We start from the raw sequence: 72089 nt of genomic DNA, 5'->3' as shown, positions 1-72089 counted from the left end.
ATTGGGCAAGTCTTATATTGTCTGAAGATAAAGCTTGGGCCTTCTGCCTGTTGAAAATCTATTGTATTGTTTTAAAGCATCGGCCTTCAGCCGCTTTAAGTTTTAAGAATCTTACTTATCAAGCATTGCCTTTTGGAAGATAAAGCTGTGGGCTTTGTGCCTGTTGAAAATTTATTGTAGTGTATTGTTTTTAAAAGCATCGGCCTTCAGCCGTTTTACGTTTTGAGGATCCTACTTATCAATTATTACCTTTTGGAAGATAAAGCTGTGGGATCTCCGTCTATTGAAAATTTATTGTAATTATCTTTTTTTAAAAAAAAAGCATGGACCCTCAGCCGCTTTAAGTTTTAAGGTTCTTACTTATCACGTATTACATTCTTTCAAGATAAAGCTGTGGCCCTTCTGTCTGTTGAAAATTTATCGTAGATGTATTGTTCTTAAAAGGATGGACCTTCAGCCGCTTTAAAATTTTGGATTCTTACTTATCAAGACTTACATTGCTTGGGCTTAAATACTATTTAAGGTTAAAAGCTTTGGGGCTTCTGCATTGGAAAATTGGTTGCAGTTTTTTTTTTTAACAAAAGCATTCAGCCGTTTTGGAGTAAGGTTTCTTATTGGTCATAAAGCTTGGGCCTTCTGCCTATTGAAAGGTTACTGTGGTTACGTTGTTTTAAATTTATCGGCCTTTAACAGCTTTTAAAAAGAACGTAATATATCTGACTAGTCAAGTCTTACACCGCTTGCCCTTAAATACTATTTAATGTTAAAGCCTAGAGGCTTCTGTCTCAAAAGAAAAAAAATTGTAGCAGTTGTATTTAATTCATGTGCCTCCAGCCGTTTTAGAATTAAAGACTTTTCTGTCAATAGTCAAGCTTTGGAGTTGCACTGTAATGTTTGGACAACTAAATAAAGTGTTATGTTTGGAGTGTAACTGACAGCCGCTCGTTCTGGCCCCTTCCACAATTCCTACTACTTGTCTTGTCCTGCGGTTTTAGCAGGGCGTTTCAGAACGTTCTCAGTAAATGACGTGTAGTCTAGTTTCGTAGCTACATATATTACCGGGATGTACACTAAGTGATCAAAAGTATCCGGACACCTAGCTGAAAATGACTTACAAGTTCGTGGCGCCCTCCATCGCTAATGTTGGAATTCAGTATGATGTTGATAGCTTTCTCTCTCGCAGGCATACGTTCAATTAGATGCTACGAAGTTTCTTGGCCCATTCTTCACGCAGTACTTCACTATCGCTGAGGCCTGGCACAAAGTCGGCATTCAAAGACATTCGAAAGGCCCTCTATAGGATTCAGGGCAGGCTTCTGTACCGGCCAGTCCATTACAGGGATGTTATTGTCGTGTAGTCACTATGCCAAAGCCATGCGTTATGAACAGGTGCTCGATCGTGTTGAAAGATGCAGTCACCTACAACGAATTGCTCTTCGACGATGGGAAGCAAGAAGGTGCTTAAAACGTCAATGTAGGCCTGTCCTGTGATAGTGCCACGCAAAACAACAACGGGTGAAAGCCTCCTCCATGAAAAACACGACCACACCGTAAAACCACCGTTCGAATTGTACTGTTGGCACAACATAGGTTGGCAGATGACGTTCACCGGGCATTCGCCACGCCCTGCCATCGGATCGCCACATTGTGTACCATGATTCGTCACTCCACACGTTTTCCCACTGTTCAATCATCCAATGTTTACGCTCCTTACACCAAGCGAGGCGTCGATTGGCATTTACTGGTGTGATGTGTGGCTTATGAGCAGCTGATCGACCATGAAACCCAAGTGTTCTCCTACCTAACTGTCATAGTACTAGCAGTGGATCCTGATGCAATTTTGAATTCTTGGGGTGATGGTCTGGATAGCTGTCTGCCTATTACACATTACAACCCTCTTCAACTGTCGGTGGTCTCTATCAGTCAACAGACGAGGTCGGCCTGTACTCTTTTGTGCTGTACGTCTCACTTCACGTTTCCACTTCACTATGACATCGGAAACAGTGGACTAGAGATGTTTAGGAGTGTGGAAATCTCGCGTACAGGCGTATGACGCAAGTGACACTCAATCACCCGACCACGCTCGAAGTCCGTGAGTTCCGCGAAGCGCCCCATTGTGCTCTCTCACAATGTCTAATGACTACTGACGTCGCTGATGTGGAGTACCTGTCAGTAGGTGGTAGCACAAAGTGCCTAATATGATAAACGTGTTTTTGGGGGTACTTTTCATCACATAGTGTACCTTTGGTTTGAAAATGAAACAGATTGCTGTCTATGCGGAAGTTTGTGTTGTTACACAGATGTAGCATCACGATAACGCGGCATTCCACTTTGATGTAAGTGAAGTGTGTCTACTCACAAGCGAATGGTTCAACCTGACATATCGAAAACTACCACGAAAGTTTTCACGGAGGAAGATTGAACCGAAAGAAACACACTGTCAAAATTTTATATGGTAAAGCACACTGCAAATACTTGTTTTAAATGTTAAAGTTACCGATTTTTGACCCACAAAGAACCGCTTACAACAGCGGTTTGTACAGTTTTTCCAGCTCAGCGCGAACAAGCAGACGCAGCCGTGACAGGAGGACGTAGCGCTGCTTAGCACGAAGTTCAAAGTGCGCACACACGATTTTTAAGCGCTTAAACCAAACGAAAATGTCTCAAATCGTAAATATTTGAATATCTTGCGGTTCATATCGACAGCTAAACTGCTGAAGAGATGTAATTGTTATACAGCTGACTAACATCTGGAAAAAACTCCAAATATTGTATGATGTTACCTTATAGATGACTTCCATCAATAGGGACTTAAATTTGTTGAGATTAAACGTTTTGTAACAATTCCTGTAGCACAGTTCTTATGATAATTTTGCTCGCGATGAAACAGTTCCTTGCCGGCCGCGGTGGCCGAGCGGTTGTAGGCGTTTCAGTCCGGAACCGCGCGACGGCTACGGTCGCAGGTTCGAATCCTGCCTCGGGCACGGATGTGTGTGATGTCAAAAAAAAAAAAGTTTGTGAAATCTTATGGGACTTAACTGCTAAGGACATCAGTCTCTAATCTTACACACTACTTAACGTAAATTATCCTAAGGACAAACACACATACCCATGCCCGAGGGAGGACTCGAACCTCCGCCAGGACCATGTGTGATGTCCTTAGGTTAGTTAGGTTTAAGTAGTTCTAAGTCCTAGGGAACTGATGACCTCAGATGTTAAGTCCCATAGTACTCAGAGCCATTTGAAACAGTTCCTTGTTTATTCGCTGAAGCTGTCACAAAAATGCGAAATGTCTATTGTATCATGAAAACGAATATTTTCCTTGCGTAAGGCACACCAGATAAAAGTAAAATTAATGCATTAAGGCACTTCAAAGTAACTAATAGTTTTATTCGGACACAACTGGAATGAAATAAGAAATGGTCGTGGCCGTTGTTCTGCATATTGCGCTGCGCACCAGACACACTACTTCAAATTCGTAAACTGTGGTGATGTAGACCGACAGTTCAGAAACGACTGAAGCTTAAGAACAGTGTTCCACAGATAAACCTGAAATAACAAAGATCTGTTGGAATATGTATATAGACTGAAGAGCCAAAGAAGCTGATATAGTCATGCGTATTCAAACACAGAGATATGTAAACAGGGAGAATATGACGCTGAAGTCGGATACGCCTATATAAGACAATAAGTGTTCGGCACATTTGCTAGATCCGTTACTATTGCTGCAATGGCAAATTATTAGGATTTAAGTGAGTTTGAATGTGGTGTTACAGTCGGCGCACGAGCGATAGGGCACAGCATCTCCGAGGTAGAGATGAAATCGGGATTTACCCTTACGACCATTTCAGGAGTATACCGTGAAAATCAGGAATACGGTAAAAAAATCAAATCTTCGACATCGTTGTGGCCAGAAAAATATACTGCAAGAACGGGACCAACGACCACTGAAGAGAATCGTTCAACGTGACCGAAGTGCAACCCTTCCTCAAATTGCTGCAGATTTCAATGCCGGGCCCTCAACAAGTGTCAGTGTGCGAACCATTCAACGAAACATCATCGGGCCACTCGTCTACCCTTGACGACTGCACCACATAAAGTTTTTCACCTCGCCTGGACCCGTCAACACTGACGTTGGACAGTTGATGACTGGAATGTTTTGCCTGGGCGGACGAGTCTCGTTTCGAATTGTATCGAGCGGATGGACGTGTACGGGTGTGGAGACGACCCCATGAAGCCATGGACCCTGTATGTCAGCAAGGGGACTGTTCAAGCTCGTGGAGGTTCTGTAATGGTGTGGGGTGTGTGCAGTTGGAGTGATATGGGACACCTGATACGTCTGGATACGACTCTGACAGATGACACTTACGTAAGCATTCTGTCTGATCACATGCGTCCATTCATATCCATTGTGCATTCCGACGGACTTGAGCAATTCCTGCGTGACAATGCAACACCCCACACGTCCAGAACTGCTACAGAGTGGCTCGAGGAACATTCTTCTGAGTTTAAAGATTTCCACTGGCCACCAGACTCCCAGACATGAACATTATTGAGCATATCTGGGATGCCTTGCAACATGCTGTTCAGAAGAGATCTCCACCCCCTCGCACTCTTAGGGATTTATGGACAGCCCTGCAGGAATCATGGTGTCAGTTCCCTTCAGACATTAGTCGAGTCCATCCCATGTCGTGATGCGGCACTTCTGCGTGCTCGCGGGGGCCCTACACGATATTAGGCAGGTGTACCAGTTTCTTTGGCTCTTCAGGTGTATATTCGTGGTCGTCCTCCTAATGACAGAGGTGTCGTTATGTCCAGGCCAAGGATCCAACAAGAGCCGTGCATTGTTTGCTGTTAACGGTAAGAAGACTTTTCGAATGTAACATTGAACATCGTTTTCTCCGATTTTCCAGATTTTGCTACGTATATTGCTAGAGATTTGGAAGTAAATAGCCCTTTTTTTCAAAAAAAAAAACTGACTTGACATACCTAAAGGCAGAGATACACCTGCCGAAAGAGTAATCCACATGCAATTATCACTGGCATTGCTGTATACAAATTCGTCGACTGTATAAGCGACTCTTTCTATCGCTCGATATGATAAACTGCATTTTGCACGAAACCTGACTGATTGGCTTCATACACAGCAATTTAAAGGATAGCAAGAAGCTTCGTTGTACGCCACCTACAAATAATTTTTTGTAATATTACATATTAATGGCATCTGCTCTACACGTTTCCTCGAGGTAAATTTCGTAATTTTGTGACATCCTTTTCCGTATAATTTCCTGAATTTGTTTAACCAGGTCGAAGAAGCGTGGTAATCAGTAATGTTCATCTCACTTGCAATGCAGACCGCCCGTTGTCGAAGATCTCTCTCTGTTACGGTGCATTGGCTCTCATGAGCAGTTCTGGATCTTTCGAACAGTTCATCGTTCAATTTTCGCGTGTTTCATTTTGGTGCATATTTCGTACTTCGTGTAAGTCTTTCTTCCGTTTATGCGATTCATGTTCAGATTTTACGAAACGAAGTCGGCTTTGCTTAAGTTTAAAAGTTTTCTCCCTCTTTCGTTTAATCAAAAGTTTTACAGCCTTTCCTTTGTCACTAAAAGCTATTACCGCACATTTTTTGCTTGAACTTAGACGGTACTCTGTTTGTTCTGGATTTTAATTAGCACAACGATCACCGTTTGAGCCGCAATTAACAGAATTGTCGGAGTTATTTCCTGTTACTTTCAATGTTTCCACACCACTGGAATGAATGTCCAAGAAATTAACAAATAAGTAACAGGTATATAGGTCTTCAGGAGAAGCAGGTGACCCCGATAGCGTACTACGTACTTCATAGTTCATCTTTGCAAGGTTGAAAACAGTAACAGGATTTCACATCACTGTGAAACCCTGGAACCTGCACAGCCGGCCGGTGTGGCCGAACGGTTCTAGGCGCTACAGTCTGGAACCGCGCGACCGCTACGGTCGCAGTTTCGACTCCTGCCTCGGGCATGGATGTGTGTGATGTCCTTAGGTTAGTTAGGTTTAAGTAGTTCTAAGTTCTAGGGGACTGATGACCTGAGAAGTTAAGTCCCATAGTGCTCAGAGCCATTTGAACCTTTTTTTGGAACCTGCACAAAAGCAGATGCTATTAGCAACATACTCCATGAAATCACAAAGAAAATTAAATCAGTTTCATCTTCATTGCTACACTTCCTGATAATGCAAAGGCAACTGATAATTATTGCCAACATTAAATGAATTGCAGATTCGAGAGAATATTAACTCTGACCAAGTGTTTCAGAGAAGCTATAAACGGAAATTGAAATTCACTTTACAAATTACCACTGCGCTGTGTCGTGTTATCCGTTTACCGGTATGCCGACAATCAAGGATATGTGCCTGCCATGTTGCATATGCGCTGGTCGGCCGATGTGACCGAGCGGTTCTAGGCGCTTCGGTCCGGAACCACGCTGCTGCTGCGGTCCCAGGTTCAAATCCTGCCTCGGGCATGGTTGTGTGTAATGTCCTTAGGTTAGTTAGGTTTAAGTAGTTCTAAGTCTAGGGGACTGATGACCTCAGATTTTAAGTGCCATAGTGCTTAGAGCCATTTGAACCATTTTTGTGCATATGTACTGTCCGTTACAGCTACAACAGGGGCCTACATTTCCTGAGGAGCAACTAATTTAGCAAATTTCAACATTTCTTTTAAAAAAATACTTTCAGTGTTTCTTAGTAGCTAAAATTTTGACGTGATTCTTTATATGTATTCTTCCCTCATAAAAAATTTCAGGGCAGGTTTTGACATGTCGGATTGGACAGTTTACTTATAAGAAAAGTGGAATAATGAAGAGCTAGGCTGCGCTTTCCTAGCCACAAGCGGAAAGTGAGCCAGGAATCCAACGTGCTGACTCCATATGCACATGTATCTACTTATATCGAATTGTACTTTTTACAGGAGAACCAGTAGCACTTCAGCAATTAACTGTGCGTAACTAATATCCGTTAAGTTTCTTTAATGAAGTGAGGACCAATCGTGAAGCTTCTAATAATCCCGCCCTGTGAGTTCACATTCCTCTACCTCCGGTATTGAACCTGCCTCACCTAGGGTGGGTTCTCAGAGGTCCAGTAATGCACATCCTCTCATAAACGAGCGACAGAATTCCTTGCGTCATCTTAATTTCCGCTGGTTAATCTGGTGGTGAAGTGACACATGATAGGGCTGGAAACTGTTTGTGTGTTTGTGAGCAAAATTCTAACATCTCTCGGCTGAACTATTCCAAAGCACCCGCAGTTTCTCTGGAGCTGACATGCCGCTTATGACCAACATTTAGCGCAAGTATTTCGTCCGTTCCGCTCGTTGCTGGCTTGCTTCATACCGCTGTGAGTAATATTCCGGTGCCCTTCCAGTAAGAATTTGTAGCACATTCGCTGAATTTTCATTCTTGCTGGACACCATGTATCGACGTATCTTCATGATCACAATTCAGCTGTTCTCCCAGCCCTTCTTCTGCGTCCTCCATAAAGAGTGAGCGTGTCCAGTTTCTCTTGGTTTTTGAAAGACTTTTTTTGTTTCAAGCTAACCGGAATCGGAAACAAATGAACACGTTCCTTTTATACCAGTACGAAGGCTGTACAACACTGTGTCCTACTTATCCGATGCGACGCATTCTCCTGCTTGGGTGTGACATCAGGAACTTCCGTAAAAAACAGCAGTCTGTTTGTAAATATTGTAACTACTCCAAAACTAGTAATCGAAGAACGAAAATGGGCCCTGAACTGTGGCTCGACGGATCCTAATGTAAGTCTCATATCCCCTTCGCCTCGACTAAAAAAATATTCCATATCTTTGAAATTTTTGAAGGCTTGTAAGAGGCCTATCACAAAAGAATTTCGCCAGACAACACTTCTTTGTAATTACGTATTGTGTCTTCTATCAATGGGTTCACAGCGCACAATTTACATATCAGAAAAGTATGTAAGATGTGGAGCCTACACTTTTGCTTAGTATGATTGTGTGACTCATACCTATCGACACCTAAAACGCTACTCTACATGTTATAAATTGATGTAACGGAGCTATTACGCAGCAAATCATTAAGAGAATTTGAAAATACGTGAAATTTTCTTAATTTCTGATTTGTTGTGCTACGATTATTACTACTTCCTTTAAGAACTGTCACCAGAAGGGCACGAATTGTTAGAATAATCTCGTCCCTCACTTCGTTGTAACACGAAGGAAGGTGATATAAAATAAAGGCAAAAACTTTAAATGACATGCTCAGGTTACACAAAGCTATATAGTTTACGTCAGATTCAGACGGTTCGCCACGAGGCAGTAACCGCGGTAAACAACAGAAATCAAGATGGAGAAGCAGACTCTCGAACCACCCTGTCGCTGTCGAACAACTGGGCAACGATGTGACGTCGAGCCTGTGTTACAGACGAGACCCGAACCGCCGCCTGCCATTTAAGCTTCTGGGCACCAGGAGCAGCTCTGTGCTCTTCCGCCGTGTCGACAGCCATCTCTGCCCCCGCCGGTGCACCCACAGAAGACCGCTACGCTCCGAGCTCAAGAGTGTGACGCAGCCCGACGCCCCTGCGATCGCCGCCACCCGCCACACTCACTACGGCCAGGAAACACGGGAACCTGTCGACGCAGAACCAGCCGCCCAGCAACGGAACATAGTCAGCACCCGTCGCATCTGGGAAGACGCCATCATATCCTCCACGTCGCCCATTAACGATCGTAATCAAGCCTCAACTAAAAACGTCATCGTAACCACCATCGAGTCTGCTTCAGTTGCCCAGCATCCTTCCTCAGCATAGAATCGTAGCCGTCAATAAGTTATCAGAGCCTTTCTGTTATACGCAGAGGTGACAAAAGTCATGGAATAGCGATATGCACGCGTACAGGTGGCAGAAGTAACGCAAACTAAAGGTATAAAATGGTTGGGCATTGGCGGGACTGTCATTTGTAAATATGTGAGTCATGTGAAAAGGTCTCCGACGTGTTTTTGTGGACGCCTGACGGGAATTAACAGACTGAACGACGAATGGTAGATGGATCTAGAAGAAAGGGACATCCCATTTCCGAAATCGTTAGGAAATTCAACATTTTGAGATCGATAATGTCAAGAGTGTGCCGAGAACACCGAATTTCAGCCATTAACCATCACCAATGACAACGCAGTGGCCGACAGCCTTCACTTAATGGCCGAGAACAGCGGCGATTTCGTAGCGTTGTCACTGCTAACAGACAAGCAACACTGCGTAAAATCAGTGTGAGACGTAAGGGGAAATTTGCCTTAATGTGCTATGACAGCAGACGACCGGGGCGAGTGCCTTTCCTAACAACACAACGCCGCCTGCACCATCTCTTCTTGGCTCGAGACCATATCGTTTAGATCCTAGACGACTGGAAAACCGTAGCTTGGTCAGATGAGTCCCGACTGCAGCTGGTAAGAGTTGATCGTAGGGTTCGAGTGTGGCGTAGACCCCACGAAGCCATGAATCCAAGTTATCAACTATGAACTGTGCAAGCTGGTGGTGGTTCCATAATGGTGTGGGCTGTGTTTACGTGGAATCGACTGGATGCTCTGATCCAGCTGAGCCGACAATTGAAAGGAAATGGTTTGTTCGGATACTTGGAGACCATTTGCATTGATTCATGACATTGCTGTTCCCAAACAACGATAGCATTTTTAGGGATGACAATACGCCATATACTAGAGCACAATTGTTCGCGAAGAACATTCTGGACAATTCGAGCGAATGATTTGGCCTCCCAGATCACCTGGTATGAATCCCATCGGACTTTATGGGACATAATCGAGAGGTCCGTTCGTGCACAAAAACTTGAACCGGCAAAGCTTTCGCAATTACAGGCGAGTATAGAGGCAGCACGGCTCAATATATCTGCAAGGGACTTCAAACGACTTTTTCAGTCCAAGCCACGTCGACCTGCTGCCCTACGCTAGGCAGGAGGAGGTCCGACACGATATTTGTCACATCAGTGTAGTTCCCACAAGTTAAGCATTTTTTAGCATTGACTTTATGGCACCAAGATATATTCTAAGCGCTTTGTATCGTACCTTCTTAAATTTTTTAACTATGGTCTCCGTTACCGATACATAACCCAGATGTGAGCTTACTTGCACAGGACACATTATCATATTAGCATTGTTGTCCGCACTCAATGTTAAACCTACCATTGCTCTTCACACGTTGCTACTTTTCTCCCATTTTGCTGCTATTTTATTTATATGTGCTGCCTGCCTTAGTTTACAGTCGATATACACTGTTAAGCCAAATGACCACTGCCCACCGCAAGTTGGATGGCACCTGGTGGCGTTGCGAGTACGTGACGTTGTAGCGAAAGTATGTAAGCGGAGCAGACACGGACGGGCGATCGCTCTATCGAAGATACGGGCTGAAAGTGGGGAAATACATTGAGATTAGCGACTTTGACGAAGGGAAGATTATTGTTACGTAGAGCCTGTGAACGTGTATTTCGAAAACGGCGAAGCTGGCCGAATGTACATGTTTTACTGTCGTAAGTGTATACCGAAAGCGGCAGACGGACATTGAAACTACTATTAGGCGCTTAATGGTTGGACGTCCATGACTCCACACAGAACGTGGGGTTCGGAGGCTTGTCTGCTCTGCAAAGTAGGATAGATGGTGATTTGTGGCATCTCTGCCGAAAGAGCATAGTGCTGGTGCTCGCACAAGTGTTTAGGAGCACATTGTTCATCATACATTGTAGAACATGGAGCTCCGCAGCAGACCACCCCTGCGTGTTCGTATGTTGACCCATGACATCACTTACGACTGCAGTGGACACAGTACGGTCGGGATTCGACCGTCGATCAGTGGAAACGTGTCGGCTCTTATGGTGAATCACATTTCTGCTACATTAGGTCAATGGTCGTCTCCATAAAGGCCGTCATCGGGGTGAATGGTGGCTCGAAACATACAGCACGCCACGGACGGAGGCTGGCGGGGGAAATATTATGCTATTGGAGACATTATCTTGCGCTTTCATGGGACCTGTGGTCGCAATCGAAGACACACTGACATCTGAGAACTACCTGCATCATTTCACGGTTGACGTCTTCCCCTACGGCGATGTTATCATTCAGCGGTATAATTCTCCCTGTCTTGGAGCCAGAACCGTGCTATAGTACATTGAGGAGCATTGTAGTGAACTCATGATGATTTCTCGGCTATAAAATACTGCGAAACCCATCAGGACCGCAATCGCGCCGCAACACCGCGTATGCAAATAAGCAGTCCGTTATTTACACGAATTGCATGACCTGTGCGAAAACATTTAATGTCACATACCTCCACAAACCTATCAGCAAACTGTCGGATCCCTGATAGGTAGAATCAATGATATATTTAGTTCCAAAGACAGACAAACAATCTATTAAGCAGGTGGTCATAATGTTTTGGCTGATCATTCTGGTGGTATTCTGGTATTTCTCCACTGGATTCGCCAGGAGAACATGTGCTCCTTGCATTACAGACGGGATCTGTTGCTGGCGTGCATGTTTACAGTAGGCTTTTTGATATGGTTAATCCGTTTTCCTCCAGCCGGTAACTGACAGCTTTCATTGCTGCGTTCATTTTACAGCGTCGTAGGCTGTCGCTTGTTTTGTATGTGCGCAAATCATCAGCGTATTGTATTATGTTGATGTTGCCCTAGAAAACAGTTTGCATCTTTGCTATGTAGATATTAAAATAGTACAGGGGAGAGAACTGATCCTTGCGGAATTCCCTTACTCCTCTTCCTTGATCCCACTATGTCATCAACTTTGATACAAAATTCTATGTCCTTAGGTGGAGAAATGTAATCACCGGTGAAGTTAAGATGGATATTGTGCCGCTAAACCTTCGTAGTTACTAACCAGCGGTTAAGTACATCACTGTCCTCACGTCCGTGTAAATCGCTTTTAGGAACTTTTTGTTGCTCAGGCAAAGTGGATATATAATAAGCTAAGCTAAAGTATAAGTTTCCGTTTACTCTTCAGAAACCCGACTGTCAAGTTTGCAACAGACCGTTATGTTTGCAGAGTTCCATTCCTATTGCAAAGCGGAAGTCAGCAGCAGCTTTCGTTTTGTGCATAGACTCAAAAAATGTTCAAATGTGTGTGAATTCCTATGGGACCAAACAGCTGAGGTCATCGGTCCCTAGACTTACACACTACTTAAGCTAACTTAACCAAAAACAGCACACACACCCATGCCCGAGGGAGGACTCGAACCTCCGGCGAGAGCGGCCGCGCAGTCCGTTACATGACGCCTCAATACACGCAGCCACGCCGTGCGGCGTGCATAGGCTGTACACATCATTTAGTTCAAAGGTATTGTTAAGTGTTTCTAAGCAGAAGTGCGTAGTAGCTGTTTATCTGTTTTTACTAGAGCTATTTAGTTTTTTTTCTAACAATTTGGGTATTTTTCGCTCATTTGTGTAGAGTGAGTTAGCTTTGTACTTTAGTGCCTGCTTAGGCGAAAATCTAGTGTCGCTTTATTTACTTTATTCTGCAACCTATTTGCATTTCTTGGCTATCAGAGTGCACTGAACAACCGTCAGCGACAGGTTTAGTGTTTTGTAGCAGCATGCGTCTACATTTTTAACAAGTTTGGTAGTGGAAATACCTCTCTAAAACGCAACAAGGTTCGTTTTATCGAATTTGTTTATGCATTGTTCAAATGGCTCTGAGCACTATGGGACACTACTGCTGTGGTCATCAGTCCCCTAGAACTTAGAACTACTTAAACCTAACTAACCTAAGGACATCACACACACCCATGCCCGAGGCTGGATTCGAACCTGCGACCGTAGCGTTTTGCATTGTTTTCACCTGCATTTCAATAGTAAAATGTATAGGGAGTATGCATGCTGTGTACGACACAGGAGTAGCTGGCGGCATATCATGAACAGTTGAAAACTCTCCTGGTCACAGTCAGTCGACGGCACTCTGCTGCCTCGGGATGTAACGGTTGCGGAGAAGCTGGCACGTCGCATGGGGCACCTCACGACCCTCGTGCCCAGGCACCTTTTTCCGTAGGCGATACTGCGATCACCGCAGAGTGAGTGGCAGGTTGTAACGCTTTCGCTTCGCTCAAGAAATGGTTCAAATGGCTCTAAGCACTAATGGACTTAACATCTGAGGTCATCAGTCCCCTAAAACTTAGAACTACTTAAACCTAACTAGCCTAAGGACATCACACACATCCATGCCCGAGGCAGAATTCGAACCTGCGACCGTAGCAGCAGCGCGGTTCCGTGCTGAAGCGCCTAGAACCGCTCGGTCACAGCGGACGGCTTCGCTTCGCTCTAGACGGAGTCAATGGGGGGACTAGCCGTCTGTTGTCGGCCATTCATCCTGTGAGTGGACGAAGGCAGCTTCTTCAGCAGGGTACAAGCCGGCACACAGGGAGAAGGGTTTGCTACACTACCGGCCATTAAAATTGCTATACCACGAAGATGACGTGCTACAGACGCAAAGTTTAACCGACAGGAAGAAGATGCTGTGATATGCACAAACAGCACGTGACCGGCGTTGCCTGGTGAAACGTTGTTGTGATGCCTCGTGTAAGGAGGAGAAATGGGTACCATCACGTTTCCGACTTTGATAAAGGTCGGATTGTAGCCTATCGCGATTGCTGTTTATCGTTTCGCGACGTTGCTGCTCGCGTTGGTCGAGATCCAATGACTGTTAGCAGAATATGGAATCTGTGGGTTCAGGAGGGTAATACGGAACGCCATGCTGGATCCCAATGGCCTCGTATCACTAGAAGTCGAGATGACAGGCATCTTATCCGCATGGCTGTAATGGATCGTGCAGCCACGTCTCGATCCCTGAGTCAACAGATAGGGACGTTCGCACGATAACAACCATCTGCACGAACAGTTCGACGACGTTTGCAGCAGCATGGACTATCAGCTCGGAGACCATGGCTGCGGTTACCCTTGACGCTGCATCACAGACAGGAGCGCTTGCGATGGTGCACTCAACGACGATCTTGGGTGCACGAATGGCAAAACGTCATTTTTTCGGATGAATCTAGGTTCTGTTTACAGCATCGTGATGGTCGCATCCGTATTTGGCGACATCGCGGTGAACGCACATTGGAGGCGTGTATTCGTCATTGCCATACTGGCGTATCACCCGGCGCGATAGTATAGAGTAGCACTGGTTACACGTCTCGGTCACCTCTTGTTTGCATTGACGGCACTTTCAACTGTGGACGTTACATTTCAGACGTATTACGACCCGTGGCTCTACCCTTCATTCGATCTATGCGAAACCCTACATTTCAGCAGGATAACGCACGACCGCATGTTGCAGGTCCTGTACGAGCCTTTCTGAATACAGAAAATGTTCGCCTACTGCCCTGGCCAGCACGTTCTCCAGAGCTTTCACCAATTGAAAACGTCTGGTCAATGGTGGCCGAGCAACTGGCTCGTGACAATATGCCAGTCACTACTCTTGATGAACTGTGGTATCGTGTTGAAGCTGCATGGGCAGCTGTACCTGTACACGCCATCCAAGCTCTGTTTGACTCAATGCCCAGGCGTATCAAGGCCGTTATTACGGCCAGAGATGGTTGTCCTGCGTACTGATTTCTCAGGATCTATGCACCCAAATTGCGTGAAAATGTAATCACATGTCAGTTCTAGTATAATATATTTGTCCAATGAATACCCGTTTATCATCTGCATTTCTTCTTGGTGCAGCAATTTTAATGGCCAGTAGTGCAGTTTTCGGGAGGTCGAGTATTATACGAGTCATGGAGTCCCTTAGGGAAATAGCTTCCAAGGCTGGGAAGAAGTCCAATATGTACCCAATATATCTGTGGGAAGGGTGAGGGAGGCGTTCGTCCGAGATGCGGAGGAGGCCATGCCTACAGCCATCAAGAGTACAGGGTGTACTCAACTTCAAGCTGTGTGGCTCATCTCGGCACTATCTCAGCAGCTGTCGTTTAGGTTCTGAGGCCATTCTCAGGTCGTACGGGTTGCTGGCGGAAGTGGTGAAGGCTCACTCGCTCACAGGTTCAAAGTAGAGCTTGCAGTCTGCAGTATCGTACCCGGAAATAATAGAAGTCCTTTCGCTCGGAGCAGACTGGAGAGTCTCAGTTCGTGACTGCGGCTTTTCTGTGACGGTCTTTGCTGCAGATTTCTGGACCTGTGTAATGGAGTGGAGAATTGTAGGATAGGTCAGGGACGCACAAGTCAGATGAAGCAGCTACGAGGCTAGCAGAGTGCTTGTAGAGCGCACATACATTCTTTTTAGATTAGGCGATTGAGGGCCTCTTAATGAACGCTCGCCAGTCGATATGCAGAGAGTGAATGAGATCGCGTACAAATTAAAGACATAACGAATTTCAAAATTTTAACGGTAAAGTGGCGAAGCACTCGTGCAAAATTCCTGAATTTATCGCCCTCCAAGAATGTTGTTATGCTCTATCTGTACTTGTAACCAAGACCTTGATAAATCCACAAGCAGGAAGCTCCGAAAATTTTTACAAGGTATGAAACGTTTATCGAAAATACAGGTTGGACGCCATAGGAAGAGGATTGCCCATTGCAATCGACAAAATATTAAATTTATCGACGTCGAAATTTAGTCTGCTTGTGAAGCTATGTGGACTTGGGTAACCGGTCTACGTAAACTACGGTTAATCAATACATTTTCTTGCCAGCCACCTGATTCCACTGTAACGGTTGTAGAATCATTCAAAGAAAGTCTACGCTCACTAGTGCGGAAATATCCAAATCATGCTATTTAGTTGCAGGCGATTTTACCCTGTCGAGCATGGTTTGGGACGTCTGTTGATTCATTGCAGGTGGTGAAGACAGACAGACTTGTGAAGTAGTTCTGAACGCGTTTTCCTAAAAACACTAATTCAACAATCCACGCGCAATGGGAATATTTTAGACCCTACCGCAACAGTAAGGCCTGATGTTACCGACAGCACTGCGTCAATATTTAGACAGGGATCAGTGATCATGATGATAAAACGACGATGGTTACTAAAATTAATAAATCTATGAAGAGGGCTAGGAGATTATTCTTGCTATAAAGAGCACACAAGGAGTTGTTAGCGTCCCATTCAGTTGATAAATAAATTTATTGCAAATGTGATATACGTGCAGTGATTATGAGCAAGTCTAAACGGATTTTCAATCGCTCTCTGGAGAAGCTTGTGCCAGATAAGTAGACTGAAGGTCCATTCTCCCCAGCTAGGCTATAATATAAGCAATTTTTGTCATTTTTAAAACGAATAAAGCAACCACAGTAAATTCTTTTGCACATTATTTATTGATTCTTAGACAAAATTTTCTGATCTTTTCCCAACAAATTCAGTCACCATTAAGCTCCCCATGCGAGAGTCTAAATTTGCTCTGCATGATGGAAGTCTTACAGTTTCCAAATCTAATCTGAAATTTAAAAAAAAAATAAAATAAATAAAACTTAATCTGTAGGCTACTGCGCAAGAAGTAATAGCACAGCCTTTTTTTAAAAAAATTGACAAAATAATGAAATAGTGTTCGTTTGAAACAAAGATGTAGTTTGTCTGTGTTTCAGGTTACGTTTTTTGCAATAAATAACGACTAAATTAAAATAAAAAATGCCAGTTATCCCTTGGGGATATGCCCGAGGAGTAATTCAGCTAAACTTTCGAAAGGCATGTTTATTAGTGTGCTCGCCGTCCATTCCGTCAGTTTGAAACGCACTGTATTCAGGCTGAGGGAAAAGACTGCGAGCACACCAATGAAGATGTCTTTCTGAGATTTGGCTGATTTACACATCGAGCTTGCCCTCAAGGAGTAATAGGCTAATTTATATCTTAATTTATTCATTATTTATTGCAAAAACGTGACCAAAAAAACAAACGAAACTATATCTCTGTTTGAAATGTCCACCATTTTATTACTTTCTCAAACTTCAAAAAAATGTGCTACTAGTTGGTGCGAAATATCTTATAAATAAAGAAAGTTCTTTGTTTTTATGGTTCCGTACCTCAATCGGTAAAAACGGAACTTCTTTAGCATCACTTTCTTGTCTGTCTGACTATTCAGAACCCTTTTTGTTAGGAACGTGTAGACGAATCAAGTTGAAATCTAGATCTCATATTAAGGTCTACGGCCCCTTGGGGCTGTAAAAAAGTGTTGTTTGTACGTCAATGAAATCAAAAGAGAAAGCCATATGTATCACATATTTTGATACTCGAAACTCCACTCATCAAAACCTATAAGATATATCCTGTTGTCCTAGAATCTCGAAATTTGCCAAGAAGCAGGGATCGCGGTACAACCAAGGAAAAAAATACGAAAAGCGTTAATTTTTAATCATATCGCACGAGAAATAGTTTGTCATTTGTTACTGGACTGTCTCTGCCGTCCATCTCTTAAGACCCCTTATTCCCTCGAATTGAAATTTATGTCACAGACTAACGTCAATGGTTCCTTGATGGCATAATAAACGTTAACTTTTAAGTCAGTGCAATCAAAAGGTACAACCATTTTGTCACATATTTTGATACTCGCAAACTCAACCATTAAAACCTACAAAGTTCTTCACCTTGACGTAGAATCATGAAATCTAGAAAGAAGAAAGGTGCGGTATAAGTTAAGGGAAAATATGACAGAACTGTTAATTTGTAATTATACCACATGAAAAAAATTTTCTTTTGTCATTCGTTATCTGACTTCGAACTTTAAATTAAAACGTTCTACAAAATGAAATTTTCACTCTGCAGCGGAGTGTGCGCTAATTTGAAACTTCCTGGCAGATCAAAACTGTGCGTCTCATGGAGACTCGAACTAGGGACCTTTGCCTTTCGCGAGCAAGTGTTCTACCGACCGAGCTACCCAAGCAAGACTCACGACCCGTCCACACAGCTTTTTCGAAGGAGAGCTTTAAGAACGTTTGGAAGGAAGGAGGCGAGGTACTGGCGGAATTAAAGGTGTGAGGACGGGTCGTGAGTCGTGCTTTGGGAAGCTCACTCGGTAGAGCATTTGCCCGCGAAAGGCAATGGTTCTGAGTTCTAGTGTCGGTCGGGCACACAGTTTTAATCTGCTAGGAAGTTTCGTTCTCCAAATCTTTGGAATCCCTGAAACGGATATCTTGCCAGTGTCAACGTCAACAACAGGCAAAAGTCGTCAAAATACTAGGTTCCTGGAATGGATTAACTCTCTATACACATACTTATGTTTGTGCAGAACCCTCAAAAAGCGAATCCTACTCGCACCTGGCCAATTTTTTTTTTTTTTCTTCAGATAAGATTTGCAGACTGCAGGACTTCAGTCATGGACTCATGTCAGGTTCGACAGAGCAATTAACCCCTCGCATGGGGGACTTAATGATGACTGAATTTCTTCAAAAAAACCATAAAATGTTCTACAAGCATCAATAAATAAGATTTACATTGATTTCTTCATTAGTTCTTCCTAAAACAATCGCTTATTTCATAGGCTGACTGAGGAGAGTGTACCCTTAAGGACGGAAAAGACCGATTTTGGTATAACAACAAAATTCGTAAAACGCTGAGGAAACAGAGATGGCTGCATTTTCGATTCAAATAATAACGCGAAAATGTTTACACAAAAGTTAGAAGAATTGCTAGTTTCTATAAAAAAATATAAAAAAAATCGATGCGCAAAGCATACAACTTTAACCGTCAAATTAAAGAAAGACCCTGTCGAGAACCCGCGAAAATTCTGGTCCTACGTAAAATCACTAAGCGGGTCGAAGGCTTCGATTCAATAATACGTCGACCAGTCTGGTGCGATAAATAGAAGAAAGGATATGGAAAACTTAAGTTTTAAACTCCGCGTTTAAAAAATTCATTCAAGAGCATCATACAGATGTATCAACATTTGGCCGTCGCACAGACTTCTCTATGGAGGACATAGAAATAGGCGTCCTTGGCGTTGAGAAGCAATTGAAAGAGTTGAAACCCGGCCGGTGTGACCAAGCGGTTCTAGGCTCTTCAGTCTGGAACTGCGCGGCCGCTACGGTCGCAGGTTCGAATACTGCCTCGGGCATGGATGTGTGTGATGTCCTTAGGTTAGTTAGGTTTAAGTAGTTTTAAGTTCTAGGGGACTGATGGCCTCAGATGTGAAGTCCAATAGTGCTCAGAGCCAATTTGAAAGAGTTGAAAACAAAGTTCAGCTTCACAGAGAGAACTCTTCGGAACTGGCTCCTTACTTATCTTGCGTTTATCATGAATCTCTTGCCCAAAGCATAGTCTCAAGAGACCGGAGAAAAGTGCAGGTGACACCTGTATATGCGAGTAAAGGAACAGGTGCACGAAATTACAGGTCAATATCGTCGTTTTGCTGCACAATTTTTTAGCGTATTCTAAGTTCGAATACAATAAATTTCCTTGACACAGAAAACCTTCTATCCACAAGTCAGCACGGATTTAGAAAGCACCGCCCGTGCGAAGCTAAGCTTGCTCATTTTTCACATGATATCCTGCGAACCTTACATGAATGGCAACGAGCCAATTCCATATTTAACATGGCTTCCCACTGCAGAATGTTAACTAAGGTCCGAGCATTAGGATGGATCTTAGATCTGTGGCTTGCTCGAAGACTTATTAATTAATAGAAGCCAGAACGTTGCCTTCAACGGCAATTACCCATCAGAGACAAGGGTAATTGTCAAGAGTGCCGCATTGAAATGTTATAGGACCGCTCTTATTTCCTGTGTACGTATATGATCTGACAGAATTAGCATCAGTCTGCGGCTGTCTGCTGAGTAAGTAAATGAAAATTTGCTTCTGGCCAACTCATCACAGATCATCATCTTACTTGAGCTAACATGATTCACAAAACACTAAAATGGTTATTAATTATACACAAAGACATCAAAATTCAATAGTACACAAAAAAGTTATATGTTTCTTGTCATTTAAGAAGAGTTTAAATCATAGTTTTATAGAATTTCTGTACTTCATAGAAAATATTAATGAGAGAGAAATGTTGTCACTGAAATTTCAGTATTTTTGTAAAATTTAGAAAATATGCAAAATTTATAGCATTGCATTAGATATTACAGCTTGGAATGTCCTTTCTTATATTTCAAAAACACTTACTTGTATCTCTCTTTCATTTTAATGGCCATCACTCTTTTTTGTACACACTTCTTCCAAATAATCAACACTTGTTTCATAAAACACACTGGTGGTACCAGATCAGTCAACATATATTACTATATTATGAGGATTTTCCACAGTTAACTATTTTTTCTATCTCTGTTTCCCAACACATTTTTATTTTCCAAACTGTTAGATACAATTAGACTTTTTTCGTGGTTAACAAATGCACAGTAAGTACATTATAAACTTTCAGCATATTTCTTGATAAATACGTATACTCTTTGATATTAATGAATCAATCTCTGATACCACCACCACCACCTCCACCACTCAAGTACAACTGATACCACATCAATATTTCACCACATCATTTCATTCTAATCCAGAGGAAGCTGTAACATTTTATCCATCACAAGTCTTGCTTCCGAAAGGCCTGCGGCTTAATGTCATGTTCTTACTGTGAAGGAATTGCGTTGAGGCGGCTCCTACATTCAGTGCACTGTCTTTCTGTGATTAGGGTGCTTCCAACTTACAGGAATCAAAAGGAAACATGGAAATACAATTAACCTAAACTGCAGGAAACAATTCGTTGACAGACGCTAAGAGTAAGAATCTCCAAACGTTGTCAATAACGGAATAAGTTAAAATAACGCTCGGAAACCACAGAATGTCCGCGCCACAGCATGGAGAAACCACTTGTCAGCGCCCCTACTGGACAGCTCATGTACTCAGTTGAGTCATGTAGCGTCCCATGGCGTCGTCTTCGTTGCTTGCCTCCGGCGCCGTCCTTAAATATTCCCAAATGGTGCTCCTGGCGTCCGGACCGCATCTGGCGTTGAATCTGCGTCACTGGGTTATGGAAAGTGGCTTTCTGCTGTAGAACAATGGCACTGATCGGTGTAGGGAAAAATATTATCTAAATATTCCTCTAAGACAAATGCAGATTTAACCCAATCGATAGATACAGTGCTTTCCTTGCCATTAACCAAAGTAATCATTGTCTTATTTTCCTTGCTACTACACTGTGTGGCCCAGTATATGGTAGCATAATGCGAGCTTCCTGCAGTGTTTTCGTAGTATGACATGGGTGCGACACTTCAAAACTTTAAGAACGAATATTTGCTGCATGCCATGTCGTGATGCAGACTGTCGTGATATGTACGAGATCAGGTTTCACAAACATGCTATGAACTGCGGTGATTTTGATATGTTCCCTATCAAGCCATATGGACCGACATACTCTCGTGGTAGCCGTAGTGTTTCCCCTGTAGACCATTTCAGCAGGAGATGCGCCGATGTCTGACATGCTTATGGTGTGGAGGTCGAGCAGAAGTAATGGTAGGGCTCTTTTCCATTTCGATTCCCACCCAAGAGGGCAGCTTTGAGAACTGATGCCACCGCTTGATCACGCCATTGCTAGCTGCATGATACCTCGTTCATGTGATGTGATGCGCTGCAAAACTTGCCCATTTGTGTAAACAATTCGAACTCTAATTGGCGTCCTCTTTCAGCTGGTATACGCAGTACACATCCGAAGTGAACGACGCTGCTGGACATAACTACGGAGCTAGCGTTTTGGCAGATATATTATCTATAGGAATAGTTTCTGGCCAGCGTGTGAATATATCAACAATGGCTGGCAAATGTCGTTGACCTTCTGATGGTGGCAATGGTTCCACAATTCCCATATGTGTGTGGGCGAACCTCTCAGTCGTGTCCAGAAATTTGCTTACTGGCGAGTGAACATAAAACGACACTTTGATGCGGTGACAGTTCACACAAATGCAAGACAATTGACGTCAATACTTTTGTATCATAGACCACACTTAACGATTAGTTACTAGCTTCGTCGTAGCCATTATTCCAGGATGACAAACAACGGGGGCCATGAAATACTTTGGGCAGTTTGGCACCAGGAATGGACGGATTTTTTGCTTGATGGTGTCGCAATATACCTTAGTGTTTGTCTCCGGTACGTCAGTAAGCATTAGCTGCAGGTCTGTGTACCATGGTTTAGCCAGTCTTGAAGTTGTTGGTCGGACTGATGTGCTCGAGCCAGGCTTGTGAGACTGATGGCACTGACACGCGACAAGCAGTCCGCCCCTACATTGTTCAGTCCTGAGATAAGTTTCAAGTTAGTAGAAAATTGGGCAATAAATTTCAGTGGACTTAGCTGTCTCTGAGAGCATTTGCCGTTGTTCTGGCGAAAGGCGAAGGTCTGAGGTTTGTGGTGTGTGTAGATTGTGAATACCCTTGCCTCCAGCTGCGGACGGAAATATTTCAAGGACGCTTGTGCTTCACTGCTGCTGACCTTGATAGAATTTCAGAGCGAAAAAAGGGAGGGGCTGCCAGTCCTCGTTAACATACTGTTACCATGCTGCGCCGATGGCTACCTGTCTAGCAAAGACCACTAGCACGAGGTGTGCATCTAAAACAGGATGAGCGAGAAGTGCAGCCTTAGCTATACTCTTCTTGGAGGCCTCGAAGGCGGCACTCATTACTGCGACCACTGCAGAGGCCTTTTGTTTTCTGAACTGCCAGAGCTGCCCCAAGATTCTGCCACAGGTGACAGATGGCAGTGGTAGTAACTGAGCACTCCAAGCAACCTGAGTAATTCTTTGGCTATCTCTGGATGAGGAATAGTCAAAATGGCTTCAACTTCCTCCAGCAGAGGACATGATCCCGCTGATGAAATAAGGTGGCCCAAAAAAAAAAGCTTTCTGACTGTCCAAACATGACGTTGGAGACGTCCAAACAATGCCATAAATGTCAAGGCTCAACTTCACTGAGATGCTGCTGATATTCTCCTGGCATTCCTGAGGATAAGGGTATGTGGTGATTCTCGTAACACTGAATCAATTAAATGTTCCCATATTTGCATGGTATTTCTCTGGCCGAAAGTCATGAGCAAGCTTTCAAATAAACTAGGTAGTGTTATAATGGCCGTCATTGGAATGTCTTTCTCAGCAAATGGGATTTGTGTGTAGTGTTGGCCACAATCTAACATGCTAAATACTTGTTTCCCATACAGCCTCGTAGATAGGCTGGGAGCTGATCTCATGTTTAAACAATGGTAGTCACCGCATGGCCGCCAAACACTGTTCTTTTTTGGGACTTAATGCAAATGTGATGACCATGGACTTCTCGACAGGTGGATGATGCCCTCAGTTAGCATAGTGTTAAATTCTGACTTAACACTTTCATACTGGTTGGGACCAAGGGGTCTGAGCCTGCATGAAATCAGAGGGCCTTAGTGCAAGATATCATGATTTACATGCTTCAGAACCATGGGAGCCTCGTGAGTTCAAGGAACTGGTTGCACAGCTTGGCATACCCATTTCCTGTAGCCTATATCACCTGGGTGTCGTATGTGGCAGCGTGAGGCTGGAACTCAGTGGTGGACAGCCCAGTGATGGTGTCCAGTGGCTGAGCACTGGCGAGGTCAAGAATCAGGTAGTAACGCATCAAGATGTCTGTGCCGATTATAGGCTCCAGCACAACTACAATTGTGAAGTTCCATACTGAAGCACGCCTAAGTTCTAGGTCCAATTCGAAGTGCTATGTGGAATATGTCATGATAGTAGAGTTGTTTGCAGCCAACAGTCGAAACATGGAGTGTGGTGTCACCGCCAGACACCACACTTGCTAGGTGGTAGCTTTAAATCGGCCGCGGTCCATTAGTACATGTCGGACCCGCGTGTCGCCACTTTCAGTGATAGCAGACCAAGCGCCACCACACGGCAGGTCTAGAGAGACGTACTAGCACTCGCCCCAGTTGTACGGACGACGTAGCTAGCGATGCACACTGACGAAGCCTCGCTCATTTGCAGAGCAGATAGTTAGAATAGCCTTCAGCTAAGTCAATGGCTACGACCTAGCAAGGCGCCATTAGTAACATTGCATGTATCTATGGAGTCTCACTTATATCGTCAATAGCGATGTACCACAAGGATGGATTAAAGTTAAGTATTCCAGCAGCTACGTACTTTTCTTTATAGCATTCATTACGTATCCTGTTACAGACCTATCTCTTGCCTTCGTGAGCTTATAGCGCGTGCCTTTCGGCTTCCTCTCATTGTGTCTAGGCTGTCTTGTCTAGACACAACATGGAGATTGGGCGGTACTTGTGTAGCTTCTCCCACAGCAGAACGAGGAGATCAGATCCTGTACGTATCAAAAACATCCTGTCCAACTTGTGATCCGTTATAAACAGTCATACAGACGGACGACCTGGTGTATCTACCGCCATCTGACGTTTACGGCTGACTTATGTGCATGGCAGATTACATTTGTATGCCTGGTCTCCAAATCGCTGGTGATACCAATGGATGCTCACTAACTGCAAATCGCCAAAGGAAGGTACATGTGATCAAGCACAACTCTGCGATCTCTGTCGGGACTGTGCTCTAACGTTCCAGCTGGCTCAAGAGGCTGTCATTAAGCTGTTCGTTCAGTGCCTCAACTTTGTTCAATAGACAAACGTAGCCAGGTATGGTTCCCACTGAACCACTGGTACACGCCATTGACGGGTCGGAACAGGAGGTAGACACAATTGCATCTTGAATACGGTCAGTCAAATTGGCTATGGTGTCGAGTGGCAGGTCCATTTGAGACGCAATGACAGCTTTGACCTAAGCCAGTAATATACTGCTCCACAGGGTGTGAAATAGTGTGTCTGGAACTATGCAAGCGGTGACTTTTCTCCTCAAGTGACAGAGATATTGCGACAATTTCTTGTCCCCAACATCCTCGTTTTAGTACTCGTCACATTCTCTCTTCTTGTGGCGCCGATACTCGCCATATTAATTTCGTCCTGAGCTTCAAGTATGCTTCTGTCTCGGTTGGTAAAGTTACGTTGTCTTGCACTTCGGCAGCACACTGATGTTCCAAGTGACTAACTACTAAAGCAAACTTGGTGGAATCAGACATTACACTGACACAATGGAAGCTCACATCAATCTGCACGAACATAGTGAGGGACTGTGAGGCCATTACTGTGGTAGCCATACCGCCAGTCTTGAGAGTGTGAGTGCATATGCCTCTGACATGTTTGTTATTGAATGCGACGTTCCTGGACTTTGTAAATCGTATTCTTGACCAAAGATCACGTCCCCAGTGTTGGAAGTTATGCTTTGTGTAAGGTTTGAGGCTTAATTTCATGTTCTTATTGAGGAATAATTGTGTTTAGGCTGCTCCTACATTCAGTGCACTTTATTTCTGTAATTAGGGTGCTTTCCAGTTACAGTAATCTCAAGGAAATATGAAAATACAATTAATGCAAAGGAGAGGAAACAATTTGTTGACAGACGCTGAAAGCAAGAATCTCAAAAAGTAGTCCACACGAGAATAATCTAAAATGTAACACTCAAAAATCACAGAACATCCGTGCTACAGCAAGGAGTAGCCACATGACAGCATGTGAACTCAGCTGACATGTAGTAAGCAATGAGCTGATTGCACGATGACAGCTGCATGACCGCCTGTTACCACAAATCATTACATTATACATAGACAAATACTCATCATTATATCACCCTACTGATCAGCTCCATATTGCAAAAATACTCTGAACACAGCATATTTATAGCAAACCTATGATCAGTTCCAGTCCATACCCACAGTTTCTCATAAAGTGCAGTAGCAGTGGTTAGCACGCTGGACTCACATTCCGGAAGGCAATGGTTCAAACCCATGACCTGCCATCCTGGTTCAGATCTTCCGTGGTTTCCCAAAGCCACTTACAGCCTATGCTGGATGGTTCCTTCAAAAGGGCATGGCCACTTTCCTCTCCATCCTTACCTAATCTCGGTTTGTGCTCTGTCTCTAATACTTCATTGTCGATGGAACATTAAACACTGATCTCCTCATCCTCCTCCTCATCATCCTCCTCTTCCTCCTCCTCCTCATCATCATCCACCTCCTCCTCCTCCTCCTCCTCCACATCCTCATCCCTATCCTCATCTTCATCCCCATCCTCAGTTTCTCAAAATCTTACATATGTTGTCTGAAACACCAAGCTCCCTTTTCTAGACAACATGTTTGACAAAAAGTTCTTAGGGTAGTATACGCATACAGAAAAGTTGTTAGTACATTATATATAGACACTTACAATTCCAGCTTTCAGTTCCCAGTTCAAAAATCTTAACAATGTTGAAAGTTTCTCATACTACCTCGAATGCCAACTGCAAAATGGCAGATATTGCAATAGTATAAAACAATTCTCATCTATCCTTCAGAGGACCTGAACCTTTGGGGGGGCTTATGGGGAAAATATTACATCTCCATATGCATTTTTCGTCTTTATTCAATTGTAACTTTTATTTAAGATTGAAATCTTAATCAAACTGTTAATGCTGGGCAATCATACAAGCATGTATGATCAGTGTTGCTTTTGTTAGTTTATAAATTTAAAACAACAGAAAATAAATCAACCCAACATGGATGTTATACCTTGTCCAATTTTTGTTGTGGCAATGTCCCCAAGAACTGCTTGGCACTCATCAACAGAATTCATGTTTTGTGATGCTTAACATGATGGTTGACACTGTTGCCAAACTATAAAAGCTGACACTGAGTGCTGTGGCAGGAGCTATTACACAATATTCTGCTTATTGTTTGACCCTGAGGTGTGTTCTTAATTTAATTTCCTACCACTTTCATTGCTACAACCGAGTACCACCCATGAATATGAATATCACTTCGAAGTGCTTTCAAGAAGTCTTGTTCTTCTGCACATCATTACCTTTACAAAAAAATGACCAGAATGTTGGCACCGTCAGAGATTTTTACTGCACAATATTCGTCATCCCACAACCACCATAGTGCTTACTACCCTTTAGCTGCCTGCCTACTCTGACACAACTCAACAAAAGACAAACACACTGTAGCCTTCTAACTACTCAAAGCAATTTTACAACACTTACTGATAACTGACTGCAGTAGTGACTGAATAACACTACTGCCAAATTAAATGTAAGCCCCCACATCCAGCATTTGCCATGTTTGTTAGCAGCATACAACCTTAACTTTTCTAGAGGTTAAATGTATTTAAATATGGATTGATCAACTTTCTAAAGCCCCTTTGGTAAAAAGAAAAGCATTAGTTTTATTGAGAACATGCCTACAGGAATTTATACATTCCATTGTGATTTTGCTGTTTTCACAAAAATGGAGTGGCAACACTACTACTTACAGTTGTTTTTGGGCTTAGCTCTATTGTCAGCATGTTCGTGTTTTACATGTAGTGCATTTCAGACTTAAAAAGCTGTGATTATTTTCTTTTTTTTCAATTAACATTAAGGGTGACAACTGTGTGCAAGTTGATGTTACTGTGAAAATGAAGCTTTTTTGGTTGTGCAGATACTATGGGTGTCTGTGAATTTATCAGAAAATTCTTTCTATATTGTTTTTAATCCAAGGTAGGTTACAAAATTTGAAAAATACACTCCTGGAAATGGAAAAAAGAACACATTCACACCGGTGTGTCAGACCCACCATACTTGCTCCGGACACTGCGAGAGGGCTGTACAAGCAATGATCACACGCACGGCACAGCGGACACACCAGGAACCGCGGTGTTGGCCGTCGAATGGCGCTAGCTGCGCAGCATTTGTGCACCGCCGCCGTCAGTGTCAGCCAGTTTGCCGTGGCATACGGAGCTCCATCGCAGTCTTTAACACTGGTAGCATGCCGCGACAGCGTGGACGTGAACCTTATGTGCAGTTGACGGACTTTGAGCGAGGGCGTATAGTGGGCATGCGAAAGGCCGGGTGGACGTACCGCCGAATTGCTCAACACATGGGGCGTGAGGTCTCCACAGTACATCGATGTTGTCGCCAGTGGTCGGCGGAAGGTGCACGTGCCCGTCGACCTGGGACCGGACCGCAGCGACGCACGGATGCACGCCAAGACCGTAGGATCCTACGCAGTGCCTTAGGGGACCGCACCGCCACTTCCCAGCAAATTAGGAACACTGTTGCTCCTGGGGTATCGGCGAGGACCATTCGCAACCGTCTCCATGAAGCTGGGCTACGGTCCCGCACACCGTTAGGCCGTCTTCCGCTCACGCCCCAACATCGTGCAGCCCGCCTCCAGTGGTGTCGCGACAGGCGTGAATGGAGGGACGAATGGAGACGTGTCGTCTTCAGCGATGAGAGTCGCTTCTGCCTTGGTGCCAATGATGGTCGTATGCGTGTTTGGCGCCGTGCAGGTGAGCGCCACAATCAGGACTGCATACGACCGAGGCACACAGGGCCAACACCCGGCATCATGGTGTGGAGAGCGATCTCCTACACTGGCCGTACACCACTGGTGATCGTCGAGGGGACACTGAATAGTGCACGGTACATCCAAACCGTCATCGAACCCATCGTTCTACCATTCCTAGACCGGCAAGGGAACTTGCTGTTCCAACAGGACAATGCACGTCCGCATGTATCCCGTGCCACCCAACGTGCTCTAGAAGGTGTAAGTCAACTACCCTGGCCAGCAAGATCTCCGGATCTGTCCCCCATTGAGCATGTTTGGGACTGGATGAAGCGTCGTCTCACGCGGTCTGCACGTCCAGCACGAACGCTGGTCCAACTGAGGCGCCAGGTGGAAATGGCATGGCAAGCCGTTCCACAGGACTACATCCAGCATCTCTACGATTGTCTCCATGGGAGAATAGCAGCCTGCATTGCTGCGAAAGGTGGATATACACTGTACTAGTGCCGACATTGTGCATGCTCTGTTGCCTGTGTCTATGTGCCTGTGGTTCTGTCAGTGTGATCATGTGATGTATCTGACCCCAGGAATGTGCCAATAAAGTTTCCCCTTCCTGGGACAATGAATTCACGGTGTTCTTATTTCAATTTCCAGGAGTGTAATTTAGTACCACTATTTTCACTTTTATTTAAATCTTTCCTTATTTGTGTAAACATTTTATTAGGTATGTTAGTCATTTATCTGGTGTACACATAAATCCAGTGCAAAGAAGCAGTCAGAGAAATATAAATATGATGAAGTGGAAAAATAAAAAAATTAAATTAAAAATAAAAGTAGCAGCTACTTTTTGCCAAAAGATAATCCAGTGTTGAATGTAAGCAAGTCTCTAACATCTGCAGAAGCAGAAACTTATTCTAGGTAAAACTCTAACTTCATCTGATGTAGGCATTTTGCTGCCTGATGAAGAAGAGGTAAGCAAGGAAAGTCTGAGTCACATGAATATATCAACTGTGATTGGGAGCCAAGTGATCCTGGGCAATGGCCACATACATTAAATAACAGTGATAGGAACAGGATTGTTAGAATAGGCATTTCAAATGTTGACCTTCAAACAGTTCGACAGTTTGTAGGGGAAACAAACAAGAAAATTTATCAAGCTTCATTTGTATTCCAAATTCTCTAACAACAAATTTTAAGCAAAGAGAGATTGGTTAGTGTGGAGCGATAGTCACTAAGAACTCATCAGTTGACATTGCGTTTTATTTCAGAGTGATCCCAAGTGGCCTGTTACATCTATGGTACGTTAGCTAAACTAGGTGGATATGAACTCATGAAAACAGCAGGGAAATAACTATTTTCTCATCTTCCTGACCACAAGAATAGTTTGTTGCATAAACATAATTATTTATACATAGATATGCTACGTACAAAGGCTTGAGGTTAGCAGTACACACTCCAAATTCCAGAAGCTATTGCTGAAAGAAAAAGACACTTTACATGAGTGTAAAAAAAAGAAAGAAAAGCCACCAGTTACAAGAACCACATAATGGTAACTTCTTGGGATTAACTGAGGTATTGGCTAAATATGATTCATTTTAAGACTATATGTAAAGTTGTGTTAAAAACAATCCAGAGTAACCTGAAAGGATAGCATACTATTTATCATTGAGTGCACAAGATGATCTTAAATCTTTGTGTGGGGACTAAATATCAAAGAAAATCTTTGATGAAAGGTAGCTCAATTATGTGATTAGTATTGCTATCATAGACGTATTTAACAAGCATGAGATTGCTTTATAGCACTGCCATGGTCAGGCTTTGATAACGGACCAAATATGGCTGGGCAAATAAAATGTGTGCAAGCAAAATTAGACACATTTATCTGCTGGTAGCATTTTCTCCTTATGAAGTTCATACTCTGAATTTAGTAGCATTACATGCTACAAGAAGTAATGAAGTAGTGAGTATATTCTTCAGCTGTATCTGCTGCACAATTTCTTCAGTGCAAGCCCACAGAGGTGGAAAGGGTTATTAAAATACACTGTCAATCAATCTTTTAATGGCCTGTCTAAAACAAGAAGTGCAAGTATTAGGGCAACAGAGTCTATAACAGTAAGATTACCAGAAATAACAGAAGCTTTAAAATACACAAAAATTCAGCGCATTTTATCTCGTGCTGGGATAGCTGATCAGTTATTTCACAAAGTGTAGCTTTGTCATTGGATGTTTCACTATTGGTCATATATTTACCCTGGGGTAGCTGACAGACAGCTTTTATGAGTTCAGTTGGGAATTTCACTTCATCTTCACTGATTTTAAACAAGATTGAAACAGCTTTGACTGTTCCATGTTATGGCAAATGGTTGGGGAATTTGACATCCCACTGGCATATATCTGGTTAATTGCTGCATGCTACTTTCAGTCAACTTGTGAAGCATAATTCAGCAACCAACTATCACCAACAAAATCCAGTACTAAAAATGAATTGAGAAAAGGAGATCAGTTGGCAGAAATACTATTCAACATGGCCTTGGAAAAAGTAGGCCATTACACCTGTCGAATCAGAGACTTTGAGATGGGAGAAGGCAGAATCCTGGCATTTGCTGGTGCTGATGTGATTCTTGGCAGCACCTCGAGCAAGTATGCATTGATATTTCCTGATTTCTCCATAATGGGAAGAAAATTGGGCTAGTGGTAAATGATGACAACACAAAATATCTCACTGTATCACACCACCTTGCTCTCCTTCCCTCCATTGTTGTTGATGGGTATACCTGTGATCAAATTCAGGAATTAAAGTGACTGAGATACATACTGACTAATAAATGTAAAGTTACAAAAGAAGTGCATCAATAAATAATAAACCCTACTCACATGCTCTTGAATCTGAGTACTTTACTGAAGCCATGTCTAATATCACAGAAGAATAAGATTCAGCTGTATGTGATACTAGAACAGCCATTACGTTTATGTGGTTGCAGAACCTGGGTGACATCAGTAACAACTGAAGAAGCAATCTGTGTCTTGAAGAGGAAGGTATTTTTAAATATCTATGGACCAGTCTATAATATCATCGAAAGTAAAGCCACGCATTGGCTGCATTTTATGGCAGAAGAGGCTACAGTGGCTTTGCACATCTTTTGAGCATATGGCTTCCTCTCTAATTGAGTCCTCCATTCTCAGCCTGCTGAAAAATGCCCAAGGGACATCCAAGGATATGATGGAAGGATCAAGTACTATCAAGCCTTAAAACAAGCGGAGACAGCAGCAGTGGAAAATTAAGCTAGAGATCAGCAACAATGGAGTACTATCCTTAGTAGGTATCTACTCCATTGTGACTGACTGACTTACCTTCTTTTATCCTGCATTTTGTAATGTGTTCCTTTATAAATTTTTTGTAGTGTGCAGTCTTTGTATATTCCTCCTGTAGTGTTTTTTTTTTTTTTTTTTTGTCTTTGTGCTTTTGGCCTCAAAGGTCAATTAATGCAATAAATGATGATAGTGAAATGTGGAAGATCAGTTCTCTTGAATGTTAGAAGAGACATTTTAGACCATACAAATATAACAAGTTTGATTATGGAGTCAAACAATGTTTCCATCGACACTGAAATGAAAAATATTAAAGCTCTTATAGTTAACATAGATAAGGGGATGAGAGATAGCTGGCCCAAATTTTTCAGCAGAGCTAAAGGAATGACTACTGAAATTGGGACTGAGGCAGTGTTTTCAAAAACGAGAGGAAGAAAAAGGAAGTTTTTCTGTGATGAATATGATTGGGATTGTAGTAGAGTATCTAACACATTCCCAGATGAAACTGAAAAATAATAATATCAAAAAAAGGTTTTTAATTTAATCATAAACAAGATTGTGTCTCAGATGGATTCTCAGTGTGAAGAATTGAGAAATACTTGTGCAACTTTTGAAGGCATTTTCAGAATAAATACAACTTTAGATGATAATTATATGAATTAAAAATTAATTAGAATTTATCCTGGTGGTCTGTGTGAGAACCTTATTGATGAAATACAAACATTTAAGCCATGAGTACAGCTATTTTTCAGTGTTTGACAAAGAAAACAAAAGTTTTCCATTTCTTGCGCCAAATGAAATTTATAAATTGAGATATCTAATGAACTTTGCCTGCATTCAGGATTTCCATTATCGTTCCAGTTATCGTTGCTTATGATGAGAGAGGATTTAGTAATTAGCATTAATCAAAACACATTTAAGACTAAGAGAAAATTAATCATCTGGCACTATTATCATTATAGCATAATCTTGCTTCTAAAATGAACTTCACTGATGCTGTAGATGAATTCATCAACTGCAAGAATAGAAGTTTCAGCGTACCACCTACAGTTGTCCAAAATTATTCAACTGACACTGACAGTTTCAACCAGACTTTTTACATCTAGATAACAAAATATGCTGCAAACATTCTCACTAAATGTTAAGTTTGTTTCTTTTAGCAACTACTGCTACTGTTACTGTTACTGTTACTGTTACTATTACTATTACTATTACTATTATGTATTAAATTTTGTATCTTTTCAAATAAAGTAAATTCAGTTAATAAGTAAATTATTGATGGTCCACTCTGCAGGTAGCATCTGGCCATTGCATGTGAGTATAACAACTTACCAAAGAATATTTGTCATTATTAATTCCCATGGGCTGAGAAGGTTTAGGGGCCCATGCAAACGTATGTCTAGTGGCCCATGAGATGTACAAGTGGCCCTGATTGCACTACAATGAAGTCAAAGTCATCAAAATTGAGCACAAAATAGGAAAAGTATCTAGAAATCACAGTTCAACATTAATATTAGAACAAAATAGGCTGTAATATGAAATAATTTTAACATGTTTATACTGCAAAAGTATACAATTCATGATGTACAATGTACAGAACAAGAAAATGTCCATTACCAAAATATAAAACTTTTCTTTCTGTTCAGCACCAGTAATACATTTTGTGGCACCTTTCTCATTTCAATATCAAACCTGAACACAATCCTACCATTACACTCTCCATAACCAGATATAATGTTGATTTACATCCTACATTCATTTATTTCTTGTAACCCTACAAGCAAACCAAAACTGTTCCATTTGAGCAAGGACTAACATAACTTTACTTTCGCAGGTTGTAGTTTTTCTTTCCCTCATTGCAACTCACAAACTACTTGTCCTAAATTCTTAATCAGGATCAAACATTCTGACAAGCCAACATCACTTGCTATAGCAACATTGTGCTCCTTTGAATGGTTTTTGATCCATTCTCATAATTCTCTCTGACATGTCTCTCACCAGTCAACCTGAATTTGATTACAAAATTTGAGTAAATCAACCCACACACAATTATTTTCACAAAATTTTGATGTTAAACCACTTTCTGTAATGTTGGAGATTCATTTATTACTGACTACTTGGATAACTTTTTTCCACTTTCTTAAACTACAAAATTGTCTTTTAAATCAAGATAACAGTTACTGTCTCCATCAACATCAATCACTTTACTCAAAATATTGATAGCTAGTACATCATTATCACATGAATTAATTACATTTTCCTCCACCATCAGCTCAAGAACAGTTTTCCATTGAAATGACTTTTCATTTTGTACCCTCCACCCCCCCTTTTCCATCATATACCTTCATACATGTCAGTTTTCACTACTAATTGTGATATGAACTGTGTACAGAGCCTGCACTTGGTTGCAACTGCCACCCTTCTCAACTTGGCACCCCAAGAGATGACTTGGGTCACTTCATCCTAAACTGACATTATTCTCCTCTCTAATTGCATCGAATGTATCAGTCTCTCAATGTTAATTTTGACATCATTTCTGCATTGATAAAAAGTCCTCTGTAAACTTGTTACATCAAATTGGAATAATATCTCAAGTTTTTGAGGACATCTCCATCTTCATCTTCATCTTCATCTTCATCTCCATCGTCATCATCATCATCATCATCATCATCATCATCATCGCCACAGGTTATTACTCTCATGAAACTGGTGAGGCACCCTCTTTAATGCCCAAGTGATGGCATCTGATTAGCTGGTTTACATCATCATGATATTGGAGAACTGGCACATGCTGAGGTGACACCCTCATGTTTGCACCCTCTCTCCAGCATCGCTAATAGTGCAATCACTTGTATCAAGCAATCAGCAATGATGAGTCTTCCCCTGAGCTCTTTCTTTGTCAAGTGGCTTCTCTAATCACATACTCTGAATAGTTCAGAGCATGGGCCAGAATTCTCATATGTTCAAAGATAATTTTGTGGTTGAGAGATCATGCTCAGCCATTAATTTTCAACATTCCTTTGGTATAGGTGACGATGGTGATGATGATGATGATGATGATGATGATGATGATGATGATGATGATGATGATGACGATGATGATGTTCAGCTCAGTGGTCAGCAACAGTCTACACAGATAACCCACCTAATTGCTGCCACAGTTGTGAGGAGTATCACAAATCTCCGGCACTCTCAGGCTGAGGTTATCTTTAACATGTTGTAACATTTCTTTAATTTTCCTAGTTGGTTAAAACACCAGTCTGATTTCTTGCCTTTTAAGGACCCTACCTATCATATTAATTGTTGACCACAAACTGGAAGCCATGCTGTGTGTTGATCCTCCTCAGTTTGTTGAACAGTATCATGTCTTGGTTTACCTGACAGTATTGACCTAATATCACTGACTGAATAACTTTTCCTTCTAAACACTACTGTCAGATGGTTAATCTCTAACCAAGGTGCTCCATGTCCAAAATAGTAATTGCTCTCTTCAGTAGTGCATACAGCATAGCTATTTTCTCAGATGAAGGTGAAAGCTGTGTCTGTTGAAATACAGGGTGTCCGAAATGTCTTTTCCTGATCAGATAAATTGATAACTCAGGCTAGAAGTAAGATACAAATATGAAACTGGTGTCTAATTGTTTACAAACTATCAAAGTTTTTTTTCACACATCAGTAAACTTCCACATGAGCACCATTGGTAGCACATAGCACATCTAGGCGATACTCAATTTCCATCCACACATTAGCTAACATCACTGGAGGGATCGATTCAGTGACTGTGGTTATCCATTGCTGCAGGGTTTCAAGATCTGGTACACGTGTTCGGTAGACCTCGTCCTTGACATAACCCAATAAAAAGAAGTCTAATGGGGTTATATTATGTCAGGAGAGTGTGGAGGCCAAACCGTTGGCCCATCACAACCAATCCATTGCCCAGGAAAGGTCATGTTGAGATAGGCACGGACATCCAAACCCCAATGAGGGTGGTGCACCGTCTTGCTGAAACAAATCATCATGGTGATACTGAAGCAGCTGAGGAGCAGCATACAGTTGCAACATGTCCAGATACACTGCAGATGTGATGGTAGCCTTAGCGAAGAAGATGGCCCGATAATTCGATCGTGCAATAGCGTGCACCAAACATTCACTTTTGGACTGCCTCTGGTGCACTCCATGACCTCGCCAGGAGGTTGTGAACCCCAAATGCGCACATTATGGCGATTCACTACTCCACTGACAAAAAAGGTCGCTTCATTGGAAAAGGCAATTCATCTGAGATAAGCATCATCATCCTCAATACGTGATAGCATTTCGACCGCAAAGTCATATTGATGTCTACTGTCATTTGGCAACAAGGTTGTCGGTTGGTTGTTGTTTTGGCGGGAGGAGACCAGACAGCAAGGTCATCGGTCTTATCGGATTAGGAAAGGATGGGGAAGGGAGTCAGCTGTGCCCTTTGAAAGGAACCATCCTGGCATTTGCCTGGAGCGATTTAGGGAAATCACGGAAAACCTAAATCAGGATGGCCGGACGCGGGATTGAACCGTCGTCCCTCTGAATGCTGGGCAACAAGGCCTGAACGATATGCACTTTGTATGCATGAAACAATAAACATTTGTGTAGAACATCATGGAGAGAGCTTTTTGTCATCTGTAATTCACATGAGGCCCTGCGCACCGATTTCTTTGCACTTCACAGAAAAGACTGCCTTACAGCTTCCACTCTGTCTGCTAAGGTTCTTGGTCGACCAGACGTCGGAAGGTCAGCAACTGATCCTGTGTTCTTGAACTTCTCATACCAGGCTTTAGTGCTCTTGAAATCACGTGGATTCCTTCTTGTGCACTGCACCTCATCCACTACTTACGTACTGTGAACCTAAAACAGAAAAAAACTTTGATAGTTGTAAACAATTCGACACCAGTTTCGTATTTGTATCTTACTTCTAGCCTGTTATCAATTTATGTAATCAGGGAAAGACTTTTCGGACACCCTGTATAAGTCTGTATGCAACAGTTTTTGATACACAGAATGTCCACATGGCCCAACAGAGAACCAGTTATGCACTTGGAAATGCATGGATACTTGCACTTAACAAAGAGAGAGCTCAGAGGAAAACTTCTCATAGCTGAACACCCTATATAAGAAATGAGGGTGCAAATGATCTATGGCCATAGAGGTCACAAACATAGAACCTGTCAGTTCCATGATATTACCATGACATAATCCTGCTAATAAGTTGCCATCACTTGAGTTTATTAGTAGGAGCATTGCCAATTTAACAACAGTCATGTGTCCCCTGACAACAGTGATGGAGGTTGTCATTAAAAGCTTGGGGCTTTGTATGTATTTGACAAGCTAAGTTTACCAACAACTTTTATCCAAGGAATCCCTCATGAAAGACTTAAATTCCACTATTTCTGCCTGCTCTTAGTTCTCCTAATAAGTGTTTAATTTTGGTGACCAGTTTATCCATCTTTTATCATTTTCATGTACACTGTCGGTTACAGCTTGTGAACTTTCTGAATGATTTTGACAACTAATTTCTGTGTTACTGGATTTTGCTCCATGTTCTACTGACTGTTTATTACTGTTTTAATCACATTTGGGCATTCATTCTTTATGGTTTCCAAAAATTTTGTCTATGGATTGTTCAAGAGCTTGTATACTTTCAATTATTATAGATTTAAATGACAGCAATGATGATCCAATCATTTCCTTTATGCCTGATTTACTCAGCTGTACATGTTCACATATTTCTTCTCCTTGTTTAATTGTTCTAACTCTCCCACCCCAACAACATCTGTTTTTAATTCTGGCTCTGTAATGAATGCTTCCTAAACTTTTTTCGTCACTTGTGACAATAAAAATTAACAAAAGCACTGCACTCTTTTTTAGTTTCTCTTCATGTGTCCATGTGCTACTAGCTGCTTTACTATTGCCATTGATAGGATGCATGTCCTCTCACCACAGACAATGCAGTGGCTCATGGCCTTCACTTAATGACCGAGAGCAGCGATGTTTGCATGGAGTTGTCAGTGCTAGCATACAAGCAACACTGCTTCTTATAACAATAGAAACTGATGTAGGATGTTTGATGAACATATCTCTTAGGGCAGGGTGATGCAATGTGGCATTAATGGGCTGTGGTATCAGAAGATGGATGCGAGTACCTTTGCTAACAACACAACATTGCTTTCAGTGCTTCTCCTGGGCTTATAACCACATCAGTTGCACCCTAGGTAAGTGGAAAACCATGGCCTGGCCAGGTATGTCCTGATTTCAGTTGGTAAAAGCTGATGGTAGGGTTTGAATGTAGAGTGGACACTATGAATCCAAGCTGTCAAGGTGATGTGCAAGTTGGTGATGGCTCCGTAATGGTGTGGGCTGTGTTTATTTGGAATGGATTGGGTCCTCTGACCCAATGGAACTGATCACTGACTGTAAATGATTATATTCAGCTACTTTGAGACCTTCTGCAGCCATTCATGGACTTCATGTTTCCAAACAAAGATGGAATTTTTATGATGACAATGTGTCATGTCACTGAGACAGAATTTTTTTGATTGTTTTGAAGAACATGCTAGACCATTCAAGAAAATGAATTGGCCATCCAGATTGCCCAACATGAATCCCATCATGGGACATACCCAAGAGGTCAGTTAATGTACAATATAATGCATCAGCAACACTTCTGCAGTTATGGATGGCTATAGAGGTAGTATGACTCAGTATTTCTGTAGGGGACTTCCAATGACTTGTTGACTCCATGCCATGTCAAGTTCCTGCACTATGCTGGGCAAAAGGAGGTCTGACATGATATTAGGAGGTATCCCATGACTTTTGTCATCTCAGTGTAGAAGATCATTTTTCCCAAACACGTAACACATGCCAGAAGTTATACAGAAATGACCAAAGATGTAAATCTCACAGTACACAGATATTACAAGATAATGACCTATACATCTTTTAAAAAATCATATGTCATTAATAATTTGCTTTAAATATTTTCAAATTTTCATTAGGAAAAAATAGTCTAGGTTGAAAAGGCAGCAGAAGTTTTATTGATATTGTTTGCAATTTTTGAGTCATCTTCCAAATGTCTACATGGGAAAAGTATATAAAAGCAGATTAGGAGTATGGTCCTATCTAGTATGAGAAGGTGGTTCTTGCTTTTAACACCAACAGATGGCACTATGTGTTAAATAGTTTAACTCTTCTTTAATTGTTTTTACAAACAATGGAAACTCCAGCTAGGAATATCAACAATGCAGGAAAAGACAGATCGTTACTTTCTGTAAAAGAGCCACATTAAGTTGCAAACAAGAAAAATTAAATGACACAGCCTTCATCAGTAAATGAGACACACAACATTCACATGCACAGGCAAGCACACCACATGCAAACAAGGCTACCATCTCCAGCATCTTGGGCTGGAATGCAACCATGTGGGATGCAAGCAGTAGTCTGGAGCTGGTGGGGAAGGGGGAGAGAGACGAAAGCTGTCTGGTGGAATGTTCAGGGAATGACATGTCAACAGGAGCAGCATTGGGAGGTTGCAGAGTAGGGAAGTAGGGGAAGACAGTGCAAAAAAGGAGAGGAGCAGGGGAATATGGGTGAATGCATTGTCAGCACCTCTTTCACTGTTCTACTACCAATTTGGCTCTTCATTGCTTGTCTAGGGCAACTTTTTTTAACTCTTACTTATGCATTTTAGATGCACAACAACAACAGTTTTGGCTAGTGATGACTAATTCATTGCCTGCAGTCCCCAAATATAAATCCCCCTTCACTCACATGTTTTAAAGTACTTGAAAGAACTTTTACCACTTTCTCACACTATCTAGGACCACACACCTAATCTGCTATTACGTATTTTTCTGATGTAGAAATTCTGAATTTGCTTCGAAAATATGAAACACATCAATAATGCTTTTAGTAAAAATGCCTATTGACATTAATAAAATAAAGGTAGGGTAAATTACAATATCAGTGGTGTTTGTTTCAGGATTCTATTGTGAATCATTTACAAGTTATGATACTGCGCCAATGTGTAAATGCTAGGTATGATGATGTTATGTTTGCTTATAGTGCACTTCTGTGTGTGCTGAGTGCATTGCAACTTGCAAGTCATTTAATGAGCAACAGTCCAAGCAGTAGGCTGTTAGTGGATGATGGGATGTACCAGTGTAGAAAAAGCTGACATGCTCAAGGTGTATGGGGAATGTAGGAAGAATGCAGTTCCTTCTTCTACAGTGTATGTTGCAAGATATGCTAATAGACATCAACCATGTAGTCAATAACTTCTCAACCTCTTCAACCAGCTACATGAAAGTGGCAATGTAACACCTAGGCAATGTAACAGAAGAAAATAAATGATGGGTGAAAAGGGAAAATTGATGATCCTGCTGCTGTTGCAGTTGAGAAACATGTTAACTCCTGCACAATCACATGAGGAAGTGGCACAAGTCAGGTGAGTGTCCTAGGCTTTCTCCATCGAAATAGGTCCCATACCTATCACATTTCTTTCCATCATCAGCTGCATAGAAATAATTGCGAGAATCATGTTAACTTCTGGACATGAGCATTAAGACAGGGTACCGGTATTCCCGATGTATTATATTTCTCATTTAGAGATGAAGCCACGTTTACCAGTTATGGCCAAGTAAACAGCCAAAAATTGCACTATTGGTCTGTTGACAATCCCCATTGACTTGATCACATGTAATGCCAGTGTGTGTGGTGTGGTGTGGGATAGTGATCTATCAATTCATAGGCCCGTTTTTCACTGACAGAACACAGTACATGCAGGAGTATCACAGCCTCATAACAGACTATCTTCCACAGATGCTAGAAGACATTCCTCTGCAAACTGTGTGCAGCCTGTGGTACCAAATTGTTGGCTGTCCAGTCCATAGTGTACAAAGTACTACAGCATGACTTCATGCACTGTTTCCAAATCATTGGATTGGACACAGAGGATCTATACTTGGGTAGACCATTCCCCAGATTTGACAGCATAGACTTTTTTTCTAAGGAAAAAGCTGAAAGATGCTGTCTACAAGGACATAACAACTACACCTGAAGATATACAATCATGTAGTACTGTGGCTTTCTTGAATATCTCTATTGAAATTCTAATATGTGTGCAGCATTCATTCCATGCTAGACTAGAAGCATGTATTCCCATTGAAAGTGGTCATTTTGAACACAACCTGCATTCGTCAGTAGGCTCATTACTGATCAGAATCTACTTAAGTAATATATGCACTTGTGTTGCTCTTTTTACTGACCCTAGGGCACTTGCAAACAGTTTCAATTCTTACTATGCAACTGTTGCTGGAAAATTAGTGAAGGATAAATCAGGAAATCCACTTAATACAACATGGAAAGAATTTTCATCTATTGAAATAAACAACATATCCATGTTCCTCAGTCCAATAGGCCCAACAGAGCTCTTAAATACGATTAATTCACTGAAGAGTAATTATCTACATCTACATCTACATCCATACTCTGCAAGCCACCTGGCGGTGTGTGGCAGAGGGTACTTTGAGTACCTCTATCAGTTCTCCCTTCTATTCCAGTCTCGTATGGTTTGTGGAAAGAAAGAATGTCGGTATGCCTCTGTGTGGGCTCTAATCTCTCTGATTTTATCCTCATGGTCCCTTCGCGAAATATACATAGGAGGGAGAAATATACTGCTTGACTCCTCGGTGAAGGTATGTTCTCAAAACTTCAACAAAAGCCCATACTGAGCTACTGAGTGTCTCTCCTGCAAATTCTTCCACTGGAGTTTATCTATCATCTCCGTAACACTTTCATGATTACCAAAGGATCCTGTAATGAAGCGTGCTACTCTCCGTTGGATCTTCCCTATCAACCCTATCTGGTAAAGATCCCACACTGGTGAGCAATATTCAAGCAGTGGGCGAACAAGTGTACTGTAACCTACTTCCTTTGTTTTCAGATTGCATTTCCTTAGGACTCTTCCAATCAATCTCAGTCTGTCATCTGCTTTACCGACGATCAACTTTATATGATCATTCCATTTTAAATCACTCCTAATGCCTAGTCCCAGATAATTTATGGAATTAACTGCTTCCAGTTGCTGACCTGCTATATTGTAGCTAAATGATAAAGGATCTTTTTTTCTATGTATTTGCAGCACATTACACTTGTTTACATTGAGATTCAGTTGCCATTCCCTGCACCACGCGTCAATTTGTTGCAGATCCTCCTGCATTTCAGTTCAATTTTCCATTGTTACAACCTCTCAATATACCACAGCATCATCCACAAAAAGCCTCAGTGAACTTCCGATGGTATCCACAAGGTCATTTATATATAATGCGAACTGCAACAGTCCGATGACACTCCCCAGTGGCACACCTGAAATCACTCTTAATTCGGAAGACTTCTCTCCATTGAGAATGACATGCTGCATTCTGTTATCTAGGAACTCTTCAATCCAATCACACAACTGGTCTGATAGTCCATATGTTCTTACTTTGTTCATTAGACAACTGTGGGGAACTGTATCGAACGCCTTGCAGAAGTCAAGAAACACGGCATCTACTTGGGAACCCGTGTCTATGGCCCTCTGAGTCTCATGGACGAATAGTGCGAGCTGGGTTTCACAAGATTATCTTTTTCGAAACCCATGCTGATTCCTACAGAGTACATTTCTAGTCTCCAGAAAAGTCATTGTACTCTAACATAATACGTGTTCCAAAATTCTTCAACTGATCGACGTTAGAGATATAGGTCTATAGTTCTGCACATCCGTTCGACGACGCTTCTTAAAAATGGGGATGACCTGTGCCCTTCACCACTGCAAGAAGGGGGGGCAAGTTTCTTCGCGTACTCTGTGTAAAATCGATCTGGTATCCCATCAGGTTCAGCGGCCTTTCCTCTTTTGAGCAATTTTAATTGTTTCTCTATCCCTCTGTCATCTATTTTGATATCTACCATTTTGTCATCTGTGTGACAATCTAGAGAGGGAACTACAGTGCAGTCTTCCTATGTGAAACAGCTTTGGAAAAAGACATTTAGTATTTCAGCCTTTAGTCTGTCATCCTCTGTTTCAGTACCATTTTTGTCACAGAGTCTCTGTACATTTTGTTTTGATTCACCTACTGCTTTGACATAAGACCAAAATTTCTTAGGATTTTCTGCCAAGTCAGTACATAGAACTCTACTTTCAATTTCATTGAACACCTCTCACATAGCCCTCCTCACATTATATTTCGCTTCGCGTAGTTTTTGTTTGTCTGCAGGGCTTTGGCTATGTTTATGTTTGCTGTGAAGTTCCCTTTGCTTCCGCAGCAGTTTTCTAACTTGGTTGTTGTACCATGGGGGATCTTTTCCATCTCTTACAATTATTCAATTGGTATTGATGATATTCCAAATTATTTTTACAATATAATAGCACAAATGGCTCTGAGCACTATGGGACTCAACTGCTGAGGTCATTAGTCCCCTATAACTTAGAACTAGTTAAACCTAACTAACCTAAGGACATCACAAACATCCATGCCCGAGGCAGGATTCGAACCTGCGACCATAGCGGTCTTGCAGTTCCAGACTGCAGTGCCTTTAACCGCATGGCCACTTCGGCCAGCATAATAGCACAAATACTTTCAACTTTATCGGACATATGCAATTCATCCTTATCATGTGATGCCTTCCCTCAGCAACTGAAAATGGCAAAAGTAATACCCCTATATATAAAGAGTGATCATCAATGTATGGGTAACTATAGGCCTGTATCTCTATTGTCAGGGCTTTTGACAATTATTGGAAAAGTGTTCTTTTCAAAACTAACTACATTCTTCGACAAGAATTTGGATGTCTGGATGTCAACATGGCTTCAGACCACAGTGATCAACTGAAACAGCCACTTTCAATCTGATAAACCAGTGGACAACCACAGAAATATCTCAGGTTTATTCTTGGACCTAACAAAAGTTTTTGATGTGTTTGATCATTCTGTACTCCTGAGGAAGCTTGAATGGTATGGTATTAGAGGTGTGCCAAATCAGTGGATTAAGTCATATTTGGAATTTCGCTCTCAGGTAACTGAAATTAAGTACATGAATGGAAATGAACTCCAGGTACACCTTTTGGAACCATGTGAACTAAGTAATGGTGTTCCACAGGGCTCCATTTTAGGTCCTTTTCTTTTTTTGGTATATATTAATGATTTCCCATCACATGTTAGGGATTCTAAGCCAGTACTGTTTGCAGATGACACCAGTCTATTGATTGAAGAGAATAAAGAAGAAACTCTTACTGCATCTGCAAAAGATATTACAAAAGGAGTGTCTGAATGATTTACCAGAAACCATTTATTAGTTAATCCCCAAAAAATGGTATTCATGAGTTTCCACACTGATCAAAATAAAAATTCAGCACAACCTGTAATATGTATAGATAACTAAAACATTAGTGCTGTCAATGAAACGAAATTTCTTGGGATTCATATCCAGGAAAATCTTAAATGGAGCACTCATATCACATCCCTAAATTCAAAACTAGCAAAAATGAGCTATGTAGTAAGAATTATTTGCAGGAATAGTAGTGCAGAAACAGTTATGGCTGTATACTTTGCTCATGTACATTCAATACTGAAGTACAGTATCATTTTGTGGGAAAATGTACACCAGGCCATAACAGTTTTTGGGAAACAAAAGGCAATTATAAGAATAATGAAACAAGTGAGCAGCAGGAAACCATGCAAACCTTTCTTTAAAGATCTAAGGATCCTACCCCTTCCCTACATTTATATACTGGAAGTAGTCATGCATGTCAAAAAAGCATACTGAGAAAAGAAAACCTTTTTCCTCAAAACAAAAGTGTCCATAATTCCAGTACCAGGTCAGGCAGTGTCATACATGTTAATCATTGTAACACCACATTATGCCAAAAAGGTGTATATAATGCAGGAACAAAACTATACAACAGATTATCAAGACATATAAAATCTCTTCCTGAACTACAGAGCTTTAAAAAATCTGTGACAGCCTACCTTCTGAGAAACTGCTACTATTCAGTCTCTCACTATTTTATGCAAGGAAAAATGTAATTTGTATCTTTAATTTTAGAAATAAGTTATAAATATACAGTATTTTAAAAAATTGTAATTATTAAGTGTATAGATCCAATTTGTTATAAAAATTTAAATAATATATATTTGACGTTTGAAAAAGCAATAGCTAAAAAAGTTTTCTGTCCAATATCCTGTGTACAATATATGTACTGAAAAAGAGATTTATATGGACAAATAAATAAATAAATAAATAAATATTGTGTGCTACCACAGGTACTGTACAAGTACCGATATGAGAACTTTTGAGAATACAATAAACAGGCCTGAAAAGAAAGTTTAAAATGCAATGTTTAAAAATAAAATGGACGTTGAAGGTTACTGACGAAATCTTTGTTTATTATTTGAACAGACAGTATAGGAACTTATGTCTTAAAAATAATGTCATTTACATGCAATCCAACATGCCTGCTGAATATTTTTAAACAATGAAAAAAATTGTATGATGGTTTAGCATGTAGACCTGGGGATGACTGCCACTTTGCTACAGTTATTTTCTTTTGATTTCTCCATAGCAGTCAGATTATTGACACTCTCTTAGATCTGACATATCCCCATAAGAAAAAATCCATGTGGCTCAAATCTGGACATGTGAGGGCCAATTTATGTCACACCTCCTAGAAATTGATTTTTCAGGGAAAATTTCGTTAACTCGCAGTTACAGAAGCACTGGACAAGGGTACTGTAGCTCTGCCTTGCTGAAATCATGTTCTTTGGTTGTAATCGGGAAAGTTTTGCAATTCAAATGCCAAAAAGTCATACAGCATCATCACGTTACATTCCAAACTCACTGTAACTGCATAATCACTCTTGTCCTCGAAAAAGCACAGGACAATTATTCCTCAAGCCGACTTTGCAGTCCATAACTTTTGAGAATGAAGGGGTTTCTCATCCTTTTGTTTAGGATTTGTTGCACTCCAGTAGCACCAATTTTGCTTACTGACATGACCATTCAGGTGAAAATGAGCCCCATCAGAAAACAAAATGTTTTTAAATTATGAACACTCAGTCCCATAATTAACAACTGCACTCTATATCTGGCATCCTGAGATTAATTCTTGCACCAATGGAATTTTGTAAAAGTGTAATTTGATGTCTTTTTGCAGAAATCAGTGCAGTGATGATCTATGCACATTTACAGAACTTGCACGCTTACAAATGGAGAGGTTAGGATTGTAACAAACAGACGAATTTACTGTCTCCATGGATTTGCCCATTCTTGATGATCTTGGTCACCTGTATTTTGGTTTAGCCAGTTTCAGCTGGTCTCTTCAAACGTTTTGCTCAATTTGTGCCTAAGATAAACACCTGGATCATCATTTAAATCATGCAATCCATAACAACTGCAAAAGTTCCTCCAGGCTACAGTCACCGAATCACCGTTTTCATAAAATTCACACATGTAGCACAAGTGGCCTGCTCCTGAGAATTGCTCCATATCAACTGAATTCTGAAAGGCCAAGCAAGCACTGAACACACTTCCCACTATTCTTCAATTTGTTGCACATGCACAGAGAGTTTTTCACATATAAAATTTCTTTTTAGACACCCTGTATCTCATTAATGACGCACTACAATGCTGTTACAAGCACCACTGACATTGTAATTTATCCATCTTTTAGTCTGTTAATGTTGATAGGTATTATTCCATTTAAGAAAGTGTTTACACAAAAAATGCACTTTGTAAGTGTTATTACAATCTGTTGACTGGCTAGTAATACCAGCCCTGACTATTAATCCATTCTGTGAAAATCACATCAGTAGCATAGCATTTCCAATTTCTACAACATTTATGCTGCAAGTTTCAGGTGATTCATCCTGTATAAAGACAAGTTATCATTCAGACAGTCATAGATTGTGTACTGGTTTTCTGTTAAAAGTGACAGTGAGAAAGAAACTGCTGTGCTGTGAAAAAGTTTTTTTTTTCTTTTTCTTCCTCACAGTTCTGATCTATAATAGCAGGCCAATTTGTCTTCTTCCCCACAGTCAGTTTTAACAAACAGAAATTTTTTTATTTATGGCTTATGAGCTTTTAATTGGAAGACTACTATGACATCTGAATCATTTGAAACAATATAGTCATACACATTTGCAGACTGAAACTATGCAAAATGCTGCCATTGGAGCTACTATCCTCACAGATCCAAGCAAGCAATATTACGGTTTAACACCCCATTGACAGAGAGGTCATTAGAGATGGATCGCAAGCTCAGAATGTTTAAAAGATGGGGAATGAAATCGGCTGTGACCTTTCAAAAGTATTATCCCCGTATTTACATGGAATGATTTATGAAAATCATGGAAAAACCTAAGTCAGGATGGCTGAATGTGGATTTGAACATTTGTCCCCCACATGAGAGTCCAGTGTGTTACCACTGTCATACCTTGCTTGGTTCACTGATCAAGCAACATGAGATGTCTCTCATACCCTGAATACCAATGATGGGAACCAATTTACCCATTTATTTTAAGCAGCTTCAATTCCCAATTAAGGTTTCATTAGCAGTAACAACAAAAAAGGCTGAAGGTCGGAGAAGGGGGGGGGGGGGGGGGGACAATGGACTGAAAGGGAGAAGGAAGGAAATGGACATAAAGACAGGGAGGCAGAGAAGGAAATTTAAAATGTATAGCCAATTCTCACACATATTAAGCAATTGTAAAACATTTTCAGGTTCTCTAGTAATTGAATGTAAACAAAATAATAATTGATGGTTTTTTACTTGTACATAAAAACCATAAATTTGCAGTATGTGTCAAATGTCTGTTGATCACTTAATATATTTACTTGAAAGTATTGTCAAGTGTAGTAAAAAGATGTATCACTGACCTCATTCATTGTAAGTTCCAGGCCATAATTTCTACTGGAAGAAGAATTATTTAAAATGAAAAGCTATTCCAGGTATAGGGGGCAAAATGTATGCAGAATGGGCCTCATTTCAGACTATGATTTTGGGAAGTCATAGCTCTGTCGAAGCAGCTGATCAATACATTCAAGGCCAGGATAATAGTGAGTGACAAGAGGTGTACCTGTATTTGGCAGTATCAGCAGTATCAGGACTAGATGTCATGGCCCGGGAAATTGTTTTTGAACTGGTGGGGCAATTGTGTCCTGTGAAGGCTAAAGTGAAATGGTGGTGTATTGGTGCAAAAAGTCTGCATCTGAACAATTATACTTCCCTCAAATGGCAAGGCTGTATGAGAGAATGTTTGACACAGAAAGGCTGTCAGTTGTTAGAACGTGAATACTGTTAGTTGTTAGTGGGTTTAATGTAAACAGACATGCATAGCTGACCCATGGTGAGGATTGGGTCAACATCAAGGAAACTGGCATAGAATTCAGAACAGGACCAGACTTTCAAATTTCATATGGTGTATTCCCTTTTCTTTTCTTCTCATCTCATCCAGGAAATCTCCAACGACCAGCGGTTGTGTGTGACTTTCCTGACCTCTCCCTATTCCCAAAACGTCGCCGGTCCTTTCCTTTCAGCCTTCTTCCTACACCTCCAGCCCTTCTTCTGTGAGGAGGAGCCACTGGCTCTGAACGTTGGCATGTTCACTTAACCTACATCTACATCTACATCTACATCTACATCTACATCATCTACATCATCTACATCATCTACATCATCTACATCATCTACATCATCTACATCATCTACATCATCTACATCATCTACATCATCTACATCTACATCTACATCTACTACATCTACATCTACTACATCTACATCTACATGGTTACTCTGCAATTCACCCTTAAGTGCCTGGCAGAGTGTTCATTGAACCATTTTCATACTACTTCTCTACCATTCCACTCTTGAATGGTGCGTGGGAAAAAGGAACACCTAAATCTTTCCATTCAAGCTCTGATTTCCCTTATTTTATTATTACGATCATTTCTCCCTATGTAGGTGGGTGTCAACAAAATATTTTTGCATTTGGAGGAGAAAGTTGGTGATTGAAATTTCATAAATAGATCTCATCACAAAGAAAACCGCATTTGTTGCAGTGACTGCCACAACAACTCACATATTATAACAGTAACACTCTCATCCCTATTGTGCGATAACATGAAATGAGCTGCCCTTCTTTGCACTTTTTTTATGTCCTCCATCATTCCTACCTGGTAAGGATCTCACACAGCACAGCAATATTCCAGCAGAGGACAGACAAATGTAATGTAGGCTGTCTATTTAGTGGGTTTGGCACATCTTCTAAGTGTTCTGCCAACAAAGCACAGTCTTTTTTTCACCTTCCCCACAATATTATCTATGTGGTCTTTCCAATTTAAGTTGCTTGTAATTATAGCTCCTAGGTATTTAGTCAAATTGACAGTGCTTAGATTTGTGTGATTTATCGTATACCCAAAATGTATTGGATTTCTTTTAGTACCCATGTGGATGACCTCACACTTTTCTTTGTTTAGTGCTAATTGCCACTTTTTGCACCATAAAGAAATTCTCTCTAGAACATTTTGTAATTGGAATTGATTGTCTGATGATTTTACTAGGAGGTAAATTACAGCGTCATCTGCAAATACTCTAAGGGAGCTGCTCAGATTATCACTTAGATCATTTGTATAAATCAGGAACATCAGAGGGAAAATGACACTACCCTGCAGAATGCTAGATATCACTTCTGTTCTACTTGATGGTTTACTGTCTATCACTACAAACTGTGACCTCTGTGAGACAAAATCATGGATCCAGTCACACAAATGAGATGATACTCCATACGCACGCAATTTGATTAATAGTCGGTTGTGAGGAACGGTATCAAAGGCCTTTTGGAAATCTAGGAATATGGAATCAATCTGAGATCCCTTGTCAACAGCACTCATTATTTCATGGGAATAAAGAGCTAGTTGTGTTGCACAAGAATGATATTTTCTGAATCAATGTTGGTTATGCATCAATAAGTCATTTTCTTCAAGGTGATTCATAATGTTTGAGTACAGTTTATGCTCCAAAATCCTAATGCAAATTGAGGTCAGTGATATGAGTCTGTAATTCAATGGGTTACTCCTATTTCCTTTCTCGAATATTGGTGTGACCTGTGCTATTTTCCAGTCTTTAGGAACAGACCTTCCATCAAGTGAGTAGTTGTATACGATTGCTAAGAAAGGCACTATTGTGTCTGCATACTCTGAAAGGAACCTGACTGTTATACCATCTGGACCGGAAGACTTGCCTTTCTTCTGTACTGGTTTCGAATTCTAGAATATTTACTTCATCTTCTTTTGTGAAGGAATTATGGAAAACTGTATTTAGTAACTCCACTTTAGTGGCACCATCATCAGTAACATTTCCAGCGCTATCATGCAGTGACGGTATTGACTGTTTTTTTGCCACTGGTGTACTTTATATATGATCAGAATCTCTTTGAGTTTTATACCATATTTTGAGACAATATTTCATTGTGGAATCTATTAAAAGCATGCTGCATTGACATCTGCACTAAATTTCGAGTCTTGGGGATTTTGCATTCTTCTGAATTTGGCATGCTTTTTTTGTTGCTACTGCAACAGTGTTCTGACATGTTTTGTGTACAATGGTGGATCAGTCTCGTCCGTTATTAACTTATGCAGTATGAATCTATCTATTGCTGTCGATACTGCACCTTTGAATTCGAGCTGTATCTGGCCTACACTTACATAATTAGTTTGGAAGGAATGGAGACTCTCTCTTAGGAAGACATCAAGCAAATTTTTGTCTCCTGTTTTAAATAGATATATTTTGTGTTTATTTTTAGTGGTTTTGGTTGATACGGTTTTGAGCCTCACTACAATGACCTTGTGCTCACTAATCCCTGTATCCATCATGATGATCTCTTTTAGGTTAGGATTGTTTGTGGCTAAGATGTCAAGTATGATTTTGCAACATTTACAATTTGTATGGGCTCATGAACTAATTGTTTGAAACAATTCTCAGAGAAAGCATTTAGTACAATTTCGGAAGATGTTTTCTGTCTACCACCGGCTCTGAACATGTATTTTTGCCAACAAATCGAGGGTAGATTGAAGTCTCCACCAATTGTAACTGTGTGAGTGAGGTACTTATTTGTAATGAGATTCAAGTTTTCTTTGAAGCATTCAGCTATTATATCATCTGAGACGAGAGGTCCATAGAAGGAGCCAATTATTAATTCGGAATGGCTGTTGAGTATTACCTCTACCCCTAGTAATTCACAGGAACTATCTACTTGAACTTCACTACAAGATAAACTACTACCAACAGACGCAAACACACCATCACTTCTTTATTTAATCTATCCTTTCTGAATGTGGTTTGCGCCTCTGTAAAAATTCCGGCAGAATTTATCTCCGGCTTTAGCCAGCCTTCTGTTCCAATAACTATTTCAGCTACAGTGCTTTCTATCAGCGCTTGAAGCTCTGGTACTTTTCCAAAACAGCTATGACAATTTACAACTACAATACCAACTGTTGCTTGGTTGACTCTCATTGCTTCTTTGCCCCGTACCCTTTGAGACTGGAGCCCTTTTTGGTCTTTCCCAAGACTATCTAACGTAAATAAACTACCCAGTCCATGCCACACAGTCCCTGCTACCCATATAGCTGCCTCCTGTGTGTAGTGGACATCTGACCTATTTAGCAGAACCCAAAACCCCACCACCCGCTGGTGCAAGTCAAGGAATCTGCAGCCTACATGGTCACAGAACTGTCTGAGCCTCTGATTCAGACCCTCCATTCGGCTCTGTACCAAAGGTTCACAATCGGTCTTGTTGACAATGCTGCAGATGGTGAGCTCTGCCTTCATCTCGCTACAAAGACTGGCAGTCTTCACCAACTCAGATAGCCGCTGGAAACCAGAGAGAATCTCTTCCAATCCATCGAGACACATGTCATAAATGCCTACATGAGCCACCACCTGCAGTTGGCTGCACCCTGTACCATTCATGGCATCTGGAAGGACCCTTTCCACATCTTGGATGACTCCTCCCAGTATGCACATGGAGTACACATTGGATTTCTTCCTGTCCTTAGCTGCCATATCCCTAAGGGGCTCCATCATCTGCCTAACATTGGAGCTCCCAGTGACAAGTAATCTGATCCTCTGCACTTGTGTGGATCTCTCAGGAAGACTGGCCACTGCCGCAACAAGCGAGGCTGCCCTTGCTGGCTCAGAAGTACTTTCAGCAGTAAGGAGCACCTCAAACCTGTTACGGAGGCATAAGGATACAGCCTTGATGCCAGTACCAACTTTCACCTTCCATCCAGGGATTCGCGACTCCACCATGGTTCACCAGTCACCATCAGGCAAGTGTTGACTGGCAGGGATGTCCGAATCTGAGGGTGCAGCGGCATCAGAGATCACAGGCAATGCCACAGGTTCCAGAGGCGTGAAAGTGCTCGCCTCAGGTGTCCCAATGCCACTGCAGCCCAGGGCAACAGCCTGGAACCTGTTGACCACAGCCAACACAGCTTCCAGCTGTTTACCGATGGTGGCCAATTCCACCTGAATCCATACACAACAGGCACAGTCCCTATCCATCCCTAACAATTTTATTCTTTATATATTTTTTTGCCTGCCACCGCCTGATGAGCAGATTTCTTTATCTGTTCAGTTAATTGATTATTTTGTTGATGTATTTACTCATTAAATAGTTTTCTACATGATGATTGTGAGTGAACACCACATTATATTCTTATAGAAGTTTTTTCAACAATGAACACTTACTTTCTTAAACCTCAAGTGGGTGCACCTGAATATAAAGAGTTTAGTGCAGTTCCAATGTTGCTTTACAGTTGCAAGTCCACACCTGTTCCTTCATTATTGCTTCAGCTAACACAGTAACAAGTTGTGTTGTCATACAACCAAGTGAGCAGCAGTAATATAAAATAAACCACAAGCCAGGTGAGAAAAATTTATGGTCTGTGTAAGAAAATGACCCAGAGCCATAGCTAGCAGGATGACCCCACAGTAAGTCAGTGATCTACAAAATGATTAGTAGTCAAATAAATGGTTGGCAGTAATGTAGTGAAATTGCAGTGTTTAACACATCTAGTGGGGCATTACTGTGGGGTAACACTTGTGAGCAGCAACAGAGTGACTGAAAGGTTTGTTTTATTATTATTTAAGTAAACAGCTATTTAGCTCATATAATGTTAGTTTAATTAAACAACAATATAATACACTAGAATTAAACTGTAATTTAGTTCATACATATTTACCTTGGTAACAAAGACATATTATTTGCATATACACAAAGTGTGCCATACACCCAATTATTTTCTGAAACACAGAATACCTGCTTCAGGATTAACAGTGAGTTAGGCCACAACATTATTTTATATGACATTAATAAATGAAAATATGAAACATGTTAGCTTGTTGATCTTTCTCTCTCCCACCCCCCACCCCTCCCACAAGATTTTCAATGTTCTGAATCCCCAGTGTGGCTGAAGTAAATTGTTTTAGGCATTCAGACACGTGCTTTTTTCAGTTTGAATTCTCATCAAAATGAGCAGCTAAAGATACCATCCTAATCATTTCTGCATCATGTGTCAGTTTTATCACTGGTGTACTGCCAGTATATGTGCAGAACTGATGACGTTATGTCTTCTTTTGACTTCAGAGAGACCATTTGCAGAATACCATTCATTAATATTTTTAAGAACATTATTTACCATACCCCCTATTGCTGTATGTATGAGCTGACAAATACCAGAGTTGTCAGAAAAAAGAACTGATTCTTGTTGTATAATAGATGCAAGATCATTTACATATATGACAAACAGTGGTGGACATAAGATTTAGCCTTGTGGAACTCCCTTGGTGAGTTTAATAATGACCTGTTTCAATCTCCCTGGAAAAATGCCCTTAGTGATGCACCATAACATATATTTAAGGAAAGCAGTGATGGATACAGAAAACGTCAAGGAGGGAGCGCTAAAGATATCTTGAGCTACCGTTTCTTTTACTGTAATTAAAAATAACAAAGTCACATGAAAAGTTTAAGAAAGTTTTATTTAAACTTGTTATACACATATACAAGACAATGCCATCTTGTGATATAAAAAAGTTAAAGTTGTGGTTCTTTTTCTCAAACGATGAATTCTGTGTGTCTATTCTTCCTGGCAAATTGGTTAATTACATCATCATACAACAATCAATGTCAGGGTGAGTGTTCAACAGAGCTAAGCCGTTACATCTACATCTACATTTATACTTCGCAAGCCACCCAATGGTGTGTGGCAGAGGGCACTTTATGTGCCACCACCATTACCTCCCTTTCCTGTTCCAGTCGCGTATGGTTCACGGGAAGAACGACTGCCGGAAAGCCTCCGTGCGTGCTCGAATCTATCTAAATTTTACATTCATGATCTCCTTGGGAGGTATAAGTAGGGGGAAGCAATATATTCGATACCTTATCCAGAAATGCACGCTCTCAAAATCTGAACAGCAATCTACACCACGTTGCAGTGCGCCTTCCTTGCAGGATCCACCACTTGAGCTTGCTAAACATCTCCGTAATGCTATCATGCTTACCAAATAACCGTGACACAAAACGCGCTGCTCTTCTTCATATCTTCTCTATCTCCTCTGTCAACTAGACCTGATATGGATCCCACAATGATGAGCAATACTCAAGTACAAGTCGAACGAGTGTTTTGTAAGTCACCTCCTTCATTGATGGACTACATTTTCTAAGGACTCTCCCAATGAATCTCAACCTGGCACCTGCATTACCAACAGTTAATCTTATATGATCATTCCACTTCAAATCGTTCCGTATGCATACTCCCAGATATTTTACAGAAGTAACTGCTAGAACTGTTTGTTCCGCTATCATATAATCATACAATACTGGATCCTTCTTTCTATGTATTTGCAATACATTACATTTGTCTATATTAAGGGTCAGTTGCCACTCCCTGCTCCAAGTGCCTATCCACTGCAGATCTTTCTGCATTTCACTGCAATTTTCTAATGCTGCAACTTCTCTGTATACTACAGCATCATCCACGAAAAGCCACATGGAACTTCCGACACTATCTACTAGGTCATTTATAAAGCAATGGTCCTATAACATTCCCCTGTGGCACACCAGAGGTTACTTTAACGTCTGTAGACATCTCTCCATTGAGAATAACATGTTGTGTTCTGTTTGCTAAAAACTCTTCAATCCAGCCACACAGCTGGTCCGATATTCTGTAGGTTCTTATTTTGTTTATCAGGCGACAGTGGGGAATTGTGTTGAACGCCTTCCAGAAGTCATGCAAAATGGCGTCTACCTGGGAGCCTGTATCTAATATTTTCTGGGTCTCATGAACAAATAAAGTGAGTTGGGCCTCACATGATTGCTGTTTCTGGAATCCATGTTGATTCCTACTCAGTAGATTCTGGGTTTCCGGAAATGACATGATACGCGAGCAAAAAACATGTTCTAAAATTCTACAACAGATCAGTGCCAGAGATATAGGACTAAGGTTTTGCGCATCTGCTTGATGACCCTTCACGAAAACTGGAACTACCTGTGTTCTTTTCCAATCATTTGGAACCTTCCGTTCCTCTAGAGACTTGCAGTACACGGCTGTTAGAAGGGGGGCAAGTTCTTTCGCGTACTCTGTGTAGAATCGAATTGGTATTCCGCCAGGTCCAGTGGACTTTCCTCTGTTGAGTGATTTCTGTTGCTTCTCTATTCCTTTGACACTTATTTTGATGTCAGCCATTTTTTCATTCGTGCAAGGATTTAGAGAAGGAACTGCAGTGCGGACTTCCTCTGTTGACAGCTTTGGAAAAAGGTGTTTAGTATTTCAGCTTTACACGTGTCATCCTCTGTTTCAATGCCATCATCATCCCACAATGTCTGGATATGCTGTTTCGATCCACTTACTGATTTAACGTAAGACCAGAACTTCCTAGGATTTTCTGTCAAGTCGGTACATAGAATTTTACTTTTGAATTCACTAAATGCTTTACGCATAGCATGACATGGTTTAGCTTCTGTTTGTCCGAGAGGTTTTGGCTGCATTTAAATTTGCAGTGAAGCTCTCTTTGCTTTCGCAGTAGTTTGGTAACTTTGTTGTTGAACCACGTTGGGTTTTTCCCATCCCTCACAGTTTTACTCAGCACGTACCTGTCTAAAACGCATTTTACGTTTGCCTTGAACTTTTTCCATAAACACTCAACATTGTCAGTGTCGGAACAGAAATTTTCTGTTTTGATCTGTTAGGTAGTCTGAAATCTGCCTCCTATTACTCTTGCTAAACAGATAAACCTTCCTCCTTTTTTATATTCCTACTTACTTCCATATTCAGGTATGCTGCAACAGCCTTATGTTCACCAATTCCCTGTTCTGTGCTTACAGAGTTGAAAAGTTCGGGTCTGTTTGTTATCAGTAGGTCCAAGATCATATCTCCATGAGTCGGTTCTCTGTTTACTTGCTCAAGGTAATTTTCAGATAGTGCACACAGTATAATGTCACTCGATGCTCTGTCCCTACCACCCGTCCTAAACATCTGAGTCTCCCAGTCTATATCTGGTAAATTGAAATCTCCACCTAAGACTATAACATGCTGAGGAAATTTATGTTAAATGTATTCCAGATTTTCTCTCAGTTGGTATGCCACTAACGCTGCTGAGTCGGCAGGTTGGTAAAAAGAGCCAACCCTCCTCCATTGTCGACCTCAGCCATGTCTTTGTACACTGCAATGTTGAAAAATTTCTTTCTACTGTAGCCATAGACACAGGTAGACAAGCAAATATTTTGTACATTGTGTGCAAAGTAGGATAGTCAGATCTAGGACAAATGGACAACACTTTCATAACAGAATCGTGATCATTAAGGGTGTTTATGCTCGTTTGCTTGTACTGAAGAATCTCCCCCATTAGTCTTTTTAATCACAAAACAGTAGAATATTCATAGCTTTTCTCAAACAAATGCCAGACAGAATAATATATTGAGATTACTAGAATGACCATGAATTTTCTCGTAGATATGTGTTAGCTATCTATGTGATAGACAGAAATGTATAAAACACAATGATGTGGATGCATATGCTACATAGGAAAGTACAACTACTCGATAACTCGACTCAGTTGATTCGACTGATTAAAGAAACAAATTAATACCATGTGGTCTGACTGGTAGGGGCAGTGGAGGTGGCAATGTGGGTGGCAATGTGGGTGGCCCTGTAAAGGATTGGGGGGGGGGGGGGGGGGGGGGGAGTTGCCCCCCATATTTATCTGCCACTAGAGGAAAGACGCACTTACTCTATGGGAGAAAGTCTTTAGTACATTAAAAATGCCATCTGATCCAAATGAGCTTTTATTTGAAAGAATAACTGATTTTCTGAATTTCAGAAGGGGAAGTGGGTGATTGAACTTTGCTTTTCTAACATATTGCTTTGATTTCTTCTCTGTTCATCCCTACTTTGGGGAAATGATTGCTGAACGGATGTGCTATCTGCTAGTAATCATTTACAGCCCTGCCATTTAAATCAATAGCATGGTATTCCTGCCCTGTGACCTTTTGTTGTGCGTGTGATTTCTGGCAGTGTGTATGTATGTTTTTTTTGTTTTTTTAATAATGTTACTTAGCAGCTTTTTAGTGTGCAGTTACTGCAGGATCTTTACTTGTCCTTACCAATAGATATATTTTATTTTTTCTTTCACAGTATACTTTAATCCTGATAAAGATCGATGACTTTTTTTATGTGGATGTTTAATATACTTTATGATTAGTTTATGAAGAAAGTTATTTTTCAAAGAATGATACTAATTTATTGTGGAAGGAACTTAACTTTATGTCATCATTTGGTTAATTATGAATTTCATCCTAAAATCTCTCTTGTAAATATTTAAAAAACAATTGTAGAGTCATAATTCTTATTTCCTCTGGATACTGTAATATACCATATTGTTTATACTAACTGTTCATCATGATCAGTAGTAGCTACTGTTACTGAGTATACAAGTCATTTTCTTGCAGCATGTTTCATCAAAGGAAGCTCTACCTACTCTTAATGCATGTGTGTTGGAAAACTGAAAATCAATATCAAATTGGATGATCTAAATTAGGTTTCCAGATCATTTTTTTTCTGTCAGAATCTTTCAGAAAATAATCACTGAAATTACAGAGACTATTCACTACTAGGTGACCAGACACAGCAAGCAATCAATATGCTGCAAACAGTTCTAATTTCTACAGGCAGTTACAATTGTGGACAGACTTGATTTCAGTATTCATTCACAGAATCACACCTCTATATGCTTATCCAGACAAAACTCAAATTGTTTCAATAGTTTCAAACTTGTGTTCAGTCTTTATACATGTAACAACTCCTCATTTTCACATATTACATCTACATCATTGTGACACAGTGCAGTCTTTTACACTGAACATCTCTCAATGATTATGTGGTGTCCAGAAACAAGCAGGATGTTTACCTTTTTAAGCATCTTTAAACTTCCCAGGCAGACAAGATATTAATTACTCAGCATTCTAGTATTCTGATGAAATAAGATAACCTTACTTTTTGTCAGCAGCAGGCAGTTAGATTCCACAATCACATGGCTTACAGCAGCATTGACCCAGAGCTGGTCACGACACTACAGGACCTCGACAAAACATGTTTTTGATTGAATTTACATCCAGGTCACACTTCATGCTATAATTTGTGTCTAGCCAATATGTCCCCTGCTTCACCCACTATTATACCCTAACCCTCTTTGTCTACATTCTTCCACAACTTCCCTACATCCTCTACAAGCTGTGTAAGACTAGCATTTTTCATCATGATACTTGTTGCCTGATACACTGTTCTGAACTTGTACGGTACCATACACTACACTTCTACCATGGCTACCACCAAGCAGCAGCAAGTCTTCTCACTAATCTTTTGTTACTTATCTGTGCCTCATTGATTCTGGAGGTTAAGGAATGAAAGAACAAGGCTGTAAGTACCTCTGTTAAGAAACAGACTAGTTATGTCAGAAAGAAATTTCATTGGATTTTGAAAGTATGAAGAAGCAGTACAATTAAAGCACTGAAAGCAATAATGATTGCAGAACTGAGAAATAATTTGTAATTAGTGAGAAGTACAGAGAGCCAAGGTGGTCTGCAGAGAGTGAAAACTCCCCCACATTTTACCTCCACCTGACCCCCTTCCAGCCAACCTAATTAAGAAGAGAAACAATGTCTTCTGGGTGCAAGTTTTGTAACAGTGACACAAGAGAGCTGAAACACTTGTGAGACATGATGGGTCATATTCTGCACTTTTAACAGATCTCATTTTGAGCACCACATATTCCTTTGATCCTTGTACACTTTGCCTTTAGACCATTTTCGAAGGAACAAAATCCTGTTGATATGAAGTATCATTTGCAAGTTAGTAGTATTAACAATCAGCACACTTAATATTATTAAGCTTAAGTTGCAAATTCTGCCTTGAATCTATAGGATTTTGTTTCTTTTGGAAACAGGGTAGTTCTGAAATGGCAAAGCATGAAAGAAAAAGCATGTGGTCAAGACATGAGTTTTATTATAAGAACATCACTTACACCAACAATAATAAAATAAGGTGGAAGACATAGCCAGGTCTCTAGTACCTCCCACCACAGAAGTCTAACACGTGCCAGAACAAATGGACGTGGCCAGCCCATAGAGGGCTTCACGTCCTCGGCAGCTCTTCAGAGCAGCGGCTCTCACGCAGCAAGGGCACCACCACCACCGCTACACCATGTGCAGACTGCAGCCAATAGCCGGTTTCATATATAGGGACCTGCTCAGCCCTAGTCCAGTCAGTCTGGTTCTTGCTCTGGATTGTGTCTATATCTTGGCGGTAGTGCTTTCTGGTCGTTGCTCGTTGTTGACATTTACCTGGCTCTGGTTCATATTGGATTTACTGTTGGTGTTTGGTGTTGTGGTTTCTACAGGCTTCTGTTGTTGATCTCATCCTTGTTGTGTTGGTCATAGTCCGTCATTGTCGGTTGTCGTTGGTCTGTCGTCCGACTCGTGCTTGTGTTTACCCGGTGGTGCGTGCTCCACAGCCGGCAGCTTCCCCACCTGGCGGCTCCGATCCCGCAGCACAAGGCATTCCCGCGGTTGGTTTTGGTTACTACAAGGTCAGTAGGTGGGCAGCATCAGGCAAGCGCCTCCAGAGCTCATCATGAAATTGAATCATTCCTCGTATAGCTATCCCACACATGATTGTTAGTCAAAGTATTAAAGATGGGAACAGCACCTACTGTTCTGGAGAAAGCACAAAAATCTGTTCAACTGCACACAAAATAAAACAAAATAAAAAAAACACAAGCAAACAAACAAAATAAAAAAAACACAAGCAAACAAACAAAATAAAAAAAACACAAGCAAACAAACAAAATAAAAAAAACACAAGCAAACAAACAAAATAAAAAAAAAACAAAATAGAAAAAAACAAACAAACAAAATAGAAAAAAACAAACAAACAAAATAGAAAAAACAAACAAACAAAATAGAAAAAAAACAAACAAACAAAATAGAAAAAAACAAACAAACAAAATAGAAAAAAACAAACAAACAAAATAGAAAAAAACAAACAAACAAAATAGAAAAAAACAAACAAACAAAATAGAAAAAACAAACAAACAAAATAGAAAAAAACAAACAAACAAAATAGAAAAAAACAAACAAACAAAATAGAAAAAAACAAACAAACAAAATAGAAAAAAAACAAACAAAATAGAAAAAACAAAATAGAAAAAAAACAAAATAGAAAAAAAAACAAAATAGAAAAAAAAACAAAATAGAAAAAAAAAAACAAAATAAAAAAACAAACAAAATAAAAAAATAAAAAACCAAACAAAATAAAAAAACCAAACAAAATAAAAAAATAATAAAAGAAACAAAATAAAAAGCAAACAAAATAAAAACAAACAAAATCTATCAAAAATTTGAAATATAAGTGTATCAATACAAGCAGCTAATTAACAAAACGTGAACACGTTTAGCACCATGCATTATACAAACCAGTAATGATGTGCAAATAAAATTAGGAAATGCAACAGATAAATGAATGTGAGTTCAGATAAATAGGCCTGAAGCCCTCAACATATTATTTAAGGAACTTTTAGAGGTTTAACAGAACCGTATGTTTCAACATGGCACACAGTAGATTCTGGTCCAAACTGCAGAAAATTTCAATTTCCTGCAATAAATCAAGGACTCACTACTTCAGATGTAGATGAAAGATACTTAAGTTGTTATTTATGTCTGATGCAGAGAGTGTATGCTTTTAGGTGACTAATTAAAACAGATCTTTAATTACTGAAGTCATGATGTTCTTTGGACCAAATAGTGGCTGTACACACTATTTGTCCTCTATAGATGCTTTGGCCATTATTACAATTAATTTGATAGATACACGACAGTGAACATGGTTTGTGTCTGGATTTCATGCCATCTGTACTGTAGGTTTACTTTGTTCAGTATGCAAAATGTGTAAGTTGTACTGTATTTTTTTAACCATTTGCCAGTTTTGTCAGAAACAATTCCTATACATTTTATTTTACAGTATGCATTACATCTTTTATTGTTAAAGTAGGTGTGATACTGATTCTGTCATTATTGTCTTTGTGCCTGTTGTCTTGGTACTTCTACTGTTTGCATAGAATAACCTTTCATATGTTCTATGTATTTCAAAACTTCCAGTTCTTTTTCAGAGTCTAGGGTAGCACTAGGATAGTACTTAATTAACTTGCTAAAACATAGCCCATAATGCATCCATCTTATGTTTGTGTGGCTGATTTGATGAACTTTCAATTATACTATTTGTAGTTTGTTTGTTTTAGCACGCAACAAACAACTGGGGTCATACATGCCCAAGCCAAATCTATAGAACAGAAACACAGGATGAGGGAAACGACTATACGTCAGTCCCAATGGATAGAATAGGGGACAGCTAAAAACGTACATGTGGAAAAAGGGCTAAGAAAACCACCATACAAAAGGGAGGTCCAAAACTAAAAAGTAAATGGTCTTCACCATATTGCTTCAGAGGATAAAATGTAGAACATGGTCGACAGCCCTCATGTCATTTGCTAAAACAGTTGTACACCACATGGCAAACTCATGCTGGAACATAATTTGTTAAAAAAAGAACATTCCAGCGGGAAGAGGCGGACAGTTAAAATTTGGGCACAATGTGTACAAAGTGGTGGGGTAGTGCCACTGAGCAAATGGCGAGGATTAAAAAGGCAGTGCCCAACATTCAGCCAAGTTAAAATAATCTCATCCCAGCGGGAGGGCTGAGAGGTGGTCATCCAAGGCACCAGGAGAGGCTTAATAAGCTGAAACGTACTGCCGTGAAAGGAGGACCACTGGTGATGACAAAGGGACACCACCTCATGACAGACAGCAACACAGAGATCATCGGAGAGAATATAGGTACTCGCAGGCTGAGGAGCGAGGACTGCAGCCTTGGCAGCAGTGTCAGCAGCCTCATTTCCTGGCAGACTGACATGATGAGGGACCCACAGAAACATGACATTGGCTCCACCAAGAGTGAGCAAGTGACAGTTTTCCTGGAGCCGCTGCACTAAGGGATGAGCAATGCACAGTGCACAGAGACTATGGAGGGCACTGAGGGAGTCTGAGCAGAGGACACAATTGGGAGGGCTGTGTTGCTGGATGTACTCTGTGGCCTGATACAAGGCGAAAAACTTAGCTGTGAATACTGAGGAATGTGCCTCATATTAAAACACACAGGTGCCAATAACAAAGGCACACCCAACCCCACGGTCAGCCCGAGAGCCATCAGTGCATACAAAGATACTATCATGAAGTTCTATGTGAAGGTTGTGAAACAAGGCAATAGATTGAGGATGGAGTAGTGTCCTTAGGAAGTGAATGAAGGCCACGGTTAACATGGGCCACTTCACAAAGCCAATGTAGTGAAGCATCCACACCCACTGGGAAGGTTGCATGTAGCGTGAGGTTAAGCCACCATAGCAAGTGTGAAAAGTGGACTCCAGGAGGTAACATAAGAGGGACAAGCCCCATACTGAAGATCAAAGGAATCATCGAAGAAGGAGGCATATGAAGGGTGGCCATGCATAGCAGACAAACAGCATGCATACCTGCTGAGGAGGAAGTCACAGCTGTAGGACAGAGGTAGTTCAGAAGCTTCAGCATACAGACTCTCATCCAGGCTGATGTAAAAGGCACCTGTGGCCAAATGGACGCCATGATGATGGATAGTCTTGACATGGCGTAAAATAAATGGGCATGCAGATGCATAAACATAGTACCCATAGTCAAGTTTTGAACTGACAAGGGACCGGCACAAACAGAGGAGTGTGGCTCGATTGGCACCACAGGAAGTACCATTGAGGGTGCTTAGGACATTGGGGGACCGTGTACAGCAGGCTGCCAAGTAAGATACATGGGAGGACCAAGAGAGTTTCCTATTGAGCAGGAGCCCCAGGAATTTCTAGTGTCAATGAACGGAAGGGCAACAGGCCCAAGATGGAGAGATAGTGGCAGAAACCATTTGCGGTGCCAGAAATTCATACAGACGGTTTTGTCAGAGGAAAAGCAAAAGCCATTGTAAACGCTCCAGGAGTGAAGACGATCAAGACAGCACTAAATACAATGCTCAGTAAGACAGGTCCATAGAGAACTGCAATAGATGGCAAAATCATTGACAAAAATGGAGCTGTAGTTGCCCGGTAGGAGACTGGTCATTATAGGGTTAATGGTGATAGCAAAGAGGATGACACTCAGGACGGAACCCTGAGGCACACCATTTTTCTGAGTAATGGTGTATGACAAGGCAGAACCCACATGCACCTTGAAAACTCTGTCTTGTAAAAATACCCAAAGAAAACTGGGCAGGCACCCATGGAAGCCCTTCATGTAAAGAGTACAGAGGATACTAGTTCTCCAGCAGGAGTCTTAGACCTTCTCCAAATCGAAAAACATGCCCACAGAAAAATGGCTCTAAGCACTAAGGGACTTAAGATTGGAGGTCATCAGTCCCCTAGACTTAGTGCTATTTAAACCTAACTAACCTAAGGACATCACACACAGCTATGCCCTAGGCAGGATTTGAACCTGCGGCCGTAGCAGCTGTGTGGTTCCAGACTGAAGCATATAGAACCACTCAGCCACAGCAGCCAGCACGGCCACAGTTCGGGATTTCTGCAGAAAACCAATCACGACATGAGTGGACAAAGTAACGAGATGGGCAACTGAAGAATGCTGTGCTCTAAATCCACACTGTGTATTCATTAGTAAATGGTGAGATTGGAGCCACCACACCAGCTGGGCATGAATCATTCCCAGCTGGTTAGAGAGATGGGGCAGTAGCCAGAAGGAAGGTTTTGTCCTTACTGGGCTTAGGTGTGGGAATGACAGTGGCTTCATGCCAGCATCCAGGAAATGTGCCCTCAGCCCAGATCCAGTTGTATGTGCTAAGCAGAAGGTGCTTGCCTGCAAGAGAGAGGTGCTGCAACATTGTTTGTGGGTGGCGTTTGGCCCTGGGCCAGAGAATCAGGATGATCTAGCTTCCTCATAGTAAAGGCAGCATTGTAGTGCTCACGATTCTGAGAAGGTAAGGATATCGCCTGAGCCTCCCCACTCGTTTTTGATTGATGAAGGCAGGGTGATAGTGGGAAGAGCTCGAAACTTCCGTAAAATGGCGGTCCAAGGTGTTGGAGATAGCAATAGGGACCACAATGACATTGTCAGCTACTGTCAGACTGGGAATCAGGGAATGGATATTGGTTCCAGAGAGCCACACAACAGAGGAAGGTGTGGACTGTTAAAAGAACTAGTGAATGAAATCCAGCCAGCTCTTTTGCTATCTCGAAAAACTCTGACACTTTTCACTCATCTGTTTATAATGAATGCAGTTTTCCCAGCATAGGGTGACTATTAAAAATGTGGAGAGCACGCCTCTGCGCGCGATTTGTGTCACAGCATGCCTCAGTCCACCAAGGGTCTGGGACATGACGTGGTAAAGAGGAAGTGTGAGAAATGGAACATTCTGCAGCAGTAAGGATAATGTTGGTGAGATAGTCGACCTGGTCACCACAACTAAGGAGATCTTGTTCGTTGAAGGTCGCCAGGGAGGAGTGAGGCTGCCAGTCAGCCTTAGTAAGCTGCCATTTCAGCATGCATGCGGATGGGGTAGCAGTCAACAGACGGAGAGCACATGGGAATTGGTCACTTGAGTAGGTGTCAGAAAGAATGGACCACTCAAGACGATGGGCAGGCTGGGCAGTGCAAAAAGATAGGTCCAAATAGGAATTGGTGTGTGAGGAGTCAGAAAAGAAAATGGGTGCTTCAGTGCTAAGACAGAAGAGGTTAAGGAGGTCACCCAAGAGGGCACCTCTCTCACAGATCCCAGAAAACCCCAAAGGGGATGATGTGCATTAAAGTAATCAAGTAGCAAAAACGGGGGGAGGGGAGGGGGCGGGGGGGGGGGGGGGGTAGTTGCCCAACAAGCTGAAGGAAGTCTGCCCTGGTGTCAGTGAATGACAGAGAGGCATGAATGGTACAGAGGGAAAAAGTCAGGCAGGGAAGGAAAAGGGAAACTACAACTGCTTGAAGATGGGTAGTCAGGGAGATGGGTGGACTATGAAAGCCATCCCCTATGAGCTGCCTAACACCCCCATGAGATGGAATGCTGACCTCATAGGGAAGGTAAAAACAAATCATAAGTAATGTGAAAGCTCGAAGTGGTCACGAGTGCACAATTTCATTTCCTGAAGGCAGAGTATAAGGGGATGCAATGCTAAAAGACACTGTAAATCCTCTTTGTGGGACCAAAGGCCGCGAACATTCCATTGGAGGGTAGTCATGAGGAGGAAGAGATGTAGGGGTGTCAACTCCGTGGCCACCGAGTGACAGCCAGCATAGAGTTGCCACTACAGGGCATGGAAGCAGGAGGATTCTGCTCCATGGGGTCCAAGAAGCATCAGTGTGCTTGTGCAGTCGGTCTGTGGAGTCCAATGCTGAAAAACAGTTGATGGTGTGTACTGGTGAGACAGCAGCTGGCCGGGCAACACCATCAAGAAGGATCTTTGAGTTGGTGAAGGAGAAGACCATTTGTCTTTAGTGGATTTCTTCGAGCTCTTCTGGTTAGAGAAAGACTTTGTGGTTGTTCGGCTGGAGTGATAGAGGAAGTCTTAATGGGAGTATTACTTCCGTCATTTTGTGCCTGCAGGTTGTGTAGTGGGTGGCTTCGACCCTTGAGGTGAGAGTTTGACCATTTGTTGCACAGCAGGTTGGAGGGAGGGGGGGGGGGGGGGCAGCGATGCTACCTTGAGACTGGGTGATTTCACAACCTCAGAGCCGAAGGTCACATGTCTGCATGGCTATGTCCTTCATGGAGCGAGGGGTAATAAGAACAGAACTATAGGTGCCAGACGGGAGAACACAGGGTTTGTGACTAGCCAGTTGTCGCGACCTACTGGGTAAGAGCACTTTTTTCTTTACCCGAATCTCTTGAACAGCCTGCTCACCTAGGTCATGGGAAAATCCCAGGAGGCGGCGGCATGGCCGCCATTGCAGTTGATACAGTGGGGAGAAGGAGGCGGACATTCACCCTCGTGTGCATCCCTGCCACAGCTTACGCATTTGGCTGGGTGTCGACAAGATGTTCAAGCGTGGCTGAAACGATGACACTGGTGGCAGTGTATCAGATTCGTAATGTACAGCCGGACTGTGATAATTTTGTAGCCTGTTTTCATCTTGGATGGCAGTGTCACACTATCAAAGATGAGGAAAAGAGTGTGGGTGGACACCAAGGAGGAACTGACATTTTTCATTACACGATGGACGACAATGACACCCTGGTCAGAGAGGAAGATTGAATTTCAGCCTCAGTTAGACCATAAAGCAGCTTTGTGTAAACTACACCTGGGAAGAACCACAATGAACCATGGTGCAGTGGGAAGGGTATTCAAATCAGTAGCCTCATTACGTTTACATTTTGCAGATGTCAAAGGGGAGGATGATTGACTCATCGTGAGGAAACCCCCCATGATTGCCAGTGTCTCCAATGGTGCGCTCCTTTCAACTGGAGGCCCCCTTCACAAGGGGGTGCACCTGCCTTAGGTGATGGTTCACACATCAGGACATGCCTCCCAAACACCTGATGGAGGGACCAACTGGCAAACTCGCAATTTGGGAAGGTTACAGCTCAGGCAATCACCCCTCCCTGGGCCTGACCTGTACCAGGTGCTATGTGCAAGAATCAAGAAATCATCTGCCAGCCAAAATAAAATTTGATAGATTTTTAATACATTCTTGACCCTATTTAACCACAGTGTTCCCACAAAGAAAATCAAAATAACAGACAGCAGCCACAAATCCAGATCTCAAACCTGTACAACATGTACAATATGAAGTCTGACTATGCCAAATTAGCCTATGTGGAATGCAGGAATGAAACAAAAAAGCCATCCTGCAAGCCGAAAAACCTACAATGCCAACAGCATATGTAATTCCACCAACTGTTTGGAAAATAATTAACAGTGCTGCCACAGATACTAAAAAAAGACAAAATTAATGTCCCACCTCAAACTCTCAATGAGGTTTTTATTAATTCAGTGAAAGAAATTGGAGATACAATTACCAACCATACATTAGTCCATCAGAGTTACTCTCTCAATATTGGGGTGGACAGTTACTAAACAAAAGAATTCTAACCTTCTCCGAAGTATCACCTAGATTTGTACAAGGTGTCATAAAACAACTGAAATCATCTGACACCTTCGATATATGTGACATATCATGCAACCTGCTATAAAAAGTGTCCGATTGCATTCTGTACCCTTTAACCCATTGCATAAACAAGTGCTTACTTGAGGGATAATTTCCTGATGAATTAAAACTGTCTAGGATCTTTCCAGTATACAAAAAGGGAGATGAAGACTCTCCATCTATTTACAGGCCTATTTCAATTGTACCCACATTCTCCAAGGAAATAGAATGCATTATGTACCAACAATTATCTCACTTTGAAAACTTAGGAATAATTAATGTTACACGATATTGGTTTAGGAAGAATCTGTCAACCATTGATGCAGTCAACATAGTAGTCCGTTACATCCTCAAAGTTTTTTGGACAAGGGCTTTGCTCAGGTCTCATTCTGTGACCTAAGCAAAGCCTTCGACTGTGTTGAGCACAGGCTGCTACCAGAGAAACTAGAATTCTATGGCATCAAAGGAAACAATCTCAGGCTATTAAAAGTTTATCTCAATAACTAGAAACAGGTAGTTTGTGTTGGTAAGGAAACATCAAACATAGAAAATGTTAAAGTAGGTGTGCTTAAGGGATCAGTTCTGGGAACTTTCCTGTTTCTGATAATTATCAATGATCTCACCTCATTTATTAGATCCACCACTGTATTGTATGTATATGATATGACTTTTCTACATAGCAGTAAGAATCTTAAAGATCTTAAAACCTGTGCTGAAAATACACTCACTCGTGCACCATAATGGTTCAGAGCAAATTACTTCTTGCTAAATGAAAATAAACCTCAGCAGATAATCTTCACTCTAAGAGATAAGCCACTATCTGATGACCCTAGTTCTCTTGAATTCCTGAGAGCTTATTTTGATGAAAAGTTATCCTGGGGCCAATATGTGAACTATATTAGTAGTAAGCTATCTAGAGTAATTTATTTATTAAGACAGCTCAGAAATTGTGTACCTGAAACATACATCAGATCATCTTATTTTGCATTTTTCCAAAGTATAATATTTTATGGCATTATCTTGTGGGTAATTTTAGTCATATACATGACATTCTATTATTGCAGAAGAAAGCCATTAGTATAATTACAAATTCTTCACATAAGGCTCACTACAAACCCTTATTTACTGAACAAAAAATTATGACATTAATAAACCTCTATATATACAATGTCTTAATCTATATGAAGAAGAACCTACAAGATGTGAAACAGAGGAAATGTACATTGTTACAATACAAGAAGAATCAAACACTTAAACACACCTTACGACAGATTATCAAAATGAATAAATAGCTATGAAGTCACAGGGTACGAACTATTTAATAAGCTGCCACATACTATACAGGATCTTGCTGAACATACATTCAAAGAAAGACTGGATGAATGGTTCATTGCCCACCCATTCTATGACATCAATGAATCCTTGAATGGTAAAATGCATTAATCCAATAGATGACCCACTGAACATTTATTGTAATATAAGCTAAAATATTTCATTAGTCAATACTTTATCATGCTGTATTATTGATTCTATCTTTGACATTGTCAATTGCTGTAATGGCCTAAAGATAACAAAATCTATATTATTCATAATCATATTAAGATCGACACATTTTGTTTGGAAACCATTTGTCTCTGTTACATAGACATTCTAATTTTGTGAGAACTTAATATTTCAAAAATTATTCAGATTCAAAATTTTTGTCATCCAGAGCGTCACAACCATAACATTTAATTCTGTCAAAATTCTACAGGTACAAATTTGCAACGCTGGATTTTCTGTTTTGAAAATAAATAAATAAATAAATAAATAAATAAATAAATAAATAAATAAATAAATAAATAAATAAATAAATAAATAAATAAATAAATAAATAAATAAATAAATAAATAAATAAATAAATAAATAAATAAATAAATAAATAAATAAATAAATAAATAAATAAATAAATAAATAAATAAATAAATAAATAAATAAATAAATAAATAAATAAATAAATAAATAAATAAATAAATAAATATATATATATATATATATATATATATATATATATATATATATATAATCGTAAGTTTCCTAAATTAACATACTGGTCAAAAAAATAACCAAACAATGAAAGTCAACTTCCTAGAAAATCTTGAGAGGCACAGAAACAGTAGGTAATGCTTTAAGCTATTTTAAGTAAATATAAGTAGTAAATCACAACCAAAAGACAAAAACAGAGATTTAAGATCTTCCAACCAACGGAACTCTCATTAATTAATTAATAATTAATTATCAATCCACTGAACTATTTTGTGTACATGTAATACTACATGACATGGGACAAGTCATAGTTGAGCATTTAAAAGATACATAACACTTAAATACACATAGACTCACACATTTGTATGATACTTTTAGATTACAGGATATAGTATCAGTATACTCATATGTTATTCAAAATTAAGGTTAACAAGGCAAAATCAAAATTTGTGGATACATTAAAAATTAAGTACAAATAAGCATTAAATAATTTATACAATAGTTAAGATTCACTAGATAAATATAATAAGTACATACAAGTAGATCAGTTTTTAACAGTCAGTAAGGCCTTATTGAAATTTACATTTTGAAGGTATATTAATGTACATAAGATAAGTGTGCAAATATACTACATAGAAAAATTGCATTCAGAATAGTCATTTAAGTTATAAAAGAAGTATTTTTATAATATCAATTTAAGCCCTCTTTTAGATGTACTTGATTGTTGATGGTTTTTTTTTTCATTTAGTGGTAGATGATTAAGCTTTATAATCCCCATGCCTTTTACACTATCAGCATATAATTTGGTGGAATGGGGGAAATAATGTCAACAAGTATTTCCCTCTAGTGTTGGGCTGGTGACAATTCCAATTCTGTTTCTGGCTGCCTATATTTAGCTTGGTAAAACTTAGTATCTCTAATACATACTGGCATGAAAGTGGAAGAATACCTAGTTTTTGGAATAGATGTTGACATGAGTGTATCTGCTTTTTAAATAACATTATACTGACAGCTTTCTTTTGAAGCTTAAATATTTTATTGGACTTAGAATTTTGGCCCCAGAATATGAGGCCATGCGTTAGGATTGAGTGAAAAAGAGCATGGTGCATATTTATACTCGTCACTTCCCTGACAGAAGCATGAAACATGCTTTATTAACTTTGTAGCTAAGTTGCCAGTGTGCTTTTCCCAGCTTGGAGTGTCAGAGATACTCCAAGGAATTTAGTTACATTTTCCAATTCAATACTTTTTCCACCTATTTGTATAGTTGGGACAGTGAGATTTCTGTTCTGGACTGTATGAAATGTTAGGCCCACAGTATTTTCTATATTAAGACGTAGCCTATTAGCTGTAAACTGTGAATCTAGTAGAGCTGTACATTGGTTGACTACAGCTTCAATGCGATCATCTGAATCAGGTATTAGAATATTGGTGTTGGCAGCAAAAAGGAAGGTACTGCAAGTTGTTAGGTGAAGAGGAAGATCATTAATGAACAGATGAAATACGATCAGGCCTAAAACTGATCCTTGAGGGTCACCATGTTTTATGGTTTGCATATCAGAACATGAAATTGTATTTTCCTGGAGGGGTGACCTCACATAACTGCACATACTGTTTTCTGTTTAGTAGGTAGCTTGCAAATCAATCTTAGGCAGTGTCCCCTATACCATACTTATACAGTTTTTGTAATAGTATACTGTGGTTTACAGTATTGAAGGCCTTTGTAAGATCAAAGAACCACTCCACAGTTGGCTGTTTCCGATCAGCTAGAATATCTAGAAATTTATTAACAGCATCTACTGTTGTTTTTGAGCTGGAGAAAGGATACTATACTTATTCAGAAATGATTTTAGTCTGTCAGTCACTACATACTCTAATATTTTACTAAAGACAAAGAGGACTGTTATAGGCTGATAATTATTGGGATCTTGTTTAGAGTCTTTTTGTGTATCAGAATAATTTTTGGTATGGTACATAATTTAGGAAATATGCTTTCCAAAAATGAAGAATCAATTATATGTGATAGAGGCTTACTTATTATACTTGAACATCTGTTAACAAGGAAACAAGGGATTTCTTCTTGTCCAGCAAAAGAAACTTTTTACTTTTTGGCAGATTGTATTTTTGATTTCTGCTTCTGAGGCTGGTGACAATAATAGTGAAGAAGTAGGGTTGCTCAAAAGAGGGGCTGGCATAGAGTTATTCTTTAAGTGACTAGTAAGGTTTTCAGAGTTTATGAAGGAGTTAAATTCATGAGCCATTTATTCCCTTTATTACTAGGTTAATACTATTTGTAATGTTTTTAGTCCTACTTGCATTTGTGTTCAGTATCTGCCACATTTACTTTTGTTACCCGAGTTTTTGAGAAGTAGTTCCTAAGGAAGTTTTTTGGCTGCCTTGACAAATTTCTGAATATCTTTTTAAAAGTAGTGAAGTATTTCTTAAACTGAACACTCCTGCCAAAGTATGTTTTGCTCAGGGAGAAAAGCTCCCTCTTTCTTTTGAAGGAAGTTTCAATGTCTGAAATGATCCACTTTCTGGAATAACCAAGAACAACTTTTTTTATAATTTTAAAGGAAAATGGTAACTGAAGCAATAGGAGAAAATTTTT

Source organism: Schistocerca serialis, chromosome 8 (assembly GCF_023864345.2).
Source record: "Schistocerca serialis cubense isolate TAMUIC-IGC-003099 chromosome 8, iqSchSeri2.2, whole genome shotgun sequence".
Classification (NCBI taxonomy): domain Eukaryota; kingdom Metazoa; phylum Arthropoda; class Insecta; order Orthoptera; family Acrididae; genus Schistocerca; species Schistocerca serialis.
This window is presented reverse-complemented; position numbering follows the sequence as displayed.